Source organism: Papaver somniferum, chromosome 7 (assembly GCF_003573695.1).
Source record: "Papaver somniferum cultivar HN1 chromosome 7, ASM357369v1, whole genome shotgun sequence".
In the NCBI taxonomy this organism is placed as follows: Eukaryota; Viridiplantae; Streptophyta; class Magnoliopsida; order Ranunculales; family Papaveraceae; genus Papaver; species Papaver somniferum.
The window spans coordinates 43,878,074-43,950,112 of NC_039364.1; the positions used below are offsets into that span (position 1 = coordinate 43,878,074).

Sequence of the window (72,039 nt, forward strand, 5' to 3'; positions counted from 1 at the left end):
TGATTGGATTATGTGGGTTGACACCGAGTTATTTATTGCGAGAGAGCAGCATGCTTTCTGAGTGAGTACTTTTATGCAAACCTCAACCTTGATACTTAGGGAAATTTATGCTACTCAACTGCGAGTGAACACTAATTGTCATGTCATACCAATATTAAGGGTTCAGCCGTGCAACACAGCACAGAAAGTATTCAGTGAGTCCTATATTAATGAATAATACATGTAGGGTGTCAAAATTTACAGCATATCTGGGATTGTTGCTACATGCACCATTCTGGATAAATTTCATGTAAATATATTGAATTGCTCAATAAATGCGCAAGTGAAGAGGTTGTGTACTCATCACTTTTATATGGCTCTGTCTCTTTGCAGAATGACAGCATAATAATGCAGGGTTTTACAATTTTAGCCCTGAACTAAAAACCACCATCAACATTAAGTCCCCTGCTTAGCACGTAACAGTTACATTGTTGCGGGGTAAGCATTAGATGGTGACATTCAAAGAAATTCACGAGAGAAGCTTGGCGTACATTACCAGGATCGAGGATGGCTTGGCTCTTGAGGAAGATATATTTATTGAAACGTCGAGGCAAGTAGCAATCACCATTATAGTACGTTGATGTCGAGATCACTAAAATGATGTATTTAAGTAGTGGAGCCTCGACTGATGAGTGTTAAGGAAGTTGATCCTTGAATACAAAGATGAGTGTTGAGGTGGTGGAGCCGCCAACACTATGATGTGTTGAGGCAGTGACGCCTGACAACACGAGTGAGTGATGAGGAGATTGCGCGCCTCAACACTAAGATGAAGATGTGTTGAGGCAGTCATGCCTGACAACACAGTTGTGGGTGTTGAGGAATTGCTTCGTCTCAAAACTAAGGTGAGGATATGTTGAGGCAGTATGCCTGACAACACAGTAGTGAGTATTGAGGAATTTGCACGTCTCAACACTAAGATGAAGATGTGTTGAGGCAGTCATGCCTAACAACACGGTTGTGAGTGTTGAGGAATTGCTTCGTCTCAACACTAAGGTGAGGATATGTTGAGGCAGTATGCCTGACAACACAGTAGTGAGTGTTGAGGAATTTGCACGTCTCAACACTAAGAGGAAAGATGTGTTGAAGCAGTGTGCCTGGCAACACAGTAGTGAGTGTTGAGGAATTTGCACATCTCAACACTAAGAGGAAGGATGTGTTGAAGCAGCATGCCTGGAAACACAGTAGTGAGTGTTGAGGAATTTGATTCGTCTCAACACTAAGAAGAAAACGTGTTGAGGCAGTATGCCTGACAACACTATTAGAGCATGGATCGGTTGAAGCCACCAAGCGTTGGTATGTCATATTTTAGTGAACCAAAACTCATTTTAAGAGTCGCTTGATTACTTACTAGAGTTAAACTTCGTATAGGTTAGCTTGAAAGTATTAGGATATGAGACATTACAAGTATTGCTAAGACTTGAAGATGTGAAGAAGCAAGGAGCTACAACGAAAACAATCATCCTTCCACTTGAGATTAGTGATATTTGTCTTGAACTTTTTCATTCCCTAACGTATCTTTCAAGTCGTGCATATTGAAAACATAACTGTGAAGCATATTTGAACTCTAGATAGACATACTATTAAGGAATACAATACGAGGTTTATTGCTTAACCATTAAACTTTGTAGATAAGACATCGACATAATTATTTGAATGTTATTGTGATTATGTATGGGTATGAGGTGAGGATTTCATCCTAGGGAACAATGTTTACATGTGTTCTAAGGAAGTAAGTTCATAAACTTGTTTGTGAACTGAAAAGGAAATTGCCAGGTGTTATTGGTTTTGTTATTCATTACATATCTTACGAACAACCAATATGTGTGATAGAGTATAACCGCTCACAACTTGTTGTGTTCTTGGTAGAACTGTTTACGAAGTCCTGACTTATGTATTGGTATAACTTTTATTAGTAAAACCAATCTTAAGTAATCACCTGTGGTATGATCGGATTTTGTATGTCTGACCTTGTAAGGGAAAGGGAATCGATCCTTGTAAGGGAAAGGGAACCGATCCTTGTAAGGGAAAGGGAACCGATCCTAGTAAGGGGTGCAGTACATCAAAGGGAACTGATCCTTGTATGGGGTGCAACAAGGTTTATAGCAGAAAGGGGAATCGATCATATGGACATGTGCAACACATATAAGTTAGATACCAATATATGTGAGGAACCGATCCTAGTACCTAGTCAACCGATCTTTTGGGAAGCTAGTGTGACTATGCAAAGTACTCACATGGAGGGAGAACCGAAACTTGTTTTGGTAGAACCGTAAACCCATGATTGTAATTGAATGTTGGTTTGATAAATCACATAGTTCTTGAAAGTCAGATGAACCAATTCTAAACTTGTTTGGAAGTGTGGCAAATCAGTTTCAAGGTTGTAAGTGTGAAAGAGAACTTACAAAGTTAAGATGTCGAGAAACTTTGAACACGTGCTATGAATGTTTATTTCTATAATTGTTCAAAGATATTCCTTAACAACTAAGGGAAGAGAATCCCAGATCGAAATATAAGTAAGTTAAGAATCTTTTAATTAAGATTATTAATTTCATTTAGGGAAATTACAAAATTAGTAATGTGCATTTACTAATTATATTTTCCGAGAGATTTCGATCGTTATTTTTGGACAAAGCATTTCCAGGAATTATGGAAACCGAATTTGTGCTTTAATGAATATCTTGAGAATATTTTCGGTTTTGGAAATTCCTTGGTGTCCAAACTTCCTTTTCTATAAATACACGAAGTTTTCCTTTCTAGCAAACTAATCCTTCGTAACAACAGACTTCCTTTTTTGTCTTTGTTACTGGTGTATCCGCCTATCAGAGAGGAGAGTAATCTAATTAGGTGAAATCTCTTACTGCCGCTCGTTTTAAAGTATTCTTTGGCATTGAGAAGCTCTAGCGCGACCCGTTGGTGGGAAACTAGATAATTGCGGTTTATCTTTGTTTTCGATTGATTTGATTGACTAACGGTGGTTGAAATCTGATTGCACCTAGTTTGTTTATTCTTGAGAATCGTCTCTTATGATATAAGATTCACTCAAACTAGTTCAGAGTTTCGACAGGGATCTTTAGACTGTTGTTAGTTCTAAAGACGATCTTGTGATAATCCATTGTTAACAGACTCTGTTCTATGTGTGATTGATCACAAGAGATTCAAGTGATTGTGTGCAGGTTTTTATTGAAGATTTAAGAATATTTGAAGACAAAGAAGATATTGAAGATCTGACTTTGGTTTTATAATCTTTGGTGTGCGCAATACTTGTTTCGGTAAAAGAGGATCCAATTAATAATCGGTTTATCCTTGTGGTAGATTGGATTGATTAATTGAGTAGATCGGCATCAACACGGTTCTTCGGATTAAAGGTGTTGTTGGCTTAGTCTTAAACGATTACCTTTGGGTGATTGAACATAAGATAGATCGAAGGACCCGAAGAAGGAGTTTATGTTAATATAAACGGAAGAGCCTTTGTCCGACTCATATCACTTGGTTGAATAGAGTTGATACCAAACAGATTTGTTATTCCTTTACTGTTTGGAATACGAACCAAAGGAATTGTTCCAAGTACCTGACTTATTCATAAGTCGGAGGCGTGGGAATACAAACGGAACTAAGTGAACTATATGGTTAGTTACTTGGTCTCAACTATACGAAGTTAGGTGTAATTTTGTGTAGCGGCTTAATCCTGAGAGTATTCAATTCTGGACTAGGTCCCGGGGTTTTTCTTCATTTGCGGTTTCCTCATTAACAAAATTTTGCTGTGTCATTTACTTTTATTTTCCGCATTATAATTGTTTTATTATAAATTAAAGTAAATCACACAAACGTTAATTCTTATTTACTTGATAAGCAATCCTATTATGTTTGGTTAAGTCCGAACCTTTGTATCAAGTAAACATACTTCGTTGTTGTATTGTGTCAATCTCGTATCCATAGACGATCACACGAAGTGTGAACCAATTAGTTGTATTATCTCGACTCAGTCCATACACAATCACTTTCTGATAAATAACTTATAGGTAGGAAAAGTTTTAGCTTGAGGTATATTTGGGTACCCTCGCCTTTTCAATTGGTATCAGAGCAGGCAAACACGAAAAGATCTAACAATCTGTGTTTGATGCGATCCGCCCTATAAGACATGAGTGAAAGTAGAGTTAAGCGAGAGCGAAAACTTAAGAAGGACTCGGATAATGTATCGCAAGTTGGAAGTTTTGATTTTAAGAAATGTTTAAAAGTGGCTTATTCATCAAGTTCTACTTGCTCTTCTGAGAATAAGTCTGAAGGTTCTCTAGAGGAGATTTAGTTAAGCCCTGTATGCGCAATCAATGATTGAGACTCTAAAAAATCTCTTTTTGATAACGAGAATCTTTTGAGTTCTATGCTTGAGATTTCTGATGAAAGATCAAGTGTAAAAACATCTGAACTAAAGGAATTGAGTAAATAATTTTTTATTTGTTCTAATGATCTTCTTTCAGCACTTGAAAGAGAACGAGATTTAACTTTAAAGTTTGAAAATCTCGATGAAAAGCATAATTTGTTGAAAGAAAATTACTCACAACAATTGCAGAGTTTTAAAGAAAAAGTGAGTGTTGGTTTCTCTCTTTTTAAAGAGAAAGAAGGTGAATATCTCTCACGAGAAAAACGCTTTGAGGCTGATCTAGCCAGTGCTCTTGATAAAATCAAGATGTTGGAAGAATAAAATTTGGACCTTAAAAAGTTCAATGCTAGCTCAAACAATTTAACCTCAATGTTAAAAGCAAGTAGAAATCATCGTGATACACGAGGATTGGGCTATAAGGGAATAGATGCTTCAAATATTAGCAAAGAGGTAAAATTTGTTAAAGCTACAAATTCTTCTCAAACAGAGGCTTCCACTAATGACAAATATGCTCATATTTCTTGTAAAGAAGAGAAGTCTGTCAAGAAGGCAACAATGTTGAACAAGGATAAGAAGAAGAAGAAGAAAACTCGTCAAGCTCCAATGCAAGAGGATCCACAAAAAGGTAATATTAAAACTCATACTTCGTATATTTATACTAAGCATTGTTATTATTGTGGTAATATAGGACACTTGCAATGGGGATGGAAAGTTCGTAAGATGCAAGATGCACTTTCTTTTGCATCAAACGAATTGGCTAAGTTTTCTCCTCATAAGAACTCTGATCGGTATAAGAATTATTACAATGATAGTTAAAATTTTGCATATCACTCAACAAGGTCATTTCATAAAAGACCCAATTATCGAAAGAGAGATGACTTTTTAAATGCAAAAACAAGATCTGATGTTCCAAATTGGAGAAAAGGTGTTTCACAAAATATTCAAAAGGACAATGATCCTAATGGTATGAAGGAGAAAGTTTCTCCTACGAAACCCAACTCTAAATGGGTCCCTAAGTCCTCCATATCCAAGAAGGAACCAAAAGTTAATCACAAGAATGACTCTCAACTGTTAATTGTCGGTGACAATAATTACAAGAGTCTTATTGAAAGGCTAAAGAAAGACATTATGTCTGAAATCTCTTGTACTAGTAAAGGTTGTGATAATTGCACTCTACATCACAAGTCAAAGAAGAAAAACAAGAGATGGAACAAGAGAAAACAAACCAAGCAAGAGGTCAAGAATGATGATTCCGTCTTAGTCACTCGTGACGAACAAGACAAGGATCAACTCAACACAACCTAGTTGTGTTACAATGTGCACGCTCACCATTAGTGCTCAATATTTTTAAAAGGTGAGGAAGCACATGAAAAACTGCGGACATGATCTCTCGGTTATTATATGACTAATTAACATCTTTAGAAGAGTTCTTTTCTTCTATACTCATACTCTCTCTATCTCTATTTGAGGTTTTGATAGAAACGGTAATTGTGAGTTTATGATGTTCATATCTACTGATCATATATGTGTATCTCTTGTTTTTACGGTTAAAACGAGCCAAAAATCATTGACATCATATGCAAAAGTTATGTCGAAAACAGTTTAGTGTTGTGATCTGTCACAAGTAACTCATGGGAACCGATCCTAGTACCCTGTTATGGTGAGGGAACCGATCCTAGTACCATTTCATGGTGAGGGAACTGATCCTAGTGAGAGGTCCCCTTACGAAGAAGTGTAAAAACTGTTTTGCCCATAACTTCTTCATTCAAACTCGGAAGGACCTCATTATTTTTGCGTTGTTTTCGTAATTCAATTTCCTACAAGATTGAGGTAATTTCAATACTTGTTTTTATGTTGAACATTTATGGTGTATTGCAAATTGGTTTATGGGATGTTTGATTTTGGTTTTACTACCTTGATATTCGATCTGATATTGTGTGAACCCTCATGGTTTGGGTGACTTTTTGATTTAGCGGGATTAAGTTTTAGCCCTAGTAGGTAGGATTTATCAAAGGATTATGAGGGGTTCTAATAGAAACAGTATGTGAAAAAGTCACAATATGTTGAATCGGTTTTGGTTTAGCATAAAAGCATATGTGTTTCGACGGTTTTCAACTTTTGCTTGCAATTGTTAAAAACCGGTTTTCAACCTTGCTCTGGTAAAGGTTGAGGTGTGTTGTTATTCTTTTGTTCATGCATAAGGATGACAACGTGGTGATATTTCGATATCCATTCTCCCTGGACGAAGATGCAATCATATTAGAGAAGTGGATGCGAAATTTGAGGTAACAATCTTGTTAGTTAATTGTTTTCCTGTTTAAGAAAAGCCTGAGTTTATATTATATATATTTGTTTCTTTTGCTTAACAAAATTTTCGGTTCAATTGATATTTATTCCATGATGTGTGTGTGGATGTGTGTTTCAATTGGTTTCGGTTAAGAAAAACTATTGTTATCTTGCTTTATTGTGTGGTATCAATTGTTTAGGCTTACAAAATTTCAGTAAAATTGATGTGTGTGTGTAATTCAATTGGTTCCGGTTAAGAAAAACTATTGTTATCTTGCTTTTGTATGGTATCAATCATTTAGGCTTACAAAATTACGGTGCAATTGCGGTGCTTATAATGTCTATGTTGTTTCAATTGCTTCCGGTTGAGGTGAATAATTATGCAAGTTGATTTATTTTGGTTTGTATGAATTAATTATGGCTTAACGAAATAATAAGTGTACGAGATGAGTTGTTTAGTCCAATTCGATTACGGATAAGAAACTACGTTAATTCTGATCTTAGTTAGACTTATCGAAGTGAGGTTTCGGTTATTCAAGTCTAATCGAATGCCTAAACAAGGAAACGCTAGTTCACTAACCTAGTATTTGGCTTGTTTAAAATTGAAAGGTCTAAGTTTATGGATAATTAGAACCTGATGAGAAAAATGGAGTTTATCTTTATTTTGGTCTTATCGAATTAAGAGGTTGTTTTTGAACAATCGGTTTAGCAAAGGAACTAATATGCTTAGTTGTTTTTGGTTTGCTAAACTAAATTGGAAAAATTGTTTCAGACAATTGTTTCCTTGGTAACATATCAAAATAAGACTACTTGTAGTTTCGGTTTTGATATTAGTTATCAGAACATGATGTGTGGAACCCTCGTGCCTAACTCTACAGTTTTGCAAGTCTATTCTGAGATTTGTAAGATTATTTTCGTGTTGTCCTTTATTTTTTCGTTTCTTTGTCATTTTTGTGACAAAAAGGGGGATAAATATATGGAGTAAACAGGTGATGCTAGCATTGATATTTTATATTGATCGGCATCGCTAGGGAAAAGAACATTGGTACTTGAATGTTTTTATCTAACGAAAGAGTGAAAGCACAGACTAAGGGTGAGTAACATGTCATATGATTGGTATAACAAAGATGTGCGGATTGAATTTCTACCTATCTTACTAGTTTCACTGTGTTGTTGAATCGGGAATCAAGCGGATCGTAATGAATTATTGTAATTCGTTTATCCATATGATGTAAGAGTTTTGTCACTAAAATTTACAAAGGGAGAGATTGTTAGATCATGGATCGGTTGAACCCACCAAGCGTTGGTATGTCGTCATATTTTAGTGAACCAAAACTCATGTTAAGAGTCGCTTGATTATGTACTAGAGTTAAACTTCGTATAAGTTAGCTTGAAAGTATTAGGATATGAGACATTACAAGTATTGCGAAGACTTGAAGATGTAAAGAAGCAAGGAGCTACAACGACAACAATCATCCTTCCACTTGAGGTTAGTGATACTTGACTTGAAATGTTTCATTCCCTAACGTATCTTTCAAGTCGTGCATATTGAAAACATAACTGCGAAGCATATTTGAACTCTAGATAGACATAGTATTAAGGAATACAATACGAGGTTTACTGCTTAACCATTAAACTTTGTAGATAAGACATCGCCATAATCATTTGAATGTTATTGTGATTATGTATGGGTATGAGGTGAGGATTTCATCCTAGGGAACAATGTTTACATGTGTACTAAGGAAGTAAGTTCATAAACTTGTTTGTGAACCGAAAAGGAAATTGCCAGGTGTTATTGGTTTTGTTATTCATTGCATATCTTACGAACAACCAATATGTGTGATAGAGTATAACCACTCACAACTTGTTGTGTTCTTGGTAGAACTGTTTACAAAGTCCTGACTTATGTATTGGTATAACTTTTATTAGTAAAACCAATCTTAAGTAATCACCTGTGGTATGATCGGATTTTGTATGTCTGACCTTGTAAGGGAAAGGGAACCGATCCTAGTAAGGGAAAGGGAACCGATCCTAGTAAGGGGTGCAGAACATCAAAGGGAACTGATCCTTGTATGGGGTGCAACAAGGTTTATAGCAGAAAGGGGAATCGATCCTATGGACATGTGCAACACATAGAAGTTAGATACCAATATATGCGAGGAACCGATCCTAGTACCTAGTCAACCGATATTTTGGGAAGCTAGTGTGACTATGCAAAGTACTCACATGGAGGTAGAACCGAAACTTGTTTTGGTAGAACCGTAAACCCATGATTGTGATTGAATGTTGGTTTGATCAATCACATAGTTCTTGAAAGTCATATGAACCAATTCTAAACTTGTTTGGAAGTGTGGAAAATCAGTTTCAAGGTTGTAAGTGTGAAAGAGAACTTACAAAGTTAAGATGTCGACAAACTTTGAACACGTGCTATGAATGTTTATTTCTGTAATTGTTCAAAGATATTCCTTAACGGCTAAGGGAAGAGAATCCCAGGATCGAAACATAAGTAAGTTCAGAATCTTTTAATTAAGGTTATTAATTTCATTTAGGGAAATTACTGAATTAGTAATGTGCATTTACTAATTATATTTTCCGAGAGATTTCGATCGTTATTTTTGGACAGAGAATTTCCAGGAAATATGGAAACCGAATTTTTGCTTTAATGAATATCTTGAGAATATTTACGGTTTTAGAAATTCCTTGGTGTCCAAACTTCCTTGTCTATAAATACACGAAGTTTGCCTTTCTAGCAAACTAATCCTTCGTAACAACATACTTCCTCTTTTGTCTTTGTTACTGGTGTAGCCGCCTATTGGAGAGGAGAGTAATCTAATTAGGTGAAAGCTCTTATGGCCGCTCATTTTAAAGTCTTCTTTGGGATTGAGAAACTCTAGCGCGACCCGTTGGTGAGAAACTAGATAATTGCGGTTTATCTTTGTTTTCGATCGATTTGATTGACTAACGGTGGTTGAAATCTGATTGCACCTGGTTTGTTTATTCTTGAGAATCTTCTCTTCTGATATAACATTCACTCAAACTAGTTCAGAGTTTCGACAGGGATCTTTAGACTGTTGTTAGTTCTAAAGACGATCTTGTGATAATCCATTGTTAACAGACTCTGTTCTGTGCGTGATTGATCACAAGAGATTCGAGTGATTGTGTGCAGGTTTTTATTGAAGATTTAAGAATATTTGAAGACAAAGAAGATATTGAAGATCTGACTTTGGTTTTATTATCTTTGGTGTGCACAATACTTGTTTCGGTAAAAGATGATCCAATTAATAATCGGTTTATCCTTGTGGTAGATTGGATTGATTAATTGAGTAGATCGGCATTAACACGGTTCTTCGGATTAAAGGTGTTGTTGGATTAATCTTAAACGATTACCTTTGGGTGATTGAACATAAGATAGATCTAAGGACCCGACGAAGGAGTTTATGTTAAGATAAACGGAAGAGCCTTTATCCGACTCATATCACTTGGTTGAATAGAGTTGATACCAAACAGATTTGTTGTTCCTTTACTGTTTGGAATACGAACCAAAGGAATTGTTCCAAGTACGTGAATTATTCATAAGTCGGAGGCGTGGGAATACAAACGGAACTAAGTGAACTATAGGGTTAGTTACTTGGTCTCAACTATACGAAGTTAGGTGTAATTTTGTGTAGCGGCTTAATCCTGAGAGTATTCAATTCTGGACTAGGTCCCGGGGGTTTTCTGCATTTGCGGTTTCCTCTTTAACAAAATCTTGCGGTGTCATTTACTTTTATTTTCCTCATTATAATTGTTTTATTATAATTAAAGTAAATCACACAAACGTTAATTCCTATTTACTTGATAAGCAATCCTATTGTGTTTGGTTAAGTCCGAACCTTTGTATCAAGTAAACATACTTCGTTGTTGTATTGTCTCGATCTCGTATCCATAGACGATCACACGAAGTGTGAACCGATTAGTTGTATTGTCTCGACTCAGTGCATAGACAATCACTTTCGGGAAAAGGACTTATAGGTAGGAAAAGTTTTAGCTTGAGGTATATTTGGGTACCCTCGCCTTTTCAAACACAATAGTGAGTATTGAGGAATTTGCATGTCTCAACACTAAGAGGAAGGATGTGTTGAGGCAGTATGCCTGGAAACACAATAGCGAGTGTTGAGGAATTTGCACGTCTCAACACTAAGAGGAAGGATGTGTTGAGGCAGTGTGCTGGGAAACACAGTAGTGAGTGTTGAGAAATTTTCACGTCTCAACACTGAGGAAAACGTGTTGAGGCAGTATGCCTGACAACACAATAGTGAGTGTTGAGGAATTTGCACGTCTCAACACTAAGAGGAAGGATGTGTTGAGGCAGTATGCTTGGCAATACAGTAGCGAGTGTTGAGGAATTTGCACGTCTCAACACTAAGAGGGAAGCGTGTTGAGACAGTATGCCTGACAATACAATAGTGAGTGTTGAGGAATTAACACGTCTCAACACTAGGATATATAAAATTTATTTGATATGCCTCATAGATATAAAACATTTAGTTTAAGGATAGTTACTTAGCTCTGTATCCGCTAGGCATGTCCTTCGCGCATGATTGGGCTTTGGGTATATTAGGCTCTTCCGTGAGTAAGCAGCATCAGGCGTTAGTATGACATCAGGATGCCAACATATTCATAGTCGTACAAAAGTCCCCAGGTCTTGATGGGACGAAAAATAGCCGGTTGTAAAGAGAGTTGTTCAAGACTTACTCGTGGAACCTGCGAAGCTACACTCTCTCCAGGAAATTGTGTCACATTTGCGAGTTGTCCATACGACAACAAATAATCTTCAGGATTGGACGGCTTGTTGGAGACCCTCTCAGGTATAGACATTGGCAGGGAACATACTCCTAGTTTCGCTTTGTTTCTATGTATGCATGAGCGCCCCAGAACCATATCATGATTCGGGTAATCCTTGAGAATATGAAACTTGGTGTGTGTTAGGGCGTCTCCTATCTTAATTTCAATATTAATGTACCCATAGGCATCTATCGACCTTCCTTCTGAGTTTTCGATCATAGTCGGGCAGTGAACATCTTCTAGCTCTCAGAGTCTTGACGGTGACAATATTGAAGTCAGAGACCGCGTCAATCAATGTGCTTTCAAACTCGACACCTTTCAGGTGAGTAATGGTTAGGAGTCCCCAGTTATGTTTACCAGCCGTACCTTCCAAGAGAGACTGGGATTTCGGGGTAGCTTCTCCAATTGAAAACAATCGCCTGCCCGACACAACACGGTTGAGGGATGAAAATATATCTTGGCACTGCGCCTTGGAAAAATAGAGAATCTTACACACATGCTCCATCATGCACGGTTTTGTGAACAGAGTCCCCAGAAAGCATTAATGTACAACTCCACCAATTGATGTTCAGTTGCATTTGGATCATGACAATCTAACGCCTGAATTCGGAATCCCTTGACATAATCATTCATATGTTCGTTGTTTCGCTCCTTCTGAGTTGTAGCCATGTACGTCTGAGTTTTGGCAAGAATTTCCTATCTCTCAACTAAATCGATAATGGTAAATGGGAGGTTGGTTTCCTCTGGCTCCTTCAGTCTCTCGTCCTGATAAAAAAGTGGTAGCAGCCCTGGTGATGATTGGAAGCGTCATGATCGAAGAAATATTAGGAGTAGCGGCGGCTCTGGCTCTGGTAATAGGAGGCGTCACACCAGAGGAGATGTTCCTGGTGCTGCTGGTGTTGTGCTAGAGGATGTAACGCCTTGCAGACGGTACATTGGTGTTGGTCATTCCCTTTTGCTCTCGTTTGATACGTCCACATACTCTGTCTGCATCGTCGTTGGCGGAGGCACAGACCTCACAAGGATTCAACATTTTTTGTGTCATCTCTGAAATTGGTGGCGTTCTCCGAGCGATGTTTGCTGGCTCTTGCTACAACCATTTGCCACACTCTTTAAGAGACAAAATTTCTCATTTTGCAGCTTGACAATATCAGCTTGATTTGCGGAAACATCTTCTAATATTTTTGCCATACCTTTCATGGTGATTTGATTTCGAGCATTGGCGGCTTTGGAAGTGTTTAGGATGGACGGGGTAACTCATGAAGCGAAAAGTTGGGATTGGTGATTGAAGTGAATTCTGTTTAATGATTGAATTTATACCTAAGATCCACCATCTTGAGTTTGGGAAGATTGGAATGAAAATTGAGAAATTGGCTTCGTTACCGAGAGATTAATCTCCCACTGTGGTCGCCAGTTGTTTATGGGTAAAAACTGATTCTGCTGGGAATGGTAAATTTGGGTGTGCCGTCGAGAAACGAATCTCAACCCTAATAAATGCACTGCACAGGAGTACTTTAGATTCGAGATATCAATCTGTAAAATTCTGGCCTAAACCAAGAAATGGTCGTTCAATACTTGCTTCGGTCACAAAGTGAAAGAGAGTGGTTGGTCTTAGGGAGGGAAGCGAAGAAGGTGTTGATACCAGAATGGTTAATTCTGAAGGTGTGGTTGTTTTATGACTTGTATCAGAATGTGAAACTGGCTTGCAGAATGTAAGCTATCAGTTCTTTGGTGTTTTTCTGGATACTTGTGTTGTTAACCAAAACTCTCTTGTGTTTTGTCGAAATAGGTAGAAACCTATTTATACAAGTCATAATTGAACGCACCCTGATCTCGTAGGAAGTAGGAGTAGTTGAGTGATGGAGAAGTGGGGTAATGTGTAAATGCTAGAAACCACGTCCCCACTATGAAGGAAACGGGTTAGTTTACACCCACTACTTCTTGCTGCCACTAACTGCCTGCTTTCCTAATACTTTCTTATAATGGGCGTGTTGCACGCCGCACGCTGTAAACCGCCAGACCAATACCCTGATGAGCATCCCCTAGTTTGTAACATGTTTTATGTCTCGAGTATTTTCGTGGAAAATGTGCAGCAGATTGCTGAGTGGGTCTTGTATGCAAGACCTAATTATTCTGATTAATTGTACGCTAACTAGGTGGCGGATAGCCATGTGTGTCAAGTAAGTCAGGATACTTGCCGCATGAGAATGGCGTGTGACGCTATTAGGTTAGTCTTGGTTGGTCACCAAAGACTTATTATAGGCCGGTCAATTCCGTGGCGAACTTGGACGGCTGAGATTGTAATTCATAAGAGAAGGTGGCCATTGATTATGGCCACATTCCGTTGGCACCTGGTGATGGCATAGTGGCGCCAGTGGCATGGTGGCACGATTGGAACATGCCACTGGCGTAATGGCATGATTGCTACATGCCAGTGGAATAATGGCGCGAATAGCTCCTGGCGTATCCGCGGTCGTTATATCTTGACATATTAGCGTTGGATCCAAACATGGCTCGACGATATTGGCTCCAGTTACCGTATCAAACCTAATTCCCTAGGTAGCATTATTTGGCATGGTTGGCGTAACGACCTTACCTAAATTAGGGTTTGGCATGCCAGAACCCTAATTAGCGTGTGTGGCATGTGGACGTGGCACTGTGACGTTTTTTGTGCAGATGGTGCCATGGCCGCGTTAAAGGAATTATGGCAGGGCTATAATGTAGGAACGACCACATGCGCAAGGATAGACATGGGTAGCCATAGCATGGCGCCTTTTTTAGGGTTTTTTGGGCCCCGCATGGCTCGTGGCATGTCGTGGGGCCAAAGTGGCGTAATTTGGGCCACGACCAAGAATTAGGGTTTGGACTAATGCCACTAAAGCAAAAACGTGTTTTCTGATAACAACACCCTGGTTGGAGTCTGTTATGGCGTTGGCCACAAACAAAAGTGGGTTAGCACGTAGCTGCGCTGTTTGTGGCACGTCGGCATGTTACTGCGACGGAGTGGCATGTTGGCATGCCGATTAGCACATTGGCGCGGCATGACACGTTTGGCATGTTGATTAGCATGTTGGCGCGGCATGGCACGTTTGGCATGTCGATTAGCATGTTGGTGCGGCATGGCACGTTTTGCATGTCGATTAGCATGTTGGCGCGGCATGTTACGTTTGGCATGCCGATTATCATGGTGGCCGTTTGGCATAGTTTTGGCCTTTTAATGCGTGTGGCGGGTTTAGAACGACCTGATTGGTCAATAGAAAAGGGGTCAGCCAAACATAGGGCGTGGCGCATTTAAAACGACCTAATTGGCCGATAGGAAAGAGGGTCGGAAGGTATGGGCTCGGCCACATCTCATGTGCATGTGGCGGATTTAGAGAGACCTGATTGGTCGATGCGAAAGAGGAGGGCCGGCAAGCAGCATGGGGGCGTGGCCATCTACAGGTGGCGCCGTCTGGCCTATGATACATCCACACCTCCCTTTGTTGCTGCTCCTATTTTCCGTGGCTCCTCTTTTATTCCTTGTTTTCTGATTTTAGGTAGCACTTTGCACCTACTAATCCATGGCGGCTCAATTGCCTAGTTTGCCTAGGTTTAGTTTCGACCAGCAGGGTCTGACATACTGCGCAGGGCGAAACAAACCTAATTTTTTGCAAATTAATTAGGTTAATATTGAATCTTGTGAATTATCACAAAATTGATTGGATTCTGCGTGTTGACACAGAGTTATTTATTGCCAGAGAGAAGCATGCTTTCTGACTGGGTACTTTTTTGCAAACCTCAACTTTGATACTTCGGGAAATTTATGCTACTCAGCGAGTGAACACTAATTGTCGTGTCATATCAATATTAAGGGTTCAGCCGTGGAACACAACACGAAAATTATTCAGTGAGTCCTATATTAATGAATAATACAGGTAGGGTGTCGAAATTTACAAAATATCTGGGATTTTTGCTACATGCACCATTCTGGATAAATTTCATGAAAAGATATTGAATTGCTCAATAAATGCGCAAGTGAAGAGGTTGTGTACTCAACACTTTTATATGGCTCTGTCTCTTTGTAGAATAACGGCATAATAAATGCAGGGTTTTACAATTTTAGCCCTGAACTAAAAACCACCATCAACAACTAGTTACCATAAAATGGATAAATAAGTACTAGGATCGGTTACCACTTCTTATGGTAAAACTTGTGGTCGGTTGACCAAGTTATAGGATCGGTTACACCAACTTACTAAAACTTGTTAAACCTCTTACAGGGATCGATTACACTCTCTCTTGTTATCGGTCACACCTCTTACTAGGATCGGTTACCCAATGGCTAGTATTTAGTCACACCAAATTTGAATATCGATTTTACCATCTTAGGTGATTACTTAAGATCGGTTTCACTAATAAAAGTCATACCAATACAAAAGTCGGGCCTTGTGAATAGTTTTACCAAGATACATAAACAAGTTATAAGCGGTTATACTAAACACACATATTGGTAATTCAAAATATTTGCAATGAATAACAATACCAATAAGCCTAGTGATTTCCCATTCGATTCACAAAACAAGTTTATAAATTTAATTCCTTTAAACAAATGTAAAACATTGTTTCCTAGGACGAAATCTTCACCCATACCCATACATAATCATAATAGCATTCATACGATTATGTCGATGTCTTATATATGAAGTTCAAAAGATAGACGTTATACTTCGTATTGTAATTTCTTAATACTATGTCTAACTAGAGTATAATCATTCACAGCTTCGCAGTTATGTTTTCAATATGCACGACTTGAAAGATATATTAGGGAATGAAACAGTTCAAGTCAAATATTACTAACTTCAAGTGGAAGGATGATGTCGTCGTTGTAGCTCCTTACTTCTTCACATTCTTCAAGTCTTCACGTAATACTTGTAATGTATCATATCTTAATACTTTCAAGCTAACCTATACGAAGTTGACTCTAGTAAATAATCAAGCGACTCTTTAAATGAGTTTTGGTTCACTAAAATATGACAACCAAACTTGACATACCAACGCTTGGTGGGTTCAACCGAGCTATGCTCTAACACATATAGCCGTCCTCCTTGCATATATGCAGGAGACATCGCAAGTGCTATGGGCTTTGGACTATGTAGATCCAAAATGTTGGATGCGATTGTGGCATGTCACTCGCCGCCAATGCGGAATGATGACATCGAAACAAATGTGACCTTGCTTCGCTCTGCTGGATGTGTCGGATCTAGTTAGCTTAATGTGATCCATATAACATGTCTACAGCTAGGTTATGCATATATCATGAAGCCTCGCAAATAGCAACTTTGCTTGGACTAAGAATGTGACTAAGCTTCTATGGACTTGGAATGTGACAAAAATCTTATAGTGTATGTTAATGCAGAGACATAAACCCATTTTATGTACTTGTTTGCTTCTGCATTATGTAGTCGGGTAATGAGATATGTTTCTTTGTTTTGGATCTTTCTATTAGGGCCATAATATTTTAAATTCCCCTAATTTAATAAATCATTAGGCTTCCTTAATAAGTCTGGTTGGGCTTTTACAATAAGCCAGACTTAGTTTTTTTAATAAATCATCGGGCTTTCTTAATAAGTCTGGTTGGGCTTCCTCAGTAGGATAGTATCATATCAATGGTATATTTGGCAAAAACATTTAGTTTATTTAAACTTTTCTGGACAGAATACCCAAATTAGATAATAGGAAAATATCTTTTTTAATATGTGGATACTTAAACAAGGTTTCTCTTAAATATAGCCCACACTATTATTAACCATAGCCCATATTATTTATAACCGACAAAAAAATTTCAATTATTAACCAAAGCCCAAATCATAACCCCCAGATACATAAGCCGAGTGGATTCTAAAACTAGTTAGTACTTAGTTGAGTCGGCTCAACACTTAACCTACCGTTTTAAACAAAATCTCTAAAAAAATTCCCTTCTTCCTCTACCAAAAATAAACTCTAGATTTTTATTGAAAACCCAGATTATTCTCATCCATTTGGTATCGTATTTTTAGTTTAGTGCTACTTCTTTTTCTTTCTTATTTAACGAAGTCGATGTGATTCTTGTCTGCAATTTTGCTATTTTCCGTTGGTATCATAAAAGTCATGATTTCTTAAGTTAAATAATGACCCAAGAACCCCTTGCTTAAGTTTTTTTTTTTTAAGATAAAAAGAAAGTAGGACGATATATTTAGTTGGTTATATCATGCAAGGTTTTCTGAACCAAAGAATATTGCCCAGAAACATGGAAAATAACATTGGCATGTATATATATGTTTATCATTCAATTGATCACGACGAAGGTTTTGTGATGAAGGACCAGTGTAGGATCTTCGCAAAGGTGCACATCTTCCAAAAGCGATCACAATATATTCATGCCACAACTCCCGATTATAGCCGGTGTCAAATTGTGTACCTTTCCAATAAACTAATCCATTGTGTTTCTGCCTTTAAATCCCTTCATACCTTAAGCTAAAGACAAAGAGGCGGAAAAAGAGAAATGGAAGTTCAGAACATTGAGTCATTACTCAATAATTTAGGGACTCACTAACCTAGTTTATGGACTATGAATAATAATATCAAAAGGTCAAACTTAAAATTACGGTCAGAGTTTACCAACCAAAGTCCATGGACTATGATTAATAAAAGTGTAGGTTATATTTAAGAGAAGCCTTAAACAATATCAAATGTTACTCATCTTTTACACCCAAAATTATTTTTTGAGGTTATTCAACCGATTTTGTGATGAATATCTTGTAGTGAAAAATACTATAACCCCCCTACTATATGGGTTCAACATATAGAAACCCCACAAAGTGGACCCTTCATTGTCAACTCCATACTTTAGAAAAATGATATTGCTAGGCCCGAAATATCAATTTCTCTTCAGATCTGGCCCGTAACTTTATATTATTTTTTTAATATTGACAAAACTACCCTTTTCTATAAATACAAGAGGAAAAGCAGTAGATATTTTCATTTTTCCATTTTCTTTCGCTCTCATCTTTATCTCTCTCGGTTGCAGAGAAAAAAGTTCTAGGGTTTTTCTGAGATTCAATATCAGCTTCTCCTTTTAGATCTTCTACTGCAACAACGACGAAGAAGTTTTAGTGTTTTCTTTCACATTTTTCATCTTCTCCATCGATTCCTCTGTATTCTCAGTTGTTACGAAGATAAATCGAATCTGATAGAGAGATGATATGGATGATGAAGAAGATTTATTTTATGCGATTATTAACCAAAGAAGATCAACTGCATCTGAAGATTAATCTACATAATCAAATCGACTTGCAGATGATATTTGTCTAGGTATTGATTTAATCGATTTTTGTTTCACTGATTTCATTTGAAGATTTCTCAGGTATTGATTTAATCGATTTTTGTTTCAATCGATTTATAGATTTGAATGATTTGATTCAGATTTATTTAACAACTGATTATCAATCAATCTACGAATTCTCAATTGATTCTAGTTTGTTGTTTCAAAGCTTCTCCATGTAAGGTTTTCTGATTTGAAGTTGTTTCTTTTGATTTCTGAGATCAAGAAGAATCATCACTGTTTCGGAAGAATAACAATAGAATCAAGGTACGTTTTGATTTTTAGTTGTTGTTATTGTTTGTAATTATTCTCGATTTCAATTAATTGTTGTTGTTTCTGTTGATGTTGTTGTTCAAGTTCGATTTGTTGATAATACTGGTTGAATTCAATATGCTAAGAATATATTCTCGATTCAAATAAAACGCTGATCTCTCATAATTATAATGGATCCAGTTGTTGACACTTGTTGATGTTTTATTTTGCTTATCTTGCCTACACATGTTGAGTTTGATTAACAAATCTATGATGGTGGAGATGCAGGTTCTGGAGGAGTATGAGGAGGTTGTGGTGGTAGAGGTGATGGTATTGGAGCAGGATTGAAGGAGGATTTTGAAGTCAGTGGTGGTGTTTTTCATAATTGATGAATTGAAGGAGATGATGAGAAGAAAGAGGATGAACTATTTTAAGTTTCTACTGCTGGTGCTAGTGGTCACAGGTAATTAGCAATTTCAGTTAGGAGGGGTGTTTTTGGTTGTGCTTTCTTGCATATGTTTGTCCTGATTAAAATGCACATCATATGGAGATGGATTACCTTCCTTTTGTAGAGTCTGTAACTCTGTAAGGGTGAACTATTAAGTTTTGTATACTTTCTCTAGGTTGTTCAGTTATGAGATAGTTTTGACTGTTCTGTATCCACTGGTTTTTGATTTTTGGATGTCATGTTTGTTCATTTGTATGAGAAGTGTTCAGACTACTATGATACCGATATCAGTTGCTTGTCATGTAGCTAAAATGATTGTTGTGTCTAGCTAATGGCTTATGGTACTGGTGGTATGGAGGCAAGAATGGATGTGTTGAAGCTGAAATGGCTTGACTGAATTACCTGAAGTAGATATTGGTTGCAGCTGGAGTTGAAGCTGAAATGGCAGAGTTGAAGGGCGGTTCGTTTGTGATGTCTAGATTTAAACATGCCAACCTTGTTAAGGTACGTAAGAGTTGTCTATTTGATTTATGGTGCCAGTTTTCATGTTTGAGTTAAAATTTCATTTTGTATTTCTTATGATATGGGATTATTGCTCTTGTAGTTTATTGTAGCTTGTAAGGATCCTATTGTGGTGATAATTACAAATTTCAGTTGCTCATTATGGATTGAGTTTATTTCTCAGTTGTGATGTGTTATGACCATAAATTTCGAGGGTACACAATTTATATAGATGTTGATTCTTTCGTTCCATTATTCACTAATTTTGTCATTTATATTTCTTACTAAATATTATATAGTTAGTATCTACATGCCAGGTACACTAGACAGATGCAAGTGTAACTCTCGGTTACACTAGACAGATGCAATTGTAACTCCCGGTTACACTAGGAAAATACGTGTGTAACTCCTAGTTACACATGGTAATATACATTATGAAGTGTCTTTAGATATCTGACCTTTTTTGGATGTGTAACTATTAGTTACACATGCTAATTAGATGTGTAAATTTTAGGTACACAAGCTAAATGGATGTGTAGCTACTAGTTACACATGCTAATTAGATGTGTAACTTATATATACACACATGCCAATTGAATTGAATAAGATACAGGGAAATTATTTTCTTGTACAATGATTAGAGGAATTTCTTGGGACGTTTTGATTTATTTTTGAAGTGCAGGATGAGGGCTTACTGTCTTGGACGGAACTGAAGATGCACTTTTTTGTTTTGAGTTATATGGCAAGCCAATACATTTCAGGTCAGTGTCAGTGCTAAAATGGGGAATTCAGAGCTCAATTTGTCTACTTTTTTTTATGAACTTCGATATTATCCCTAGGTTTTGTAAGTGTTCTTGATAACTTGATTTTCATCTTTCAGTATCTAGTTTCAGGTTTGTATCCTTACTGGCCTTTTTTGGATGTAGTGTAGTACTCTTTTGTTGTTTGATAGGAGTCCTACAAGATATTTTTTTTATTAGGAGTGGCGATATAAAAAATCTTAAATAAGAATTGATGTGTTATACTAGAACTTTGTACTACAGAACTATGTTATAACAGTTGAGAACATTTAGCAAAGTTAGGTGTTGGCTTGTTTTTCAGATTATGGCTGTAGTTTGTCTTTTGGAATGAACAATGAGGGGATTCCATTATAACCAAATGTTGTTTGAGTAATGACTTGGTAATTAATGAAATATCATTTCTTTCTAATTATTTGGTGTCTTTTTGTGCTCGCAATGCTAAGGTAGTTTCCTAGAAAAGTCTTAGTGTAAGGTCTGGAACACATGCGTCACGCAGTTGAAGTTATGCCAGGTTCGGTTCTTTTCTTACATTTGCCTATCCTATTTTTCCCTATATTTTAAAATATTTTTATTATTTACATTACTCAACTAGAATTAGGCTAGGCGATTTTGGAAGCTACCAAGATGATTCAGTAAATTACTATGTAATAATTTTCCTTGTTGCACTGTAAGCTAAATATTTAGTGTGTTTCCTTTATATGTATGTACAAAGAGATTTCAGGTTTACATGCCACTATATATGTGTAACTACTGGTTACACATGCCAGTATGCATGTGTAACTCCTAATTACACATACAACATGCATGTGTAACTCCCAGTTACACTACACATATCCATGTGTAAGTCCTAGTTACACATGCTAAAAATGAATAACAAAATTGTCTTTTTGTATCTCTGAATATAAGTACATTTAACCTTATATGTATGTGTAACTCATAATTATACTAGTCACATGCATTTGAAAGTGATTATGCATTGTTTTGTATGTCTTTCTTTTAATCTCATAAAATATGTTTGTTTGTTATTCTTCAGGTTACAGATAACTTCATAAAAGCTTTTCGGTGGTGGAGGTGCAGGTTTTGGAGGATAATGAGGAGGCAGTGGTGGTGGCTAGCAGCGGTTTGTTGGTCCTAGACAGATGCATGTAACTCTCAATTACACAAGATAGATGCATATGGAACTCTCAATTACTCTAGACAGATGTTATGTAACTTATAGTTACACATGTTAAGAAATTATTTTAAATGAATATTAAAGTAATACATGTATTTTTTGTAGGGGAAGGATCCGTTGACATGGTTATAATGACATAATCTTGACATTTTAGCGCCATTTTCTCTACCAAATCCAAATGGCGATGAATTTGAGGCTAGTTTTTTGATGACATGTTCTTCTTATAAGTCTCTACACTCCCACCAAAAATGAGAGAATTCCGAGATGTATAAGACCACCATTTACCATTTTAAATATCAACCGTTGAAAATTAACGACTGAAATTAAAATTTGTGGATGGTGGTCTTCTACATCTCGGAATTCTCTCATTTTTGGTGGGAATGTAGAGTTTTATACGAGGAACACGTCGCAAAAATATTAGCTTTAAATTCATTGCCGGTTGGGTTTGATAGAAAAAAATGATAACCACGTCAACGGATTATGTCATTATAACCATGTCAACGGATCCTTCCCCTTTTTTGTATGCGTTCTTTTTGATGTCTATTTTTTGATATGTAACTTTGCATTACACATGTCATAACGATGTGTAATTTCTGGATACACATGGCATATGCATGTGTAACTTCTATTTACACATTCACATGATATTTTAATAGTTTTGGGCCTAGATTTAATAATTTTGGGCTTAAATTTAAAATTTATTTAATTATGGGCTTGACAATATGCATAAAGATATCAAGGTCTTTTAATAATTCGGGGCCTAGATTTAAACTTCTTTTAATTAAGGGCCTCATATTATGGGTAACCCATGGGTCGGACCTTAGCATAATTTTCCCAATCTTGTAATGCCTTTTGTCAAAATTGAAAGTTTGTTGGGCTCGGAGAACACTCTATAATTTATTGCCAAATCTATCCCATAAAAAGAAAGAAAAAAAAAATTCTTTATACCGCCAGCCATCCAAGAAAAACTACCAAACATTTTCGTTGCTCATGGCTTTCTTTTGCAAGCTTATTATAGAGGCGGCATGGTTTATTAGAGGGTCGGCATTCTAATAGGACAAAAAGGGTCATTACATGATCATTCAAGGTGTCTCTTATCAAAAAAAACTGGAAATGATAAATTAACCCTCATTATTGATAACCTAGTTTACTGATGATAATCAAGTTTACTGTTAATGGTTAATTTCACTTATATTAACTCAAAATCAAAACAAAATCATATTTTTAGAGTTAAAAAAAAAAAGTTCAGAGGAGAAGAAAAAGAAAAACTTTTGTGATATTTGTGAAACCCTAGATTTTGATTCACTCAACCAAAATGAGTGATTCCAGTGACCCGGTATACTTCTAAATTAGTTCCCATTAGCTTTTTCTCACTCAAAATTATCTAAAGTATGTAATAAAATCAAAACTTTTAGATTTTCAGAAGAACTTACGGTTGCAATTTTGCTCGTGACCAACCGTAACTAAGAGTTACGGTTCGTAAGTTATCGAATACTAACGGTAACTGGTTAAATTTGGGGAAGATCCAATCGTAAAACCAGTTATGGTTGGTAATTAAATTTGGACAACAACCGTAACTAAATTACGGTTGGTAACTAATGAATCGAGACCAACCGTAACTACCCTACGGTTGGTGTGTGAACTTAACTTTTGAACCGTAAATCATTATTTGATAAATTCTTAAGACACATGATTATTTACGGTTGGTATGGTTGTTTGAGTAACAAACCGTAACTTAATTACGGTTGATAAATATGATTCAAATACAAACCGTAACTGAACATATTTCTCAAAACTAAGAACTTACTGTTGGTATTTGAGTTAAAACCAAGCGTAACATCAACCCAATCTACAGTTACGTTTCGTATTTGAGTTATTACCAACCGTAACTCACATGCAACCAGAAATTTCAATTTCAATTCTTATACAAAACCCTAATTTTTGATACAAAATTAAATTAAATCCAACACGATAAACTAAACCCTAACTGGGTTTTTCAAACATTTTTCAAATCGCCGATTAATCGAAGACGATGAAATTTTCAGTTTTAATGGAGGTTACGGTTGATGGAGGAGAAGAGAATATGAAGAAGAAGATGAAAAAAAACTGATTTGATTTTTTCGGATTCATTAGGTTTAAAAAAATGATTTGATTTTGGTTGATATAAGGTGAAAAGGATAATCTAATCAATTTACATTCCCTTTAGGACATCCCCTAACAAAGTAAAGGGACATTACTATCACAATGCCGTCCCTCTAATAAACCATGCCGCCTTATAATAAGCTTGTTCTTTTGAACTTAACGCGTGTTTGTAGCTTGCTTGCTTGGATACTATACGCGGTCAAGTATGTGGGCATGTACGTCAAAACTTGCCAGCTTAATATATGTAAGTTTTTCCGGCAGCAAATTGAGGAGGACATATTACATATATGACGAAAAAGATTATAACCCCAGCTAAAAAATAAAAATGTATGGATGGAAACACATGCATGTAAATGAAAGTCTATCGAGATGAGATCTAGAAAAGAAATAAAAGATGTACAAAAAGACAAATGTTGTAATGGCAAAAGAAATGATCCACCGTCTGTATCGATTCTGTTTACTGACTTGAATTATGAGAGAGGGAAGAAGTGAGTAGTCAAATCATTACAAGTACAATAGCCCTTAACTAATAGAAAGTTTTGTTTAAGATCATCTCTTTGCTTGTGATATTAAATCATACGGACTAATTAGTTAGTAGTACACAAAGTGCAAACCCTAGCTTTCATTTGAGACCAGATCATAAATGAAAGATCACGTTTTGGTTGCGTAGATAACTTGTTTGATAGAGTGATGTTTACAATAAACACAATAAGGGAAACGATCATTTATATCACAATAGTTTGTGTTCACATTGATTAGGAAACATAAATTTGGGTACTAAACCACAGTCACGACCAAATTTGGGTACTAAACCCAAATTTGGTCCCAGAAAGTATCGCAGTGGTGAGGAGTAAACCCAAATTTGGTCGCCAAATTTAGGGTTTGAGACCAAATGTGGTCGTCGGCCCAGACTAAAAAAGATATAGTGGGACGGAAGTATTAGGAGCGTATGATATCAGGCGTAAGTTTAATCACCGTATACAATCAGGCGAGCATATAATCACCGTATGAGTCAGGCGCATGTATTAACTCCGCCCCCTTCAAACCGTCAGACGATGTTAATACTTACGCCTGAAATGGGACGGATGTATAAAGAGCGTATGAATGAGGCGCAGTTATAAAAAACGTCTGGGTTGGGCGCATGTATTGTGAGCGTCTGTGTCTAGGCGTATCTTTAATGTACGTCTCTTGTCCATCTACCCTCCGCGTTTCTTCATTAGCTTCTATCAAACACAAATGAAGTTGCATTTCTCACTGAAGCTGGTTGTTCTTATCGAAAGGAAAAAAATCTGAGAAGGGTTCACAATGGTTGGAATAAAAGCCAGCAGTGGTGATGGTTTTGAAAGCTAGATGGATTTTTGGAGTTCAGGCATGAGTAATGATTTAATAAACTTGGGATAATGATGACCTAACAGCATCAACAGTGGATACAGGAGATGCTGATGTTGCTTCCATTGTTCCAATCGGTTGATGGCTGCATACAAAGGAAGAATGGATCCTCAAATTTGCTCGAGTATGGTACTGGCCGTTGATTCGTACAACTGAATGAGAGATAAAGTTCACGGCAACAGAACGAGATGCAGAGTGTTAACTGGTTGCTCGAGCTGTGCTATTGCCGGAAGATGGAGAAATGGAACAGTGGCGTCAGGGGTTGTTGGCCGATGGTGCTGTGACTGATATGGCATTGCTCGTGTTATGCTCGAGTTTGAGAACTTTTGGAAAGAATGATGGGTTGGCTGATATTAAGCTACTGCAATCGTCGGTGTTGGAAAAAGAAGAGACGAAGAAAGATGTTAGACGAATTGGTTTCACGACACAGACGCAGTTTCTATCTGCGTTTGAATGAGACGCCATTTGTAACTCCGTCCCAGCAAACGCAATTACCATCTACGTCCCGTGCACGGCGTGAATAATACCTACGTCCCATTCAAGCGCGCATTATACCTCCGTTTCATTCAGACGCATATTATGAACACGCTCCATCAAGAAACGTGGATATAAGTTGCGTCTCGCATCAAGCGTGGATATAAGTTCCGCTTCACCAAAATTTGGTATTCTCCCACTGGGCTTGAACACACGGAAAACCAAATTTTTTTGGTTTTTAATCTGGCTTTTGGTATTTGGTCCATCTCATGACTGTGGTTGCTCTAAGACTTACTGACAAAATATCTCTAATACTACAACTAAATTTAGGAAAAATAAGACTTATCGACAAAATATCTCTATACTTCAACTAAATTATTTATTTAGTTGTATCAAACTATTTTCTTTGTGAGTGAGGATCCACTCACATTCTTATATTCACATTAATTCACATTTTGAGTGACATTTCTTTTAATAAAATTTTAATGGTGACGGATTTGGAATTGATATTTTGGGTTATGTTTTTTTATATGTTCCTACTAAAATGAGCATATTCCGAGACGTATGACAACACTATCTACTACATTGAAAATTAACGGATTTTCAACCGTTGAAATTAAGATCGATAGATAATAAGGTTTGGTACTTCGGAACGTGCTCATTTTTGATAGATATGTAGAACTTTGGAAGAAGAATATGTCCCCAAAATATTAAATCATTATGGTTTAGGTTTTATTTGGAAAACGCCATCAACTATATATGTGAGATACTATGAATATAATCATGTGAGTGGATCCTTCATCTTTTTTAGTTATGAAAATTAGTTATTTGTTTTTCGTACATTTTATAGCATGCCACTACAATGAGTGATAATGGCAACAGTTTACTATTATTGGTTATTAAATAATTTATAAGAGTTAATTTTGAATTTGTAAAAGGCTCGGAATATAGATAAATACAGATTTTAAATTTGAAGAGGAAAGATTCTATTGACATGATTCTCATATTATCCCATAATGTTTACACTATTTCTTTTTCATAGACCTCGAATGATAATAACCATAAAGCTATTTTTTGGTAATATGTTCCTCTTTCCAGGATTGCTTTATGATTTTGGGGTCCTCTGAAGGAACTCTTATATATATACACACACATACCTAGGTTACTAAATCAAGGATAGAGCTAGAGTTTTAATTTATAGGAAAATAAATAATATGTTTAAAGCGAAAGGATAGATTCGACTCCGCGATAGAAGGGCACCCTTATCTTGATAGATTTATCTCTTGGGTAAGAGCTCGTGATGCAGGATGAGACGAGAAGTATAGTTCAAGGTGAAAGAAGCTTGTGGTGGCTGATCGCTGTCTTTTATTTTAAAATCAATGTAATTTCAGATTTAATTTCCCTAAGAGATCTTGCCCTCGATTTGCAATCGGGCGTTTAAGTATTGTTGATATCTTAATGATTGTAATCCCTTTGACAAAAGGTGAAGATTTTCATGTAATTGCTGGCTTAATCAATGTTTAACTTAATGGCTTTCTAAGAAGAGAAAAAAAAAGATAAAAAGGCACCCAAATTCTTTTTATCTTTTTGGTTAACCTTTGGATTATAAACTTATTATTTGGGTTAAAATATGTGAAAACTTGGCCGCTTACTATAAGAGTAAAAAGACTAGTAACACTTATAGTTATTACAAAACATCCAGTAATGATTATAAACACAAAATTATCTGACAATTTCTTTTGGCAAACACTCATAAGTGTCATAAACTGACTATCAACTGAAAAATAAAATAAATATTAAATAAATAAATAAAATAAGTGGGCTGTAACAATTTGGGGGGTCTAGGCAGTCCCTAGACTGCCTCCCCACCTCCCCTCTAATATGGCCATGTCTCTTCCAGTGTCATATATATACACACACCACAAACTAATGTATTTTTATATACCAAGTCTCTCCACTTACCAATATTGATTTCAACTGTTTATTTTTACGGCGGAATTTCAAAGTGGCAGATGATGTTTCAGATTGAAGATTATCTTGGAATTGTGAAAGTGGTAGATGATGTCTCAGATTGTGCATTGTCTCGGTATGAATGTAGATCAACATAAGAATAACATATCACCAAAAATATTAACTTCAAACTCATCAATCATTATCATTTTGGTTCAATTACAAAATAAATAAATAAATGATAATAACAATAAATAATAATAATAAATAATTGATGCTCAAATTATGAGAATAGCTATATCCACAAATCCTCTCTCAAATTCAAAAATAGAGTTGTGAGAGACAGAAAGTAATTTACTTTTCAGGGGAGAAAAAATAATTTTTTACTTCCAAACAACAATCTATGTCCATACTCTCGTACTGTTAGTTAGTTGCTCCAGTTATAACCTATTGATTAACTAGCTAGTTTAAAGTTAACTGCTTAAACTTTATTCTCGCTGGTTCGGCATTATATAACAGATGATAAACAAAAGTTGAGCAAACATGTCGAACACGAAATTATGAAAATATCAAACTATAAGTGCATGCCTGGCAAGAAAAAGGTTATGCGTACTCATATTCAGCTGAAGTTATCTTATAACAAGCAACACTAGCCAGAAACAATGGAAATTCAATTTGCTTTTTGTTTTTCCTTTGAGTTGTAGTTAGTGAAAAGTCAAGATGATAATTCAAATCATCAGATTCGCTTTAGCTTTCAATCTTCATCTCAACATTTATGCACCCAATTCTTGTAAAAGTGATCGTTTGTTCTTCTCTTCTCCTCTTAATAAATTCTTTCTTTCATCAAAAAATAAATAAATTATGAACTCCTTCTCGATTGAGTTGATTAACAGTTATTTCAACGTTTGTACTAAATCATGGGGTACCATAAGATTAGATGTTGCTATAACCAAATTAATGACAATAAACAAAGTCAATTGCCAATGATAGAGTTGTCTTGTTGATGACTGAATATGTAAGATTAGCCTCCTCTTAAACTGATACAAGGTTTGTGCTTATATTACAAGATTCGTAAGCTTTGACCTTGTCAAAAGAAATTGTTGGAATTAAGAATAAGGGAGCTTGGTCTAACCAAGAAATTGCAGTGTTACTTTTTCTTCCTTTCTTTGCCAACTGGTCTGCCACTTTGTTTGCTCGTCTGTCTACGTACTGGAAACCCAAAATGATACCATTTGTTCTACTAGCTTCTTAAATTCATATAGGATTACAATGCTTTGGCATTGGACAGTTGATTCCTTTCCCTATAAATACCTAATTGTTGCCCTGTTATCTCCTTCTATGACCAGATGTTGTATGTTATGTAGTTTGGCCCATTTAGCTGCTTGAAGGAGAACTAGAGATTCTACTTCTTCCGCAGTGGAAGACCTGAAGATGCCTGATTCTTCTCCTTTGAAGGTTCTTGTCCAATTACGAAGAACAAAACCAAAGCTTGCATTAGTTTTTTCAGACAACCAAGAAGCATCGAAATTTAGTTTGAAAGTATTTGTGATTGGGGAGGTCCAATGTGGTATTGGTTTGATAGTTTTGTCTAGTGTTTGATTCAAACTATTCAAAGTCATTGGATGCCAGTACTCATAGTGTCTTGATAATATCTAGTGCTAACTGAATTGGTGTTCTAGATTTATCTTCAAATATCCTAAGACACCTTTCTTTTCAAATAAACCAGCACTTTGTTGCAGCTAGTGCCATTGAGATGGAATTCAAATCTCTTGCTAACCATTCATTATATTTATGCAAGAAATAAGTATTAAGAGAAGCTGAGTTGTGAAGTACTCCCTGAACTGCCATTGGCTGTAGATTCCACACAGCTTTAGCATAGTCACAGTCAAAGAACAGATGAAAAGTAGATTCCACCGCAGTCTTACAGAAAATGCATTTGTTGTCCACTGATTTTAACTTTTGTTCAATAGGTAATACATCTTGCAGGCATTTCCAAATAAACAATTTGATTCTCTGCGAAGTATCCATGCTCCATAATCCTTTCCAAAACTTTTTTGTTTTGTCAGGAATGGTGTTAGATGGATTCAGTAACTTTGCATATAAAGATTTAACAGAAAATTCACCGTTTCTAGTAGGTAACCATCTCAATTTATCTTTTTTTAGTTTTCCGCCCCTTTGTATGTATAATCTTATGTTCATTATTTCACTGACCAAAGATCTATCAAAAGTTGAAAGTAAGAAAGACTCATTCCACTTCTTTGTGTCATGATTTATCAAATAAGACACAAGTGTTATATTAGAGTTTCTAGGGACAAAACTAGCTAGAGTTTGTTCCCTGTTTGGTAACCATTTATCATCCCAAATATTTATAGAGAATCCATTTCCTACCTCCCAAACACTATACTTTTTGATATGCTCAATACCTTGTAAAATGCATTTCCAAAGACAAGAAGTTGTTGATTTCTTTTTGGATTGAAGAGCTCCTATTTTTTAAAGTATTTTCCTTTTAAAATTTGAGCCCCTAAATCATCAGGACTACTCACTAATCAACAGGATATCCTGCTAATCATAGCTCGGTTCACTTTGTTAGCCTCTTTAAAACCTAACCCCCTTGGTCAATTGGTTACAATTAAGAAAATTGCTCAAAATTGCTCATTAGCTGAGGTTTCAATAGGCTAAGGATTACAACCTAGACTGCAAAAAAAAATTTCTTTTTTTTTGAAATTTGCTCATAAGCTGAGGTTTCATTAAACTCAAAATCTAAGTGCTTTTTACTTTGTTTCTTTCTTCTACTTCTCTTTTGGTGCATTATGAAGATTCTGGCATGGAACACACAAGGGTGTGGCCAGAAGAAAACTCAATAACATCTTCACAATTTGTTAAATCTTGAAAAATCTGATGTTTTATTTTTATCTGAAACCAAGTCACAAAGGGGCCGGCTTAATGAGAAACATCCTAAATTATTTTCCGAACACCCACATTGTATACCCAGATGGGAATAGATGGGGGACTAGCAATTTCTTGGGTGGATGGGTTTCATTTTGAAGTGGTTCAATGGAACCTTAACATGATTAACATCATTAAAAACAATTTTCACTCAAAGGAATGGTTATTAACTTGTTTCTATAGCTCTCGAAACATGAATTGAAATTAGAAATAATGGGTTACTTATAGAATATTGCGCAAAGAGTTAACATGAACCAATGCCTTGGTTAGTAATGGGTGATTTAAACATTATTTTTAATGGTGAGGAAAAAGAAGTTGATTTCCCTTTCAATAGGAAAAAAATTGATCCAGTTAATAATTTAATTCAAAGAACTAGATTGTATACAAGATAAAAACGATATTGTGGTTTCTACTAAAATAGAAATTGAAGAAGTTCTGACTTCTTACTTCTCTGAGTTGTTCACCGAGACTTCCACTAACTCTGATGACCAAATCTTTTCTCACATTTTACTTTGTATATCTTCTGATGAAAATAATTCTCTAACAGAAATACCATCTACAGATGAAATATGGGAGGTGGTTAAAAAACCTAAACCAAACAAAGCTCCGGGGCCAGGTGGTTTCCCAGTGAGCTTTTTCAAACATAATTGGGGTATAGTATGACCATAACTTGTGGTTGTAATACAATATTTTTTTCAAAACAAAAAACTAAATAGTGAGCTAAATAAAACTTTTCTTTTTTTAATTCCAAAGACAAAACATCCAAAATCTCCTGCAGATTTCAGACCAATTGGTCTGTGCAATACACCTTATAAAATCATAGCTAACCTTATGGCTAATAGATTCAAAAAATCCCTAGAAAACATAATTTCACCTTTACAGTCTGCTTTTCTTTCATCCAGGCAAATTTCAGATAACATTATTGTTGCTCATGAAATGGTACACTCTATGAAAAAGAAAGTAAAAAGCAAACTGGTAACATTGGCCTCAAAATAGACATGTTGAAGGCATTCGACAGGGTAAACTGGAACTTTCTGATCAAAGCTCTACAAGCTTTTGGTTTCTCTGAACATTGGTGTACACTTATTTACCAATGTATTTCTACTTTTTCAATTGCAGTTCTTCTTAATGGCAACCCTTGTAGTGAGTTCAAACCATCTAGGGGAATTAGGCAAGGAGATCCATTGTCTCCATACCTATTCATCTTGTGTATGGAAGTTTTTTCAAGACTGTTAAGTCACTTAGAAAGTACGAAAAAAGTTCAAGGAATTAAATTAACTCCCAAATCAACTCCAGTTTCCGACCTCTTCTTCGCAGATGACCCCCTTCTGTTCACTAGAGGTGATCTGGGTAGCTGTAAAAATCTACTAGAATTCATTCACATGTTTAGTGCTTCATCACGATAATTAATAAATTTTACAAAATCTGGACTGTATTTTAGCAAAAAAGTTCACAATAAACACCAGGTCATAATTTGCATATTAATGAAGATAAAAAAGATAAACATAAAAGACACAAATCTAGGGGTACCTTTGTTCATAAATATATCAAAGCTTAAAGCGTTCGACAACATAATTGAAAAAATGGAACAAAAAATAAAAACTTGGCTAGGAAAGATCCTGTCACAACCAAGTAAAATAGCTTTGAACAAAGCAGTTTTGTTTAGCATGCCAATCTTCAGCATGGGTTGTTTTGTATTACCAAAAAAAATCACAAAAAGAATCAATAACATACAGAGAGACTTTTGGTGGGGAAAACCCTCAAATTCTAAAGGTATTTACATAAAATCCTTTGATTTTCTATGTAAACCAATAGAACAGGGAGGTCTAGGCTTTAAGGAGGCAAACAAGGTCAACCAAGCCATGATCAGCAGAATAGCTTGGCGGTTAGTAAGTAACCCAGATGATTTATGGGCTCAAATTCTAAAAGGGAAATATTTTAAGAAAACATGAACCTTACATTCTAAGAAGAAATCGAAAGCTTCTTGGGTATGGAAGTGCATCTTACAGGGCATAAAACACATTAAAAAATACAGTATATGGGAAGTGGGTGATGGTAAGTCCATCAATATCTGGGATGATAAATGGCTACCAACCAGGGTCTATTCAACAACAAAACACAAACATAATACTTGTGTCTGAGCTAATAGACTCAAACACGAAAAAGTGGAATTTGGAACTGCTACAATCTTTGTTTGACAATTCAATAGTACAAGAAATTAATAACATTAGAATATATACGATTGCTGAAGGAAGTTTGAAAAGAGATAAACTAAGATGGATCTTAACTAAGAATGGAGAATTTTTTGTAAAATCTCTATATGCCAGACTTCTGAATCCTTCTAATTCAATTCATAACAAAACTAAGAAGTTTTGGAAAGGATTATGGAGCATGGATACTTCTCAGAGAATCAAGTTGTTCACCTGGAAATGCTTGCAAGATGCACTGCCTACTAGACAGAAATTAAGATCAGTGGACAACAAATGTGTGTTTTGTAATGATGTTGTGGAATCTACATATCACTTGTTCTTTCACTGCGATTACGCAAAGGCTGTGTGGAATCTGCCGCCAATGGCCTTACAAGGAGCACTTCATAACTCAAACTCTGTAAATATTTCTTTCTTTCATAGATACAATAAATGGATAGCAGGAGATCTGAATTCTATATCAATGGCACTCGCAGCAACCAAGTGCTGGTTTATTTGGAAGGAAAGGTGTCTTAGAATTTTTGAAGATAAATCTAGAACACCTGATCAGCTTACACTTGATATCACTAGGCGCTATGCTTACTGGCATCCAACTAAATTGAATAGTTTGAGTGAACCACAATGTAGAACCATAAAACCAACACCACATTGGCAATTCCCACTCATTAACACTTTCAAATTGAATTGTGATGCTTCTTGGTTATATGAGAATACTAATGCAGGGTTTGGTTTTATCCTTCGTAACTGGACATGAACCTTCAAGGAAGCAGAATCAGGCATCTTCAGAACTTCCACAGCTGAAGAAGCAGAAGCTCTAACTGTACTGCAGGCAACTGAATGGGCCAACTCAAATAACTTGTAAAATCTGGTCACTGAAGGAGATAATCAGGCGGTAATGAGGTACTTACAAGGAAAGGTTTCAACAATCCAATGGCATAGTATGGCCATTCTCGAAGAAGTAAAGAAGATAGCGTACAATCTAGTTTCTTTTTTGGGTTTTCCTTATGCAGATAGAAAAGCTAACAGAGTAGCTGATGTTTTGGCAAAGAAGGGAAGGAAAAGCAACAACACAACCTCCTGGACAGGGGCGGAACTAAAGCCAGACTTCACCTGGCTGAAGCCACCCTTGAAAGCGTCAAAACCAATTTTTTTCATTACCTAATTTAGGTTGGGCCAGATAAATTATGGTAATAATTAACTTAAACCAGGGGTAAATTTTTGGTTAAGCTAGGGGTAAGAGAGATTTCCAGCTTCGTCCCTGTTCCTGGATAGACCAAGCTCCTAGTTTTTTAATTCCTACAATAGCTTATGACACTGTCAAAGCCTATGAAGTATGTAATTTTAAACAACACTCCTGTAACAGTTCCAGTGGAGATTAATCTAACAGATTTAGTCATCGGAACAACTTCTCATTATGAGATAGTAACATATGAGACTGAATCAATATGATTAATTTTTTCTGCTCTCTATCAATACATACCTATTTTCAAAAAAAAAAAAATTTGTCAATGAGACTCTTACCTGCATTATTGTTATCAAATGACAAATATGATTTTTTTCCCATCACTGCACGACAATGTGGTACCTTTACTAACGATGGCCTTTCCCATTTGCTTAATGGCAATTTTTTTAACGAGAAAAACATGTAGTCAAGCGTTCATGAATTGTATCGAGTCTGGGTGGGGGGGTGGGGGGGGGGGAATGTAACTGAGTTTTAAGATAAGAGCAAATTTATTATCGATAGCATCTGATGAAATTAGCAAACTTGAGAAGTTGTTTTGTTTCCGTTTGATCTTAGGGTTATTAATTAGGAGGATTTAGGAGAGGCGTATAGCTAGGTACAACTTATAACCCAGCAGTCAAAAAGAAGAGGTTAAACTCTGAAACATGAAACCAAGACATTAAAAAAAGCTTCTCAGCACTCTTTTAAGTATGAAAGCAACAGGTGATCACCTCCCATGCAAATGTCCCTTTCTTTCTTTCTTTCTCATCTAGCTAGAGAGAGCTAGCTGCCGCTGCTGCTGCTGCCTTGGCTCTGTAGCAGCCTGTACTGCCACTACAATCGATCCCTTCTTTCTCTCTTTACTATCTCTCTCCCCCTAAACTCCTGCTATAGCTATTCTTCTCATCGGGAATGCCAACCACCACACATTTTTTTTAATTTGTTTTTTCAAATTAGAATGACACGTTGGCATTCTCTTTGGGACCCACTTAAACCTGGAAATCTCTGGTTTCTCTTTTCTTCCCTTTCCTTTCCTTTGGATTTGGGGATACAATGAAATGTCTAATTTATGCTTCTTTCCCCTTTGCTTGATGTAACAATTAGAATATGCATATCCCAAATCTATTGGCCTTGATGGGTATTCCCTGTCTGTATATTTCATACGAACCATTTCTTGACCATCAGATATAAACCTTTTTTTTTTCTTTCTTTTTTTTCCACAAGTAATAACTCTCTCTATCTATCTCTAGATCTCTTTCTCTCACTCTAAAACAGTACACAAAGACATGTGTTAGCAATAAATTGAGAACACTGTTGCAGAGATGTTTTTTATATATACAAACTAGCTAGTTAGTACTGCTAATCTTTAAGTAGTATAGTTATAAGCAAACAAGAATTCCATCCACTTTTCTTCTCCTTCTTCTTCTCACCCTTCGTTATTATTTTCTCATCATTCCTTAATTATTTCCATCAAAAACCCACATGATATATATCTCTCTCTGTTGATGTTCATTATATTTTATGATCAGTAATCAATCAATCAGTCAATCACCTTGGAACAACTTATTCTCTGTCTAACTATCTAATCATCACATCAAAGATCTATATCAACAAAAAGGATCATGTCATCTTCAATATCATCTTCTTCTTCATCTTCTTCTTGTTTGGACCACCTTATGAATATCTCTCCTTCTCCTTCAGACCAGCTCTGTTATGTTCAATGCAATTTCTGTGATACTGTCCTTGCGGTCTCTCTTTAAACTCCTTTTTTTTTTCTCTTTACTCATCGGCAAACCATATACATAGATAATTAACTTAATTTGCTAACATCTTTCAATTAGGGTTTTTTTTATCTTCCCCTTTGAAACCCTAGCCAGGAATACTCTATGTTCATTCTATTTTTTGCGATCAAAATATCTTAACCACACAACATATATATGTTGTCTTGTTTTAGTTTTCGCTTAGGATTTTGGAATTTAATTACCTTACTGATTTTCATAATGGAACATGTATATATATATGCAGGTAAGTGTTCCTTGTACTAGTTTGTTCAAGACTGTTACGGTTCGATGCGGTCACTGTACGAATCTTCTCTCCGTTAACATGCGAGGATTACATCTACCTACACCAACACCTAGCACTAATAATAATGCCAATAACAACAACTGTCACCTTCAGCTTGGCCATGATTTTTTCTCTCCTTCCTTTAACATTCTGGTTAGTACAATGGCACACACAAAGCCTCAGTTATCTCTCTCTATCCTTTTTTTTTTTTTTTTAAGTTTTTTGGTACCAAATCTGACGATACGCATATGAAGAATTTTCGGGGTTGTGATTGTCTTTTAATACTTAATTCAGGAAGAGATGCAGCATCAAAGTGTGCAGACGCCAAACTTGTCTTTAATGAATCAAAGGAATGAAAATGCATCTATTGTATCTTCCGTAAGAGGAGGATACGACCAGCTCCCAAAGGCACCCCCTGTTAACAAGCGTAAGATCATTTTTATCATACTCTCCATCTATTGATCCATCTCAGCTTTCTACTATATACTTGGAATATACATTTATTTCAAGATCTTTGATAACTATTTTAGAATCATCCAAAAAAAAGATTTTGAATCACTGTTGAGGATTTTTTTTTTCTTTAAACCTGTCTAAAATAAAATAATTTTATAGTGTTTTGCAAGCTCTTCAAAGGGATGGATTAATGTTAGAACTCAAGTTAGTGATCATCGGTAGCTAATTTCAGGTTTTCAGTACTCTTTAAATAAAAAATCCCAAATATTTTTGAATGTGTATATGTAAGGCTTTTAAGTGGATATATCGAGTTCCCTCATGCATTCCTTGGCATTTCATGAAGATTTCATTTGACAAACCTATATCTATTTATTTTGCAAGGACCATTTTCAGAATGTTAAAATAGGCCTGAGAGGACGAGGATCAGTTCCATATAGGAAGAAAGAAACTCCATCTTTTAGAAACTTCCTTTACCTTTACAACATGAACTAAAATACTAATCGCACCCTATCACCTAGTTATGTTATGATACATCTTTCACAGTGATTGCAAATCGTTATATATGATATAAGCAGAATATCAAAGTGTAAAAAGAAACAAGGTAAATAAGTAAAAGACGTATATATTGAATTAGTAAGTTCAACACTTCTTAGATCTCACTAACAATCTTATTACTGTAGACATTGTTACTATTCCCCCCCCCCCCCCCCCCCCCCCCCCCCCCCCCATCTTAACAGTTTGCACTTCCACTGAAACTAAGTAATCATTTAGCATAAAATCTGAGCAAAAAGTCTGCTGGAGTATCCAGTGAAGTCGTAAACATCGGTACTGTCCGATGGTGCTTCTTTTAAGATTTACTTGTATCTAGAAGAACGCAGTCTATACATTTTGAGGCAATTGTATATGATGAGTATGTGATGTGTACGTGAATATATACAATGTTAATCGATCAACATTTTTGACAGACTAGTATTCTTGAGACACATACGCTATAGGCTACACAGAGTTATTTTGTATTAATTAACTGACATTCGTTCATTTGTATATGGCGATTCCAAGAACGAATAGCATTGGCTTCTTCTCTACTGGACTAATCAAGAAAATGATTAATGGTTTCACTCATGGTTGGGAAAATTGTTGGTCACATCCTGAGACCTTTATCTATTTAACAGGTTATATATACCTGCATATAGCTTCGACTTATCTTGTTTCGGCCGCTTACTGTTTCCCCCACCAGAAACACAATCTAATTGTATAAATGATCTTCCTTTGTTCTTGTTTTTTTTAACTGTCTAAAGTACGATTGCTTTGAGATAAGGAGGCATTGAAAAATATTTAAGACATAATAAGAACAAGTTATTTAAGAAAGTGTCTTTAATTACTCTCTCTTTTGCCTACATGAGAGAGTGATCAAGAGAGACGGGATACGATCATACAGGAGGCAGAGAAGTGTTGTTAATAATTTTGTGAATGTTGTTTGTTTGTGCAGCTCCGGAGAAAAGACAGAGAGTCCCCTCAGCGTACAATCGATTCATCAAGTAAGTAATAATGAAAAACATGGTCCCTTCTGATCACTATCAGCAATTCATGATAACTAACTTTGATGTCCCATGTTGTAGTACTTCAATCAATGCAATCCTTTCTAAGTTTCTAACTTCATTGATTAAATGATTACATAATTAATAATTAAACAGGTTTATTGTCAAAACCTGTGCATTTAATTATCTTTACAACCATATATAATCCACAGAGATGAAATACAACGCATCAAAGCTGGTAATCCTGATATCACCCACAGAGAAGCCTTCAGTGCTGCTGCTAAGAATGTAAGAGTGCTCCTATCCTCTCATCAGTTTCCGTCAATCCCACCACTTTTATGTTCTTAATAATTGAAATAGCATTCTATTGACACATTTTCACCAGTCTGTAGGTTTACCTGAATTTGAACTAAATAACAAGTTGCATCTAGATGATATAGAACATAGGTGCTAACGTAGCACCAAGACTTCAAAAAAAGAAAATCATGTTTTTCTAATTTGACTTCTCTGTGTACATTTAGAGCAGCCAAAAGTTTGTCTAAGGACCCTAGCTTAGGCTGAAAAGGTCGGTCTACAATGAAATGCTTCCCCTCACAGCAAACAAACTCTGAAGCCCTAGATAATCTGCTGCGCCTATAAGAGACGGACCGACCTAAATGACTGGGTTATTTGGTGTCTTCATTATGAGGCCTCTCCAAACACAACAACAATTTAGGGTTCCACTTACTGTGTCATATACCCCTAGTTATTTTACTTTAGACTTATTTGTTTACCATTATTTTCTGACTACGTGGGTCCTTTTTGTATGTGCAGTGGGCCCACTTTCCCCACATCCACTTTGGTCTGATGCCCGACCAGAGTACGAAGAAGACTAATGTGCGCCAGCAGGTACAATCTCTATTCAAAACTTTGTCTTCCACTAATGTAGGGCTACTAACCAGTCTACTAAAAATGGCATCTTGTTATTTCTCATGGTGCACTTTTTAATTTATTTCTATTTCACATCTACTAATTGGAGATCTGGTTTTTTTTGTTTGTGTTTGGAACAGGAAAGAGATGATCTTCTTCTGAAAGATGGCTTTTTTTCTGCAACCACTAATATTGGTGTCTCCCCTTACTAAGAAAAACGGATGGGATTCATTCATCATCTCTAGAGTTTCATTTCATAGTTTTCTTTCTTCAACTTGTTATTAGTAGGAGTACTTGACATCAATCTGTCTTTCTCACTCTCTTTCAGTTTGTCTCAAGGGAACTCTTGACTACTTTTAACTGGATCAATTTAAGTATATTAATTTAGATCATCACTTTATCCTGCTTTATGTATAACGTATAAAGTTTGTGCACGCGTTTTTCTTATGCTGTTATACATTGATAATCGAATGATCTAGATCATCATCATGTTAAGAGTTAGCAGACTAGCCTAATTAATTAAAGATCAGTTCGACCATCTCGCGAGGGCTGATCAGGAAGAAGATGTAAGTGTAACGAAATATCCGTTAGTTTACGGTACAATCTCTGATAATCAGGAGATTACCTCGCGTTCTATTGTCGCACGATACATGTGAAGTTACAATTGGCAGCTTAACTAAGTTGGGGGATAAAATCATGTGTTTGTTATGAAGTTTTTTTTTTATTTTTTTTTGGTACACTTAGTAAATCTCAGCTGCATATAATTAACGTCCAGTTGCTCTTGGGTATTACAACAGTACTACTGGTGGTTCTTTATTGGGCCAAAGAGTGTTGGTTTAATGTAAGACTAAGAGCTACTGGAAAGCCTTACGTTACGTGGTAAGAGCTTGAATTTTGTTATTAGGCTGCATGAGGTGCTTCGAAACCGCACGGCATTCACAAGAACGTACTGCACTCTAACTGAGAATGTATTCATTTATCTGGCGTAAGCCGACTGTGCTAAGAGTCTGTTGTATATTATTCACAACTTGAAACCCGTTGCAGATTGGTATTGTCATTTCAATTTAACTGCGAAAAAATGGAATGCATTTCATTTTCAGTCATCCAAACATGCTTATAAGAGGTTTGATTTCAGTTCAACACACAAGCAACAAATTATTCCAAGGCACTAAAAAATTGGATTTTCATTATATTTGAAACAGGATCACGTTACAATTGGAATATTGCACAGCCCATTAAGAATTACAACAATGAATGAGAAGAAGAAAATTGATCAAATGAATAGCTAATTTTGATGAATTGAAGACTAACTTTTTAAGACCTAAAAGATGAACATATTGATGAGACCGGAAAATAATATCATAGCAAGAACATATAGACTAGTTACATGTGATACTGATGCTGCTGAGAAATGGTAAGGATGAAGAAAAGCAGAATTCATTTCCCATATCTTGACCTTTTTGGCAGTGACACTCACCCCAGTTGCATTGTTGAATAGGAAAACTCTTGATGCTCCATATATCGCTTCTGTTGGATAGACTCGAGATGTTATACAAGTCCTTCCTCCTTGAGCAAAAGCTTCAACTATTGAATGATCCACCTGTTTAACAAATTGTTACATTGATTAGATGTTATTCCGTCATGGTTCAGATGAAATATACATTTTGGTTAACTTACCAATAGCCTCATTGAAAGTTTTTCGCCTTTTAGTACAGGAACTGTGCTACCATAAATCTGTTTATTGACATCACTTGCCTTAGAAGATCTGCAGAGGAAAAATCCCATATTTCACTTAAGTGTTTAATTTCGAGAACAAAACAGAAGAAATCAATGGTTTTCGGCCAAAAAAAATGAAATAAGACAGTACCTAGATTGATCAGTGCAGAAGAAAGTGTTGAGATTTCCATCTACACCCTTTGCAATGTAAAAATAGATGGCTGTTTGCTCTGTTCGACTGCCGTCTGCAAGCACCAACAATCCGAATGGTCCCAATGCACCTCTTCCTGCAGCACCTCCACTAGTTGTACAATTGTAACCCACGTCTGCTTCCATTACTCCCTCCAAAGCCTTCTCATCAATTTCAAATTCTGCGGTTATATCTACCTGTAGTTTTGTAAATCACAATTACCATTCATTGGTATTAGTCGGTGGATACCACTGACTTGAATGTAGATACTTGACATGTTTAATTACTAACCTGTGTAGCTGTATCAACATCAAGGTGAAGGACGGATCCAGTTTCAACCTTAACATCCTCGAATTTCTTACTGGATAATCTCAAATCCTCAACTTCCTCCACAGGCCATTGAATCAAATTGGTCTTGGTTTTCTTATCAAATGTCACTTCTCTTGGAACAGCCTGCCCAAAACAATAAATAGCACATTTAGTAAAATCATTAGCATAAGTTTAGATGTGTATGTCCAGAAACATAAAATGAAAAGAAAATCACCTGCACAGAGGACCATCCTTTCTCTACGTCAGCTCGTTCGCTGTCGGTCTCACCAATCCAACCCCACAAAATCCTTCTTTCTTTATGCTGATCGTAGAATGTCTTTGACGCATAGAAATGACCATAATCATACTTCAGTCCAATCCCAACATCTATTTCAGGGTTATCTGGGGTCCAAACATCCTTAGCCTCATCATAAACCCCAAGTGCATAATAATCCTTTTTATCATCGTCAAGACTAGCTTTCAAAACATGTTTGACATGAGGTCCGTTAACAGATGTATCGAGTCCATTTTCATCGACAGTAGAAACTGGGTACAGATCAACACATTCCCACATACCAGTACCGGGAACTGCATGCAATAATCCTTCTTTCAATTTGTAGTTGATAAAATCGGGTGTTTCGTAAACAACCGCCATGCCTAATGTTGTGTTCAATCTCGACCCGATTGTTATCTTCCAATTTCCATTTGGTGTCCTCCAAGCAGTGGTTGGATCACGGAAATCTTTGGAACCGATTCCAGGTGGTGGTAACAAAACCGGATTGTTTTCATATTTAACCCATTCAACAAGGAGAGGATCATTTGGATCAGCTGGGTATGCTACGTTTTGAACTTGCACGGATTCGTTTGTGGATCCAGTGTAGAGCATTACGAGTGAGCCGTCCGGTAAAATTGTTGCTGAGCCAGTCCAAACACCGTTGCTGTCATACCATTTATCAGGTACCATGGCTATAGGTAGGTATTGCCAGTGAATTAGATCTTTTGATACTGCATGACCCCAAACGATGTTGCCCCATACTGCGCCTTCCGGATTGTACTGATAGAAGAAATGATACCATCCTTTGTAATACAATGGACCTGCACCAAGTTATTTATGTTGCTGCTTAGTTTCAACTAGATTCATCGCACTATTGGTACAGCTTCGCGCACATGATTCATCGTGATATTCATGATTTCCAACAGTTGGTCAAAAAATGGATAAATGACGGTGTGGGCATATGTTTTTTCACATGGAAATGGAATATAATGAACTGACTAAACTAATGCGTTAGATCTATTCGCTACCGATGAGATGCACCTTTAATACTTGAAATGGAAATTCAGGATCCATCTTCACAGTTGAACTTTAAAAAAATAAAATAGCAAACAAAGTTCTGTGACTTTATAAAAGATCTATTATAAAAATAGTGTAACATATAAACCCTTTTTCTACCTTTAATTATTGAAATCTTTCATCAGTTTGACATCTTTCTACTTTTTGAAAGGTCCGTCGACCTTAATATGCTAATTAACCGGTAATGGACATTTCAGAAAACTGAAATATCTTCCTAAAATACTAAAATAAAATTTGTAATTGTATCATATTAAATTATAAATTCTTTCGAGGAATAAATTTTAATGGAAACATTCTTTTTCATTTAGAGATTCAAAATTAATGATTGATTTTAAAAGTGACTGGTGCATAAATACACACAAGGAGCAGATACCCATCGGGTCGTTAAGCCTCCCATTCGAAATGAAGTCTACCTCCCGTTCGAGTTTACCGGAAGGGAGAATACCATTGAGTACTTTCCACGTGTGATTAGAAAAAATATTACCTTTTCCGTTTCTTTATTTAATAAAAACCTTTTTCAGTTCTCCACGTAAAATAGAAATCTGAAGAAGATTTATGGGGTATCTGACGCCACTTATATCTAGCTACGTGGCAAGTATCTTCATGGACCACACAAACAAATCAATAAAACGAGGACCCAAAATCCGTTGCCCATGTACTTCACTTACATATTCCTCTACGCCTCTCCGGTATCTTCTTATAGTGATTTATGGATCGTATAAAATCAAAATGAATGAACTAGCCTTATTTGAAAATCTAGTCTAGTCTCTCGATATCTTTCAAAGCTCATTAGTTTAATACCCTAATTAAATAAGGAACTTCATTAATCACTGTATATTCAACTCTTGTGTATCTAAAGAAAAGTAACATCCTTTGATCAAAGATTCAGGATCTTTCTTTTTATTTGTATAAAGCGTTTCAAATCTCTATATCTAGTTATGGTCAGTAGGTGGCTGAGATCACGTGGAGTCTACATTTTTCTGCTCATTTGCCCGAAGAAATTTGAATACAGTGGTGTACCGTTTTGACACTTGGAAAAAAAAACACCTTTAAAAGCACAAAGCAATAAGAAATCTTAAACAAGTAAGCAAAATAAACATAAATAAATGAGATTTGTGTGTAAATTCCTAATCATTTCTTTCCTGTGAATGGTTTAACAAAGTGGGTGATAAGATAATTTTCGGAAGTAAAAAATAAATTAAAAGTACAGCTAGAGACAGAAGAGAAAATTACCATTAGGATCTGAAGGAGAACGAATCGGTTAATTACGCGTACCAGAATCAATAGAACAGTCCAACCAGAAATTTAACAAAAAAGGAATTTTAATTAGAAAAAATTAATGAGCTGTAAATTCGAAATTAAGAGAGAAAAAATTAAGGAAAAAAAATTGTTGTTACCATTCATCCAATTTCGTTGAGGTTGGAAATGATAAGATGTTCTTTGCCAGGACAGCATATTATTAGTCCATGGAAATGGGTTTGAAGCAGCGAACAAATTATTGGCATTAGATTTTTCTGAAACACCTTCAGAAACACCTCTTGACGGTACTACTACGGACGGAGTGATTTTACTGATTGGTGGTAAAATTGAATAAAGAATTTCAGATCTTTGGTGATCTCCGACTAAAACCAAAACAGTAGAACAAATAAACAAAACGATCGAAAAAGTATAAGCAAAACTCTTTAATGGTTTAAATCCATTTACAGAAGAAGAATCTTCTGATGGAGTATGATGATCTGGTAAAGTAGTGTAAGAACATTCATTTACAGCACTTTCGAGATCTGTAATTCTACTGGTGCTGTCCATGATTGATTGGAAAGAGGGAAAAAGAGGGAGAGGCTTAGGGAGATTCAAAGAGAGAAAAATGGGTATAAATAGGTGGGAGAACAGAAGAAAAGAATGTTGAAGGGAAGATGATGAGTTGGATGACTGACAAGAAAAGGGGAGGTGGATGTGGGTCAGATTCCGATGTGAAATTCTGAATCAATAGATCATTGAATTGAAATTCATATAGGTATATAATTAGGCTACTTGTTGAGGGTTTTTTACCTGGGAGATTAATTAGTTAAATCGTTTCCAGTTTGGTCGGAGAGTTGAATGGAAAGATTCGGGGAAGACATTAGTGCCAATGCCGTTTTGATAGATGTAGTTTTGTCTCCATCTGTTTTTTCTTATTGTTTCTAAAAATGAAAAGGGAAAAACCAAAATTAATAATACAATTAAAAAATAACAGAAAAGGAAATCATCTTTTTCTTTTAAACAAAAGAACGATGAAGATCCGTGATTCAGTTCTAGTTTCTCCGATGGAAGGAGTGGTTGTTTTAATACTCCCTGTTTTTTTTTGTTTTTTCTTGAAAAAAGTTATCATCTCTTTTTCATTTTAGCAAGTCATGTGCAGAAATTAAGCGAGTATTATTTTACTAGTAAAAGAGTGGTTTAGAGGATATTATTTGGTAAACCTCTCACAGCAAGCATGTTTTTTTTTCTTCGAAAAATCCTAGCTATATAGGCAGCTTCGATTCAAAATCAAGATCATTATACAGAAAATCGGCTAGATGAATATCAAGGATCATTACATAGAAAACCGGTTAGATGAATATCAAGGATCACTGCAGTTACATTAACACCATAGTTTCTTCAAGTTAACAGATTACAAGAGTGTTCTATATCAACAAATCGTAAGTTTCCAATAAACCAAGAAAAGGTTATCAGGATTAGGTGAAATCGCCAAGCTTGTTTTGTTGGGATCAAAATCAAACTAACTAACAAAACTACATAAAGCAGATTATTAGAATCGTCAAATGTTTAGCCATTTCTCAAGGTATTGTATGACAATAGAACTATCTAAACTACTAAATAAATTTTTTAAACTAAAAAAGTCTATGACTTCTGCTTCTGTCGGGATCGATCTGATACGGTTTGAATCAATTTAAGTGTTCAACAGAGTTTTTGTATGTAGTAGCCTATGTATCTTTTGATGTTGTTGTATAGTCTTTTGATGTTTTTGTTGTTGTTGAAATATTGATAGTTGCCTGAGTTGTTCCTGTAGATGATGCAACTAAAGTTGAAAATGAAGTTATCTTGATAAAAACTCAATCCCCACCTCTTTAACACCACCAGCGGACAAGTCAAGGACCAAGATAAAAGCCAAAAATAAAACTCAAATTGGAAGGGAGTTGAAGATCTAAAAAAACAGAAAACAAAATACTTCGGAGAAGCAAAAATAAAATATAATGATGATTAAGAAATTAAATAACGAGGAAAGAAATATATGAATGATTTAGAAGAGTTTAATCTTCCCAGATAGTCTCTCATGAAATAGATCTGACCAAAAGAAATTCAGGCGGTTTTAGAGTATGTCCTAATGAAATGTGTTTATCAATAATTACAACTTTTCTGGAACAAGCCGTTAACTAAAAGAATATTTTCACAAATATTTAGCACATAAAATCCTCATATTATAGGGGTGAAGATGTTCTATGAAAATTACGAAATCTTTATTCATAAAAATTTTAGTTTTCAAACATAACCGTAGGAGAAAGTCTAATAATTTGCTAGGTTTTTCTTGATATCGTGATATGAATTTAGCCAGGTCATGGGCGAGGGCAATTGCCTCACATGGTTTTTATCGCACCGTCAAATTAGATAATTGGCACGTCTAAATCTCTTAAATTACCCTGTGTGTTAGAAGTTTATAAAAGGCGAATAATTATCATGTTGCCACCGAGATTTAAACGGGATATATATTAAAAATTAAATTTGTCGCTTAAACAAAAAAGAAAATATTTTATATACCCAAAAGCAACACATACTAGGTTTCAAGTTAAGAATTTGTTGATTCTTGCTCGAGATCGTGTCATGAGTGTAACCAGAAAATGGGGACATGAAATTGCCTCATGTTTTTCATCATACCGTCTCATTCACAGAGAAATCAAGCAATTGGCACGTCTATGGTTTGCCCTATTGGTAGGTACGTTATTGTATTAGTCGATACGTATTTGCAATCTGTTGGCACTGATATAAGATCTAAGGTTACGCATGGTACGATTCGGATCGATTTTTTGAAACCAAATCTGAAATCGATGAGCTCGGTGTTAGTGATTTATGTTAAAGCAACACTCGGTCAAACTCACAAGTTTTGGTATGTCAAGTTTGTTATCAAATTTAGTTCATCAAAACTATTTCTTGATTTATAATCTAGTAAAGTCATTCTTGGAATACGAATAGAGCATGGTAATTGAGTATCAAATTCAACGATCAACCTTAAAGATTGGATTTTGGAGAACACCGAAGACATTTATGAGGACTTCAACAACAAAGGTATGTGAAGATTGATTATCATATTTGCTCATATTTCCTACTATTCGATCTACTAAGATAATGTCGTATCACTTTCGTATTATGATAAAAATTACAAAGAAGAAAATTTCGAGTTCAAGCTGGTACTCAATAAATCTCTAATTATATTCAAGCAATGGAAGATCTAAAGAATTTATCGCATAAGAAGTTCATAGGAGACATCAAGGTATATTCTAGTTCACGAACTAATTTGGTCAGTACACGAACTTTGAGTTTATTGATAATATACTTGATGAATAAATCTCCTACTAACTCGCATACACGAACTTATTTGTTCAGTATGCTAAATGACTGATTTTGAGATGTTCCGTGACACTTTTAAATCCCCAAGTACACTAACTGATTTGGTAAGTGTGCGAGCTAGTTGATTTTAGAGGTACACGGACGGATTTAGACAGTTCGCAAACCTATTAATATAAAAAGTTCATGAACTCCAAAACGATAATTTGTTCATAAGTTGTTTTGGTCAGTTCTCGAACTGATTTAGTTTTTAAGAGTTACCAAACTCCATGATTGCTTGATGGTTCACGGATAACTAAGACATTATTTTTTTGGGCAAACCTTTTGATGCATAGAGATTATATCGATAAATATGATGGTGCACATTCTTCTTTGTAATTCAAGGCAAACTTCTCCCAATGAGTTTGCCTTGAATTACAAATTTGTTCGTAGGAGATTATATCGATAAATATGATAGTGCACATTCTACTTGGTTTTAACATGTGTCTGGCTAATACTTCATGAATGGGCAATTTTAGAAATTTAGTGCACATTCTACTTGGTTTTAACATGTGTCTGGCTAATACTTCATGTATGGGCAATTTTAGAAATTTTCAAATGTTGTAACTCTCAAATTTGGATGAGTTGAGCCAAGTTTTAGCCTCTTTACCTTGCGTTTAAGGATGCCTTAAGTGGACGATTTATTTTTCTAGTGTTAAAGTATCTCTGTACACGTGGATGTATCCTAGAAGCCGAAGTTACCGAAGAAGAATGAGGCGGAATACTGGATCCTACCTGCATATTTAACGTTGTAACCAAGATATCTACCACATCTAGCTAGGATAATGACGCGTGGAAAGTGATTGAGAAGATCAACGACTGAGTTTGAAAGAGGGGTCAAAGCATTTAATGCCACTGACAAAGTACATAGGAAGTGAACGAATGACCAGAATAAGGTGAGACCCAACCACGTAAAGAATCGCGATAAAACCTCTATATTGGGTCGGGACAAGGAAGGATTCAGGAAACCATGAAGACTATATCGGGAACATTACATTGTGTGTAATGAACCGTCCCTCCGCCGATACTGTCCCCACTTAGCCACTGCGGTTATCCGGCAGTGTGGGGTTTTCAACGGGCATCACTACGATAATCCAGCAGCAACTTCCCGGAAGGTCACCCATCCCAAGATTGCTCCCACCCGAGCACGCTTAACTGCAGAGTTTTCTGCCAACCCTGGAGCCAATTGTGTTGAAAAGACCTCGGTGTTAGGAAAGGACAAATCATTACTTATATTCCATTCGGACCACTGCCAAATATCGGGGTATTACACTACCACCATCTTAAATTGGAGCCGTCCTCGGCTCCTGAATATATACTCAAGCCCAGATCTCCGACGTTCCCTGCCCCTTCATGAGAAGCACCTGGACAAACCTCGTCCAGCGTACCTTCCCACCCTCGGCCGGTGAACCGTCGTCAGCTCTGATACCATTTGTAATGACCCGTCCCTCCACTGATATTGTCCCTACTTATTCACTGCGGTCATCCAGTAGTGTGGGATTTTCTACGGGCATCGCTGCGGTCATCCAGCAGCAACTTCCCGGGAGGTCACCCATCCCAATATTGCTCCCGCCCGAGCACCCTTAACTGCAGAGTTTTCTGCCAACTCTGGAACCAACTGTGCTGAAAAGGCCTCACTGTTAGGGAAAGACAAACCATTACTTATATTTCATTCAGTCAACCACTGTCGAATATCGGGGTATTACAATACCTCCACCTTAAATTGGAGCCGTCCTCGGCTCCGGAATATATATATTATCCCAGATCTCCGACGTTCCCTGCCCCTCATGAGAAGCACCTGGATCAACCCCGTACAGCGTACCTTCCCACCATCGGCAGGTGAACCGTCTTCGGCTCTGATTCCATTTGTAATGACCCGTACCTCCACCGATATTGTCCCCACTTAGCCACTGCGGTTATCTGGCCCGTCCCTCCACCGATACTGTCCCCACTTAGACACTGCGGTTATCCGACAGTGTGGGGTTTTCAACGGGCATCACTACGGTAATCCAGCAGCAACTTCCCGGAAGGTAACCCATCCCAGGATTGCTCCCTCCCGAGCACGCTTAACTACAAAGTTTTCTGCCAACTCTGGAGCCAATTGTGCTGAAAAGGCCTCGGTGTTAGGAAAGGACAAATCATTACTTAAATTTCATTCGGTCAACCACTGCCGAATATCGGGGTATTATATTGTGACCTGATAAGAACACACCAACTTGAATACACATGATCAACACTGTAACTTAAGTTGTCTTGACACTTTTTCCTATATATTCATGGCTAAGCTATCAAAAGAGGTTAATTTTTTTTGGGTTATTTGGCGTTTGGTACTTAGGTTTTGTCCAGTTTCGGTGTTTGGTCTAATATTTGTCCAAGTTAGGGCTTGGTACCTGAAAATGACGTTGACCAGCGTTAACTATATTAAATCTAGACTTCTGTTTCTTTATTATTATTTTTTTATAAAAAACTAATTACTTCACATTGTTAGGGTTGCCGTTAGCAAGCCGATTGAAGAACATGTTCTTCCACAAATTGAAAACCATCAAAATCTTCCTCAAATTGGAAACCATCAGAAGAATCTTCCTCAAATTGAAAACCATCAGAATCTTCCTCGAAATGAAAACCATCAAAATCTTCCCAAAGAAAAATACATTTTTGTTGAAGGATGTTGTTGATCAACCGCATTATATAATTTCTATCTGACAATTCCTTCACGTTTTTTCTCTGAACAAATAATATGCTCCCTTTGATCATCAGACCACCACCATTTGAATCATCAAACAATTTATAATAGATTTTCATAAATGTTAGAACAAACTTAGCAATAAATTCTTAACCTTCAGTTTTTAATGGTTTTCTAGCAACTTCAGTATAATTACCTCTCTCAACAATTTTCATAAATATATCCAGATAGCAAATTCAGGAAATCATTACACATACAAATCAAATCTCAAAATACCAACATACCCTAAAATCCTCGGGATAAACTTTAAATGTGAAATAAAAATGCATGAAGTAAAACCTGAAAAGGACCGATGCCGAAGTCATCAATTAAAATCCTAAAATTGGAGCAAAACATACCTAATAATTAGTATTAGTTACTCTCTCCTTTCTATTGAATAAATAAAATAAATTCATCAAGCAATCTTCTATTTCAGAAACCAAGTATTCGATTCGTCCAAGAAAAAACACTTTATATTCCAATCAATCATAAGATACAACTAGTTTGCACTAATTAAAAATCCCTAACAACAAATTATCCGCTTCTGATTGTTGCTGCTGTTTGAAATAAAGAAACATTCTAGAGGAAGTTAATGTTGTTGTCGTTCATTTGTAAATAAATTGGAAGAAAAAACCTAAAGAAAAAACATTCAAGGGGAAGATATAGCTTTTTTCTTTTCTTTCTTTTTCTTTTTGAAACAGATGCAGTCCTTTTCGATGATTTCACGAAGAAGTGGATAGAAAAAACTGTAGATAGGAAATAAATGTTGTTGTAATCTAGCCATTAATCTTTGATGTGTGGAATCTAATTGGACCGTCCACGTCTATACTTTCTCAGGGCTTGGTCAGTCATTGTTAGTAAAGTTAAATATGTTTTAGTAATTAAGCAATTAATGGACGGAAAATCATCGCTTAAGCAAGTCAACGCGGGTCGACGTCATTTCCAAGTACCAATCCCTAACTTGAAAAAAATTTAGACCAACTAAAACTACTGAGTGAAACCTAAGTACCAAACATCAAATAATCCTAGGTGAGATATAACCATAGAGGAGATTAAGAGTGTTTTTGAGAGAAATAACTTAACTTAGATCTGTATAATCCATCTTTACTTAATAAGAATAAGTATTTCTCTCCCCCGAGCGTAGGTCATCATGTCGAACCATGTAAATCATTGTACGTAGTTACTCTTTATTGCTTGTTATTTGTGTGAATTCGATGTACATATCATGTTTAGGGTTAGAGATATGTGGTTAGGTTTTTAGCTACCAAAATTTTCTTAGAGTGTCAAAAACCTTAGTTTTTCCATTAATCAAGCTTAGTGGAACTTAGCAAGTTTAAAGAAATATCAAACTCGGATAAATTTGATAGGTTACCTCATTCTTAAATAGCGGGAAACAACAAGCTCGGTATTGATGTATTTATTTTCAAAGAGGAGTTAATCACAGTAGTCGAACATAAGTGTGGCTTAACATGCGGTGAAAGGAAAAAAGTGAATATAACTATAAAGTTGGTAGTAGACCGAAGGTAACTGGAGCCATCTGGACCACTCCACCTCTGAAAACCATAAAAATTAATATAGGTTAATCCTGAAATAAGGATACCAATATCGTTTTGATCATCTAATGTTAAAAAATAATTTTGGGTATCGCAGGAAAGTCAAGATAAAAGATATCAAGACACAAACTAGGAAAGAGGGAGAGGTGCTACGAAAGGAGAGGTGCTAGCAGGTTAGCAACTATGGAGGGCATGAAGTGGAGCATAATTGGACGAATAACAATCCAAATTGGATCCAACATTTACAATAGTCTCAAAATAAACGCATAGCAGGGGATAAAATAATTAAATAAATATTATTTTGGTGTTCTTCGACGCTTTCAAAAACTATGGTTTTTAGTCTCATAATAACAAAAAGATATGGTATGTCCATAATAACTATGTTATATTTGTAACTTACTTGTTTCCATGGTTGATACTCATAATGATATTACTGCTCGGCGTAAGGAGGTGGAAGTTGTCACCTTTGAACCTGATGTGGTGGTATGGAAACCCAACCCAAATGGTGATTTCACTATGAAAAATATGTATAACTGAAAAAGCGGGGGTCTAACAACCACACCCAATATTTCGCTCGGTGATAGACACATTTTTGTGTCTAATTTGATCTCAATACTATATATTGTTCGTACTCGATTTTGTACTAATTTTGTTATTTTATGTATTTTTAGGTATTTTTGGAAAATAAATATTGTTGGAAAATTCGGCTCGAAAAGTTGCTCGGAGCACCCCCGGAGGATAATTGCTATACGGACCCCCACTTTTGCTAAGGGGCACCCACGTCTATATGTAGCCCATTTGTCCACAACACCCATTTTTAATTTGGCACCCAGGACGTTGGATAAGGGTCACCTTTATTCTTCCTTTGAATTATGAAAATTGGCGGGAAAAATAACTTTGAGCTGCCGTAATTAGGGTTTGCGATTTGAGCATGTTACAGTGAGACTAAAGGGCTGGAATTTATAGAACATGTTCCTATGGACGAGACAGGAATAGTAAAGGTGTTGGTTTCGGCCCAGTTTGGTTGGTTAGCTCGCAAGAAGGAAACAGGGGATCATATCACGCTGGACAAATATTCACCGGATTTCTTGTGTCTAGCGTATATCTGGAGTGAGTTGGACTCCTTCTGAAGATATTACGAACGTGTTGGAGTGTGTATATGGCCAGGAAACAGCGTGATAATATCAAAAAGGGAAATTATCCCGTGGACGATATTTCTATTCAATGGAGAAGATACGGGAATTATATGGAGTAATGGTCGAGTATTTGAGCTTCTGAAGTCTATATATAGTGTGAGGGGGACACATAGCGCGGTATGGAGAGTGAGGGGTGAGAATACATCAGAGAATCGGGAGTTGCAGAGATTGTCTTTGCTGCTTCCATTGAAGAACATACGAAGAACATAAGACTACAAGGAGCAGTCGTAATTGCTACAGTGGTTGCGACACATAGTGACAGTCGTAGAAGCTACATCGTCAGTAATAGTTTATTGGTATCGTTCTCTGTAACAGTGGGTTTGTAACACTTCTCTTGCGTTGCAAATTCCTGGTTTATTTGATTTCTCTCATTTTCATCATTTGTAAGCACCTTTGAGCCATGAATAAATATTTTAAGTGTGTTTTCGACGTGATGAGATAAACCCCATCACTGGGACAACGGAGGAAGCAACTTTTCATGATTGTGGTAAATGAATTAATTCTTTTATTGACTTTTTGTATAGATTTAATTGCTTTATGATTTCTATTAATTACTTGTTATTTTGTTAGATGTCGCATGCTTAGTTTTAATTACTTTAGATGTGTCATGCTTATAACTTACAAATAATATTTTACGAAAATCTATTTTTGGCAAAGAACTAGAGTCACAATTTCTTTTGTTTGAGCTATATTATCTAGAGTTAATGACTGAACCACAACAATATGAAAAGTAGTGAAATCCCTCATCTCAGTGTCTCTTCATCTTGTGACAAATTGTGTATATATATTTTTCCTTATTTTCTTTATTAAGTCTTAAAACAAATTCTCAACAAATCCGAGTGAACGAATCATCTTACTACAACATCATTGAAAAATAACATCAATTTTTGGCGTTGCCGACGCGGATTTGTTTATAAATTTGTTTTTAGGTTTTTTTTTTTGTTTGTTCCTTTTTACGCCTTTTGGTATTTCTTGTTTGCTTTCAGATTTGGAACTGAGCTAAAGAAAAGGGGAGAAAGTGATGAAAACAAAAGCGAAGCCAAAGAAGAAAAGAAAGGAGGAATCCAAAAGGAGTGAAGAAGAAAATTTATGTATATAGATATTCTATTTTTTATTTATTTTTTAGAAACTGTAATTAAGGTTTTTATTTTTGTAATCTTTTATTTTTGGACATTTTTTTATTTTCGGACATTGAACTTTGGGACTTTATTTTTTTTTAACCCTGCGGAAGGGTAGTTTTAAATATAAACTGTGTGCAGAGAAGGACGACGATTACGATATCGTCTCGGCCCCTCGGGTTCGTACACGATATTGGAGTTGTGGCCCGAGTCGACTTCAACGGTTCATCCCCCGTCTGGAACGGGAGGTAAGAATTCTGAACACCCGTGAATCCCCTGTCAGCGGGTTTACTGGATGATTTTGTATGCATATATGTTGAGGACCTGAAATCGGATTTAATTTTTTAGTAAAGGGCAAGGCCTGGCCAAATCAAGATAAGGACTCGGATTTCATCACCGTTTCCTTCTTGCCCGTCTTAAGAACACGTAACCTACGCGAACCTAAGCCTAAAATTTTGACTAGAACGAGATCGATAGGGTAACGAGCTTAATAGGAAAGTCATTCGAAAAATATTGGTTACTCTTTTAAGCATACTTCAAAGTTCATGATGGTTTTTGTGAGTTGAATGCGTGACTGCGCCGCCTTGTAATGCGGTGAGGCCTTGGGTATCAAAACTCCACGCAGCTTCCCTCGCCTCTATTCAACTTACTTTGACTCGGATTGATTCCATAGGGGTTTGCTTAAATTGTAACGAATTCCCTTTCGAAGGATTGGAAGCTGTTCTAGAAACAATCTAAGTGGAGCCATCATGCTTTTTGTTTGCTAGATAAATTAGGTTTGTTGTGGTCGAATCAGCCTTCTTTGTCTTTTTTTAGAATTCCCTTGCAGTTAGGATGTCGAACTGGTATTATAATAGCCAATATAATGAGTATCCGACTGAGCAGTATGAACATTATTCCTATTATGACCAGAGTGTGAATAGTGGTTGGGAACACCATCCTTTTGAAGGATATGGGTCATACCATGGTGAGCCAAATTACTATCCACATGCATACCAGTCATGCGAGCAAGATTCTTATAATTACTCTCCTCTAGATGAAGCACATAAGATACTTGAGTCAACGCGTAAGTTACTTGAGTCGACACATAAGTTAGCGGACACAAATGACTTAGTTATGGACGAAAAAACTTTAACGTTGAGTGAACCTAACCTCATGAAGTTAGTTGAGTCAACATGTAAGTTAACTGAGTCAACACGTGAGTTTGCTGAGTTAACACGTATGCATAAATTAGAGACGGAAGAAAGAACTGCTCGAATTACTCGTGATTGCCAATATATTCTTTCTTATCTCACCTGTGAAAATGAGGATAATTTTTATAATAATGAAGATGAAGAGGTTATAATTGGTGACACAACTTGTTTAGATGAGGTTCGATCATTTTCATGCTATAATAATGATGACTATGATGAGGATAGTATTGATGAAGAACATGAAATATGTAGGCATAGTGATCAGGAATTTGTTACTCTAATTGAGCTTTATAATGATAGTGTTGTTTCTAGTTCAAATCCAAATAATTTTAATAATTATTCACCTATTCAAAAGGATGAGGATTTGACTAGAGATACCACGTTTTAGACGATGCAGTTCATGATCCTTTAGCCTGCAGTGTGTTGGATAATCCATTATTTGATGTGCCTATCAGTGAATCATAGGAAGTTATTATGATTAACACCTTAGTTAATGAGCCTTTACTAGAAAATTCCGCTGATAATCATTTATATGATTGTAATGATGGTTTAGAGGAAAGAGTTTACCCTGAGAATACTGTTTTAGAATCTAGCGATTTAGAAATACTAGTCTTAGAAGATGATAAACTCGTAGAAATGAGTGAGGATGAACCCAACTTAGAAGAATCAATTGACCATTTCCAGAAATCTGATGACCTAGAAATTAGGGAAGTTGTGACTAGTCTTTTTAGAGACACTAAAACTCTAAGTTTGGGGTGATTATCATTCTTCATGTGCTTTAACTCTTAGAAAGTTCCCTCGTGTAGGCCTTGACATTTATGCCTCAACCATCTTACAAGATTATCTTCATACACATTTTCCCGAACCTAATGATGTCCATAGAGAAGATCAGTTGTTAGAAATCCATCCTCTGGTTGATGTGGTTAACCCAGGCTATGATACCAAGATTGACTTTGTTTTCCCACCAAAAACTTTTCAACCAATTGTGGGAACATATGATTTTCAGATGTATCGGTTATTAAGTTTTGAGACTAAACCTAATTACTTTAGGATATTAGGGTCGACACATTTTTTTAAGGAAGACCACCTCTTTCATTGTGGTCAGCTGTGTGAGTCAAATCTGATTGACTTAGAGGATCCCCAGTTATTCAGGCTTTTGTTATGCGCTTCTAAGTTCTTACTTGAGTACTTCCAGACTCTTCAGCCTGATCTTCAGAATGCCTTTGAGGAAATCCATTCCAGGAAAACTTCTTATTTAGACCCTTTTATAGAGCCTGAACCTGAACCACAACTAGATGTAGTTGTCTTAAGCAAGGGTATGTTCGGTATCTTCTGGGTCTGTTGCACTTTCCTCTTCTTGTAGGTAACACTTTTTGATCCAGATGACCCACAGTTATTCCGGATACTTCTATATGATTCTATGAGGTGACTAATTCTTCCATTGTCTGGCTGAAGACTTTAAACTTAGCACTTCTTGGGAGGTAACCCAATATTCATGCGACACGGTAATATTCTTCCTTATTTCTTTCCCCTCAAGTGGTAATAGTTTCTCCTTGTTCATGTTTTTAATTTTATCTTTAGAACACTTAGGACAATGTTAGATTTAAGTTTGGGGGTGGGGAAGAAACTTCTTTTTAGTTGTAATAAATAAACTCCAGAGCCTAGAAATTTATGTTTATTAAGGTCGGCACTAACCAATCTAAGTGGATGGGAACATCTTGGTTGTAGAAGTTGAGGATCCAATATGATTATATGTAAACATCTAGAAGAGTCTATTCATAAAAGCACAGAGCTCAGGTGTTAGAAAAAGAAAACATGGTAGTTTCGCCATATCCTCGTGATGGAAACGTCGAAAGAATTCTGATCACTTTTCTTTTTCTTTTTACCATTGCTAGGTTGAAATAGAGTGACCGAGATACAAAAAAAATATATATATATATAAATTAAGACCAGACCAACCAGAATAAATACAATAAAGTCGACCACTGGTACCCTTGTATATGCCAGCTGAGTTGACCTAGAGTTAGGATTATCGACCAATGGTTCCCTTGTATATGCCAGTGTGTTGATACTAGTCCAGGCCAGTATCTCAGTCCATTAGGATAGGTTCACCTTAGTCAACATCATCCACGTTTTTCTCTACATCCATCTTCTTAATCTATCCATGTGATTGGTTGACTCTGGTTTATGATGTCCAGAAACTATCTGAGTAGAGCTCTGTCACTTTATATGAATTTTAGTATGCTTGAGTGCAAACTCGTATACATCAATTGGAATTTCGCATCAGGGTACTTCCTCCTATAGTCAATGATTGTATGCCAACCAAGGAGATTCTTTAGTGCCTTCCAAGGTTCTGCATAGATAGCTAGGGTTTGGAGTAAAGGTTTTGTGGGTACACCTCTGGTAAACCCTCCCGAGATTAACTTGGTTTTATTTTTTAGTTTTGCTCGAGGACTAGAAAATAATAAGTTTGGGGGTATTTGATAGACACATTTTTGTGTCTAATTTGATCTCAATACTATATATTGCTGGTACTCGATTTTGTACTAATTTTGTTATTTTATGTATTTTTAGGTATTTTTGGAAAATAAATATTGTTGGAAAATTCGGCTCGAAAAGTTGCTCGGAGCACCCCCGGAGGATAATTGCTATACGGACCCCCACTTTTGCTAAGGGGCACCCACGGCTATATGTAGCCCATTTGTCCACAACACCCATTTTTAATTTGGAACCCAGGACGTTGGATAAGGGCCACCTTTCTTCTTCCTTTGAATTATGAAAATTGGCGGGAAAAATAACTTTGAGCTGCCGTAATTAGGGTTTGCGATTTGAGCATGTTACAGTGAGACTAAAGGGCTGGAATTTATAGAACATGTTCCTATGGACGAGACAGGAATAGTAAAGGTGTTGGTTTCGGCCCAGTTTGGTTGGTTAGCTCGTAAGAAGGAAACAGGGGATCACATCACGCTGGACAAATATTCACCGGATTTCTTGTGTCTCGCGTATATCTGGAGTGAGTTGGACTCCTTCTGAAGATATTACGAACGTGTTGGAGTGTGTATATGGCCAGGAAACAACGTGATAATATCAAAAAGGGAAATTATCCCGTGGAAGATATTTCCATTCAATGGAGAAGATACGGGAATTATATGGAGTAATGGTCGAGTATTTGAGCTTGTGAAGTCTATATATAGTGTGAGGGGGACACATAACGCGGTATGGAGAGTGAGGGGTGAGAATACAACAGAGAATCGGGAGTTGCAGAGATTGTCTCTGCTGCTGCCATTGAAGAACATAAGACTACAAGGATCAGTCGTAATTGCTACAATGGTTGCGACACATAGTGACAGTCGTAGAAGCTACATCGTCAGTAATAGTTTATAGATATCGTTCTCTGTAACAGTGGGTTTGTAACACTTCTCTTGCGTTGCAAATTCCTGGTTTATTTGATTTCTCTCATTTTCATCATTTGTAAGCACCTTTGAGCCATGAATAAATATTTTAAGTGTGTTTTCGACGTGATGAGATAAACCCCATCACTGGGACAACGGAGGAAGCAACTTTTCATGATTGTGGTAAATGAATTAATTCTTTTATTGACTTTTTACATAGATTTAATTGCTTTATGATTTCTATTAATTACTTGTTATTTTGTTAGATGTCGCATGCATAGTTTTAATTATTTTAGATGCGTCATGCTTATAACTTACAAATAATATTTTACGAAATCTATTTTTGGCAAAGAACTAGAGTCACAACTTATTTTGTTTGAGCTATATTGTCTAGAGTTAATGACTGAACCACAACAATATGAAAAGTAGTGAAATCCCGCATCTCAGTGTCTCTTCATCTTGTGACAAATTGTGTATATATATTTTTCCTTATTTTCTTTATTAAGTCTTAAAACAAATTCTCAACAAATCTGAGTGAACGAATCATCTTACTACAACATCATTGAAAAATAACATCACTTGGCAATCCGAATGGACTAACTCTAATATACTTTCAAGAGAATCAACTGGACAGTCAGACTCAATCTTTAGAAAATTATATCAAAGAGTTATATCTCAATTTCTCAATTCAATCCGCAATCAAACAAATAGGAATTTGTGAGCCCGATTGAATAAGAGAAATAACTTGGACGGTATCACAAACCAATATCCAAGTGTCAATCAATTCAATCAACAACCCAAAGGCCGGATTCAAGAACTGATTGAACTTAACGCACAACCTGTGATATTTCTATTATATAACAAAATATAATGCGGAAAAGAAATAACACAGACACCAGAAATTTTATTAACGAGGAAACCACAAATGTAGAAAAACCCCGGGACCTAGTCCATCTTTGAACACCACACTGTATTAAGCTGCTACAGACACTAGCCTACTACCAATGAACTTCGAACTGGAATGTAGTTGATCCCTAACCAATCTCATACTGATCAAGGTACAGTTGCGCTCCTTACGTCTCTGACCCCCAGCAGAATTCTACGCACGTGATTCCCTTAGCTAATTTCACCCACAACTAAGAGTTTCTACGACCCAAGGTCGAAGACTTGATAAACCAATCTGTCTCACACAAAAAAGTCTTTCAATATAGATAAATCTGTCTCTCACATAAATACCTATGAGTTTTATTCCGTCTTATGATTAATCAAGGGGCACAAGAACCAATTGATTAACCAGACTTATATTCTCGAAGACCAGCCAAATATTATCAATCACCTCACAATAATCTTAATCGTATGGAAGCGAAACAAGATATTCTAAACGATGAGACGAAGATGTTTGTGACTTCTTTTAATCTTACCTATCGGAGATAAATCTGAAGCAAATCTTAGAAAAGATAATACCCAATCACGATAGTATAAGTAAGATCAGAACACACAACTACAAAGAAAATAGTTGAGCATGGCTTCACAATCCCAATGAAATCTTTAAGTCGTTAACCTACAAGGTTTTGGAATAAACCTAAGGTTAAAGGGGAATCGACTCTAGTCGCAACTAGTATCACACAGGAGGTGTAGGTATTAGGTTTCCCAGTTGCTAGAGTTCTCCCTTATATAGTCTTTAAATCAGGTTTTGATAGCTTTGAAACAAAGAAATCAATATTCACCGTTAGATGAAACCTGATCTAAGATCCAAGCTAAGTTTGCTTGAAAACATAGCAATATATCTCCACCGTTAGATGGTCTTAGCTTGTTACATACAAATGAAATGTACCTTCATTTAGATATGGATAACTGTATCTAAACGTGTACACTAGGTTGGCTCAACAATATTTAACCGAAGTTATCCATATGAACACTATCATATCAACCTTATTCATCTTAACCACAACTAGTTCAAATGACTCAAATGAAACTAGTTATAAAGTTTTTCAATTGTTCATATTCTCATAGAAGTATATAAGACACAATTGAAGCAAAATCGGTTTGATTCACTCGAATCAATTCATGAACATTATAGCCACGGTTTGCAAAAGATTGCATTCCTTATTATATAAACGTATTAGTTCACGACACAACCGATTCTAGAACTTAACCCACTCAAGTATGCAAAAGGGTACGCATACTTAAGTAGTCGGACTTGGACTGTGTCCGACAGTCTGCGAACGGGTACGCGTACTATCACACATCCAAAACATCAGTCGAATTCAGTACGCGTACGGGTACACATACAATAGTTCCCGGACTTCAACTGAGTTCGCCAGTACGCGTACGGGTACGCATACCAAGGCTCCCGGACTTTACCTGACCTCGCCAGTACGCATACAGGTATACATAATATATCGGTCTTGGATCAATATTATATGCAAGTACGCATACTATGTCTATAATCCAATTATGGTTAAGTGTTCTAACCTCTATTTCAATCATTGAAACATTCTTAGAGGATGACAATAGTTGTTTTCACAAACTATCAGCATCAAAGTTATTTTCAAGTGATTGACATAATCAATACGAAACATTCCGAGTGTACATCAAATGAGATGTTACATGGCGATTTTCATATGATCATCTTTTGATATTCGTCAAGAACATAAGATGAACTTGGTTAAAGCGAAAGCTTATCAACATATATTTCGAGCATTAGACTTAAAATCAGCTCGAAATATCAAATGTGTATAATCGAATACTATATAGTTATACAACTTTTGTCTCAATATAGGAGATAGAGTAGAAATAGACTTTCCGAGTGATAGATGAGTTTCAGTCTCCACATACCTTTTGTTGATGAAGTTCCACAAGCTCTCCTTAGTAGTTCTTCGTCTTCAATTGAAACGTCGTGAAGTCTAATGCTCAACTACATAATTTATCCTAGTCTGAGACATAGCTATAAGTAGACTAGAAATCAAGACTTATAGTTTTGATCACTAAACTTGACAAACAAGCTTGAGATAACAACGCTTGCGAATTTGACCCAGCAGTGCTCTAACAATAACTTTTGTATGGTAGTGGGGAAAAAACATTCTGGCATAGCCTTGTATGGTTTAAATATAATGTTCGGCAACATTCGTTTATCTCTTGGATGGTGTTTCATGGAAGACTTAGAATTAAAAATAAGATGGTTAAGTAGGGTCTTATTCAAATTGCATGTTGAGTAATGTGTGATGATGGTATTGAATCTGAGGAGCATCGTTTCCATGCCTGCGATTTCTCTTCTAGTATTTGGTCTAGTCTTCTTCTTTAGATGGGCTATGTTAGGGATGTCTGCAATAGTTGGTTGGAGGAAGTAAAGTGGTGTATTGTTGCCTTTGTGGAGATGATTTTGTAGCCAGGGAAAAGAAGATTTTTCTTAGCTGTTTTATATCATATATAAAGAGTGAAAAAGAGTAGGATTTTTATTGGCAAGTTTAATTCGGTTGAACAAGCTATTATGGAGGAGGTACACACCAAGGTTATGTATATTAATTGTCATGTGAAGGATTTTCCTTATGCTAGAAGTTTTACTGACAGATGGGGTTTCCAATATTCTTTTGTACAGACTACAGAGACATGTTGAGTTTTCCTCTTGGTTGTCTCAAGATGGTGATGAGATTTTGATTAACACGGATGGCTCTAGATGTGATAATTCTAGGGATTGTGGAGTTATTCTTCGTGAAAGCAATGAATTTTTTTTGCTGCTGCTAAGGGTGGAGGGTCTCCTATCACTGTTGATGCCCATCAATTTCAGGGTATGAAATTCGGGCTCAATCTTGCCCAGGATAGTGATGAGATTATGATTAACACGGATGGCTCTGGAGGTGATAATCCCGGAGGTTGGGGAGCTATTCTTCGTGAAAGAAATGAAAATGTTATTGTTGTTGCTAAGGATGGAGGGCCTCCTATCACTGTGGATGCCCATGAATTTCAAGGTATGGAATTGGGGCTTAATCTTGCTCAAGTTATAGGTATAGTGAGTCTGGACTCTATGATTATCTACAATCTTTTGTGTTTGAAGGAGAAGAAATCGCCTTGGAGATTATAACAGATCTGGAGAAGGGTTATGCATTAATGGAATTTCTTTGAAGTGGTGAGGATTTCTCATGTGTACAGGGAGACAAACAGGGTCATTGACCTGCTTGCTAGTCATTATCCTTGAAAAATTGGGGGTCTGACAACCACACCCAACAATTCTTTTGGAAATCTGAATAGACAAATTCCAATATACTTTCAAGAGAATCAACTAGACAGTTGATGTAGTTTTAAAGTGTGGTAAGAAAGGGATTCGATATTCAGACTTTTTAAAGGTTTGGTTCAAGACAAATAAAAGAAAAACTAATAAACTTTAATTTTTGGTTACCAAGGAGAGAAGATTCTAGGGTTTTAGATTCCACTACTTCTAACGGTTTTAAACTCAATAATTAAATTCTCTAAATTACTCTCAAAACTACACAAGGCAATATTGAACCCAATCTCATGCCTTGGAATATTTATCATTAATGAACTAAAAATTTGACTCAAGTCGATAATCTTTTTTTATTTTTTATTTTTTTTTATAGGCTAAAGCCGTACCCAGGCCCCTACCCAAATCCATCCAGTTGGACTAGTCCCACTGCTAGATCCAACCCCGACAAACCCCTCTATACAACTAATTTAAATACAAACCTCTACTACAGTGGGGATCGAACCCCTGACTTCCTCTTGGACCCTCAAGTCGATAATCTAAAGTCTAATGTTTCTTCGCTTATAAAATATCGATAGCTTAAAAACTATCCAAGACAATTGAAATGAAGCATATAAGAAGAGGAAATTTTTAAGCAATTAAAACTTAGTTGGAGAATAATTAAAGAAAATTAAATACCAAAACTTACATGATAAAAGTAGTTTCCTCCTCCACCCTAGTGGAGAAATTACTCCATTATTATAAAAGAGAAATTAAAAGAATGAAATAAAAACTCCACTTTTTTGCTCAGACTCCCAGACCCCCTTTTTCCTTGTATCCACAACGTATTTATAGCTTTCAAAGGAAAACAATTTCCTTTTCTATTTCTCATTACCACATCATCGCCCAATGAGAATGTGCCACATGTCAATACAATGCAAATCCCTCCAATAAGATAGCGCCATGCGTCAAATAATATAATTCTCATGCAGTTTTATTTGGAAATTCTTTATTCTTTATTAACTCTAACCATAAATAATATTACTCTTTCCATACTCTTCATATAATTAATTCCCTTCAATTACTCCATGTAGATTTCTTACCTAACACCTTTGTTTCTTCATTATAATACAATATCTCCAGATATCATTTTTATATCTTGTAATTAATGATGTCGACATAACAGGCTCCACATATTATGTACACGCTCTGGCTTGTTTACCACACTCCCATCTCCAAATGATTGGACCAATGAAATAATTCTCCATGTTCTTCCTTTTGGGTCTAGCCCATTAAATTATAAATCACTTCATTTCCTCCATTTTACGAGTGGAATTCCACATTTTAGTCCATCGAGCTATATTTCTCAAAAACACCTACAAAAACATAAAATAATCAAATAAATACAAAATCGAGAACTAACAATACATGTAATTGAGATCAAAATAGACACATAAATACGTCTATGGTAGACTCAATCTAGAGAAAAGTATATGAAAGAGTTTTGTATCTCTCTTTTTCAATTCAATCTGCAATCAGCAAATAGGAATTTGCGACCCCGATTAAATATAAGACAATTAACTTGAACGGTACCAAAGACCAGTGTTCAAGGATCAATCAATTTCAATCAACAACCAAAGGTTGGATTTCCCCATTGATCGATTCAATGCACAATCTGTGATATTTCAATTATATAACAAAATATAATGCGGAAAAGAAATAACACAGACACCAGAATTTTGTTAAAGAGGAAAGACGGAAATGCAGAAAAACCCCGGGACCTAGTCCAGATTTGAACACTACATTGTATTAAGTCGCTACAAACACTAGCCTACTACCAATGAACTTCAGACTGGACTGTAGTTGAAACCTAATCAATCTCACACTGATTCAAGGTACAGTTGCGCTCCTTACTTCTCTAATCCCAGCAGGATACTACGCACTTGATTCCCTTAGCTGATCTCACCCACAACCAAGAGTTGCTACGACCCAAAGTCGAAGACTTGATAAATAAATCTGGCTCACACAGAAAAGTCTACATAGGAATAAATAAATTTGTCTCCCACAGAAATACCTACGAGTTTTGTTCCGTCTTTTGATAAATCAAGGTGAACATGAACCAATTGATATACCGGACTTATATTCCTGAAGAACAACCTAGAAATATCAATCACCTCACAATAATCTTAATCGTATGGTAACGAAACAAGATATTGTGGAATCACAAACGATGAGACGAAGATGTTTGTGATTACTTTTTATCTTGCCTATCGGAGATTAAATCTCGAGCCAATCTTAGTGAAGATAATACTGAAACACGATAGAAACAACAAGATCATATCACACAACTACAGAGAAAATAGTTGGATCTGGCTTCACAATCCCAATGAAGTCTTCAAGTCGTTAACCTACAGGGTTTCGTTAAAAACCTAAGGTTAAATGAGAATTGACTCTATCTTATGCAACTAGTATCACACATGAGGTGTGGGGATTAGGTTTCCCAGTTCTTAGAGTTCTCCTTTATATAGTTTTCAAATTAGGGTTTGCAATCCAAGTTACCTTGGTAACAAAGCATTCAATAATCACCGTTAGATGAAAACCTGATTAGATTCAAGCTAATATCTTTCAACTGTTAGATCGAACTTAGCTTGTTATGTAACCGTACCTAAACGTGTACGCCATGTTAGCTCAACCGTAGTTAACCGAGGTTAGCTATATGAACACTCTCATACCAACCTTATGCATCTTAACCATAACTAGTTCAAATGACTCAAATGAAACTAGTTAAAGAGATGTTAAATTGCTATATTCTCATAGAAATATATATAAGAACACAATTGAAGCAAAATCGGTTTGATTCACTCGAATAAATTCGTCAACATTATATCCATGGTTTGCAAAGAATGCATTCCTTAATATATAAATGTATTTGTTCATGAGCCAACCGATTTTAGAACTTTAACCACTCAACTATGCAAACAGGTATGCATACTTAAGTAGCCGTTCTGGGTTTGTGTTCGCCAGTATGCAAACGGGTACGCGTACTTAGTACACTTCCAAATCCCAGCAGAAATTCCCGGACCAATACCTTACCCAAGTATGCGTACCGGTATGTGTACTTGGTACATGGAATTTCACAACTTCAAGTACGCATACGGGTATGCATACTTTAGTTCCGGTCATGGATCACATACATGCAAGAATGCAAAATATGTTTATAATCCAATGATTGTTAAGTATTCTAAACTCTTATTTAAACCATTGAAACTTTCTTAGAGGATGACAATATCCGTTTTCACACACTATTAGCATCAAAACAATTTTCAAGTTATTGAAATAATCATAACAAAACATTCCAAGTTTACACCAAATGATTATATCACACAAACCATGTAAGATGTTACTTGGCGATTTTCACATGATCAAGATGAACTTGATTGAAGCGAAAGCTTACCAACACATATTCCGAGAAATATGTAAGCGAGTTAAACTCGGCTCAAAATCTCAAATGTGTATAATAGAAAACTATATCGTAACACGACTTATGTCTCAATATAGGATATAGAGTAGAAATAGACTTTCCAAGTGATAGATGAGTTTCAGTCTCCACATACCTTTTGTTGATGAAGTTCCACAAGCTCTCCTTAGTAGTTCTTCGTCTTCAATTGATGAACGCCATGAAGTATAATGCTCAACTACACAATTTATCCTTGTACGAGACATCTATAAGTAGACTAGCAATCAATACTTATAGTTTTGATCACTAACATTGAAAAACAAGCTTGAGATAGCAACGTTGCGAGTTTGACCGAGCAGTGCTCTAACAATCTCTCCCTTTGTCAATTTTAGTGACAAAACTATCAATACATATGGATTACAAAATAAATAAACTTTGTAGCTTCTCATCCAAATGCTTGATCTCCTTGGTTCTTCAACATTACTCGAAATCTTCGTCACTTCCAAGTACTTCAATGATTCCAAATGTGTTCAATTCTGCATCATTGTTGTTGAAGATCCGTAGCAATAACAATGAGAAAACAGTTGCTCTCAATCATCGTTATACAGTGTCATAGTATCATTATACAACATCAAAGTCCAATTGTATCACAACTTTGACAACAATATTATGGTGATATGTATCACTCCCCCTTAGTCAGTAGTTCATCTCACATGAAAACCACTCGCATATACATAATGATCTTAAACCATATGTATTTGTAGTGTGAACTACACATTAATTACCCCCCTTTTTGTCAATATAAATTAGCAAAGGTACGAAAACTAGTGTGATCCTCATGAAATTTTCATAGAGATACTTCATGACTAAACGAGAACAACATATCAACTAGTTTAGATGCAATCATATAGCCTAAACTAAATGCATTCATCAAGGAGTTTATAAAGATACAAGATAACCCCTATAATATTCCACAGCCGCACTCCCCACAAAGATTTGGCAATTAAGCACAAGTTCAATTAAAAACTCTCCCCATAAAATGTCATTCCCGAAAGAACAACAAGAGCGACCTTACTTTTACAAGAAAAGAAGGATTTCCTTGGACATTAACAAATCACATAAGAATGTGAATTTGTATCCAAAAATCTCAATTGAATTAACCACAAGGAAAATGATCAATTCAATTGGTCATGCTCAACATAAGAAAACTTACAGAGCAACACAGTATATGCACAAAGATGTGGATCAGGGAAAGACCAATACTGCGGAATAATCAAAGATTAATTCTAGTTTTCATCACTATTTGCACAATGACATATAATAGACTTAATCTTTGTAAACAAAAGTTCAACATTTCTTCCATCAATATTTGCATAATGACATAAAAGGCTTAACTTTTGTAGTCAAAATTTCATTCTATCTTTTATCAATACTTTCATACTGACATAATAGAGATAACTTTTGAACAAGTATGGGACAGTCAAGGTTCATGGACGTAAACAACATATCCCATAACAATTTGCAATATATAAAATCATAAAGATTAATACTGCAAAAATCATCTTTCAAATAAACTTTAGAATTTAAACAAATAAATCTAAAAACATTGCAAGATGAAAACGTTGTCAACAACTACGTGTACTCACAATAATGGCTATTCCAAACCCTAGTTATCCTTCTAAAAAACACAAGAATAAATTCTCATAAGAAGTTTCATAGACATTAAGACAAAAAACAACAGCTACTCTAAGACCAACACCACTAAACACACAACAAAATCAGAGTTTGTGTTCAGTATCTTCACGGGTTTCAAGACCTTCAAGCTTGTGACTGACAGCATTGACAGCTTCTTTGGAGAAAATATCCTCTTTGAGAAGATCCTTAACATGTGATTTCATCAGAACAAGGTCAGAGTTAACCTTTTTCAACTCAGTTCGTAACATATCAAGATCCTTCATAGAGTTTCCAAGGTTCAGTTTTGCTCTCCCGAGATCATTTAGAAAACCATGAACCACTTCAGCAGAAACCATCTCGGAATTTTCTCGATATTAATGAGAATATGCATAAAAGCGTGACGCACCAGGATGAAGATAGTCAGTTTTAACAATGGTTCTTTTCTTCTTTACTTCTAACTCAAAGTAAATAGAGTTATCAACAAAATCTTCCGGCATATCCCAAGAACACGTAGGAGCAGCCATTATATATTAATCAAAACCTGGAGTAAGCGTACTCAACCAAAAGGTTTTGGTATTTAAATGGTTTCTCAAAGAAACAAAGTTTAGGGTTTCCAAAGTTAGTCCGTGACAAGTAACGTGGGTACCCGTACGAACACAAACTTGACACAAAGACGGAAAAATTCCCAAGTAGCGAAAAACGAAAAACATGAAAACTGTTTGTACAAACAAGTTTTGCTACGTGACTAATTTCACCAAATTTAGCTCGATAAATTTTACCTTCTCTTCGGAGAAAAAATTTAAAGCAGCCGAGTAGCATTTTTGACACACAAAAGAAATTTCAAATCAGGAAATAAGAAATCAAGAACTTGTCAAAACACAAATACTTATGCAAAAATGTTTGTGACCGATAATCAAGCTAAGAACGATAAGAAAATAGCTAGAGAGTCAGAAAAACATTTTTGCCATCAAGTATACCTGGTTATATCTCACTCAACCAGGAACTTTTGTAAGTAAGATTTCAACCTTGTGATTAATTAGCACAAGTATGATCCCTGAGCTCATAAAATGAACGTTGTTTTCGATTAAACCTATTTCTCCTGATATTTGGAGGAAAACCGTTATGATGTGAAAAGTTATCATAAAATTTACTATCATTAAAATACGATGCATAGTATGTATTCTTACCTGAAGAATTTTGATTAGAGGGAATTGACAGCCTGTTAATAATCTCTTTATAATATCCAATTATCATTTTTAGGTCGTCTTCCATCTCTCCATTGCTTCCTTCTTCTGGTACCTTTTTCACATCCCGAACAACATTATCTCCCTTTTCAATAGAAGAAGATCCTTGAGCTCTTCTTAGACGAAATGGTTTAGGAAGACTGTTTCGCAATTGAACATTTGAGGAATACATCGAACTGACTTTCCTGGTGGGGTACACAGGGTGAGTACTAAAACCAATTGGTTTATACATACGAATGTCATTTACGCCTTTGAGAATTAAATCTAAGGTGTGTTTAAGACGAATAATGAAATTATCATTCAACCTCGATTTCCTCTTTTGTTCAATATGTCCTTTTGAATAACAAAAGAGACACACTTTCTGATCACCGGAGTGATTAGACAGAACAATCTTTATAATCTTTGAGAGATATCTTCATTCCATGTGATGTGGATATTCTTTGATTAGAGGAAGACACAGGCAAATCTTTTCTAACCGGAAGGAATTTCGATTTTGCTTCTGGAACAGAAATGTTTCCAGTTAAATCAGAAGCAGTTGGTATAGTGGACTCTTTGGAACAATTTTGAATAGAGAGTTTACTCAAAAGAAGTTCAGTTTCCAAAGCATCCTCTTTGAGATTTCCCTCAGCTGAGGCGTTTTCCTCTCGAAGGACTTTTAGAAGAGAGTCACGCTCATTTACCATACCAACAAGGACATTGACTTTAAATTTCAACCGATTGACATCATCATACTGGATTCTAACAAGTTTTAGAATTCACTGCATTCTCTTTGGATGCATTCCTTTCGACTTTAGAGTCAGACTCGTCGGAAAGGTAGTCAGGAAACACTTGTCAATGGAAGTCTGTTTCATTGGAACACAGGGTTCATCTATTTTTGAGATTGACAAATCTTTCTCTTTAAAAGATTTTATAGAAACAGATCTTTTATTTCTGGCGATGCGTTTATCAGAGATATTCTTGTCCATTGACAGATCGCTACAAACACATACTTATAAGGTCTTAAATGTGTTTGCCTTCTCTGATACCAATTGAAAAAGCAGGGGTTTAACAACCACACCCAATAATTCATTTGGCAATCTGAATAGACAAACTCCAATATACTTTCAAGAGGATCAACTAGACAGTCAAACTCAATTTAGAGAAAAGTATATCAAAGAGTTTTGTATCTCTCTTTCTTAATTCAATCTGCAATCAACAAGTAGGAATTTGCGAGCCCGATAGAATATAAGAGAATTAACTTGAGCGGTACCAAAGACCAATGTTCAAGGATCAATCAATTTCAATCAACAACCAAAGGTTGGATTTCCCAATTGATCGATTCAACGCAAAACCTATGATATTTCAATTATATAACATAATATAATGCGGAAAAGAAATATCATAGACACCAGAATTTTGTTAACAAGGAAAACCGCAAATGCAGAAAAACCCCGGGACCTAGTCCATATTTGAACACCACACTGTATTAAGCCGCTACAGACACTAGCCTACTACCAATGAACTTAGGACTGGACTGTAGTTGAACCCTAATCAATCTCACACTGATTCAAGGTATAGTTGCGTTCCTTATGTCTCTGATCCCAGCATGATACTACGAACTTGATTCCCTTAGCTGATCTCACCCACAACCAAGAGTTGCTACGACCCAAAGTCGAAGACTTGATAAACAAATCTGTCTCACACATAAAAGTCTATAGGAATAGATAAATCTGTCTCCCACAGAAATACCTACGAGTTTTATTCCGTATTTTGGTAAATAAAGGTGAACAGGAACCAATTTATATACCAGACTATATTCCCGAAGAACAGCCTAGAAATATCAATCACCTCACAATAATCTTAATCGTATGGTAGCGAAACAAGATATTGCGGAATCACAAACGATGAGACGAAGATGTTTGTGATTACTTTTTATTTTTCCTGTCAGAGATTAAATCTCGGGCCAATCTTAAAGAAGATAGTACTCAAACACGATAGAAACAGCAAGGTCAGATCACACAATTACAGAGAAAATAGTTGGGTCTCGCTTCACAATCCCAATGAAGTCTTCAAGTCGTTAACCTACAGGGTTTCGTCAAAAACCTAAGGTTAAAGGAGAATCAACTCTAGCTTATGCAACTAGTATCACACATGAGGTGTGGGGATTAAGTTTCCCAGTTGCTAGAGTTTTCCTTTATATAGTTTTCAAATCAGGGTTTGCAATCTAAGTTACCTTGGTAACAAAATATTTAATATTCACCATTACATGAAAACCTGATCAGATTCAAGCTAATATCTTTCAACCGTTAGATCGAACTTAACTTGTTATACACAAATGAAATGTACCCTCATTTAGGTTTATGTAACCGCACCTAAACGTGTACACCATGTTGGCTCAACCGTAGTTAACCGAGGTTATCTATATGAACACTCTCATATCAACCTTATTCATCTCAACCATAAATAATTCAAATGACTCAAATGAAACTAGTTAAAGAGTTGTTCAATTGCTATATTCTCATAGAAGTATATAAGAACACAATTAAAGCAAAATCGGTTTGATTCACTCGAATCAATTCATCAACATTATAGCCACGGTTTGCAAAGAATGCATTTCTTAATATATAAATGTATTAGTTCATGAGCCAACCGATTTTAGAACTTTAACCACTCAAGTATGCAAACGGGTATGCATACTGAAGTAGCCGGTCTGAGTTTGTGTTCGCCAGTATGCAAACGGGTACGTATACTTAGTACACTACCACATCCCAGCA

The 72,039-nt window shown here is 36.1% G+C and overlaps 2 protein-coding genes across 2 annotated transcripts; one reads left to right on the forward strand and one right to left on the reverse strand.

The window, feature by feature from the left end:
• The first annotated feature begins 35,469 nt into the window (after nt 1-35,469).
• LOC113297136 (axial regulator YABBY 1-like) lies at nt 35,470-39,745 on the forward strand. Its single transcript, XM_026545546.1, has 7 exons — nt 35,470-36,119; nt 36,397-36,588; nt 36,730-36,862; nt 38,378-38,426; nt 38,639-38,714; nt 39,240-39,314; nt 39,476-39,745. Exons 1-7 carry the CDS (start codon nt 35,994-35,996, stop codon nt 39,545-39,547), a joined length of 723 nt encoding a protein of 240 aa, XP_026401331.1. The 5' UTR covers nt 35,470-35,993; the 3' UTR covers nt 39,548-39,745.
• A 745-nt stretch (nt 39,746-40,490) lies between these two features.
• LOC113297137 (acid beta-fructofuranosidase-like) lies at nt 40,491-44,981 on the reverse strand. The gene is made up of 7 exons (XM_026545547.1): nt 44,299-44,981; nt 44,135-44,143; nt 41,786-42,645; nt 41,533-41,694; nt 41,203-41,438; nt 41,013-41,100; nt 40,491-40,935 (listed from the first exon to the last, which is right to left on the reverse strand). Exons 1-7 carry the CDS (start codon nt 44,705-44,707, stop codon nt 40,657-40,659), a joined length of 2,043 nt encoding a protein of 680 aa, XP_026401332.1. The 5' UTR covers nt 44,708-44,981; the 3' UTR covers nt 40,491-40,656.
• Between the last annotated feature and the right edge of the window lie 27,058 nt (nt 44,982-72,039).

Bases quoted from the DNA above. Each gene is read 5' to 3' on its own strand.
- LOC113297137 (XM_026545547.1), bottom strand. From the start codon at position 44,707: ATGGACAGCACCAGTAGAATTACAGATCTCGAAAGTGCTGTAAATGAA. The intron at 41,695-41,785 runs GTGATTTTCTTT...TGTTTTGGGCAG, and splicing joins AAGGATGGTCCTCTGTGCAG to GCTGTTCCAAGAGAAGTGAC. The intron at 41,101-41,202 runs GTACTGTCTTAT...TTTCCTCTGCAG, and splicing joins TTCTGCACTGATCAATCTAG to ATCTTCTAAGGCAAGTGATG.
- LOC113297136 (XM_026545546.1), top strand. From the start codon at position 35,994: ATGTCATCTTCAATATCATCTTCTTCTTCATCTTCTTCTTGTTTGGAC. The intron at 36,120-36,396 runs GTCTCTCTTTAA...ATATATATGCAG, and splicing joins TCTGTGATACTGTCCTTGCG to GTAAGTGTTCCTTGTACTAG. The intron at 39,315-39,475 runs GTACAATCTCTA...TGTTTGGAACAG, and splicing joins AGACTAATGTGCGCCAGCAG to GAAAGAGATGATCTTCTTCT.